We start from the raw sequence: 72,089 nt of genomic DNA, 5'->3' as shown, positions 1-72,089 counted from the left end.
CAGCCAGATTGAGATCATTCTGTGATACGTGATCTGGTGACACCTGAGAGCTTCTCGGGGTGGTCGCACAATGCTCTCTCAGGTGTCTCGGTGACTGGTCTTCATACCTCCACCTGTAGTCACCTTCTGGATTTAGATGTTCTTCCAGATTTGAGACTCTATCCACAAGACAAGACATAGACCGTCTGTGTCCCATCTTCATCTGGAACATGGATTTGTTGATGTTCACCAGAGAATGCACAAGGTGCAGATGGTGTCCGGATCCATGTTGATGTCTCTCAGAGTCTTCTCTCTTTTTGCGTATTAATAATATGATACAGAGGAGTATAAAAGCTCCAATGTACCCCAAACACAATAGTTGGCTCAGATATACATCGCGCTGGGCTTTGCACATCTTCGCTGTCGCCTGCTCTGTTGAGCAATGACCAGTTTACCAGTCTCACACTCTATTGATACCCTGTGCTACTTATGACATCACAACGAGGCTGCTCAGAACACTAGGAATGATTGGTGTATGGCATAGTGGGCGTGGCTTTAAGCAGACAGTTTTTGAGAAGGATCTTTTATGAGTGTGTTTTGGAAAGCCACGCCCACTTCCAAGCCACGCCCATAGAGTACGCTGAAAAAACTTTAAATCTCTGTATTCACCCGAGATTCTGAAACTGGGGTTAAACTACTTAGAATCTGCCTATTTCACCCCAACACATTCAAACTGGGGGTAAACACACTGATAATTTGCTAAATAACCAAAGATACTGAAAGTGGGGTAAAAACCCAAAGAATCTGCCCATTCACCCGAGATTGTGAGACTACAATCTCTCAGACTGGGGCAATATTGGGGCTTTTAACACTTTTGGTCCCTGGGATTTTAATAATGTGGTATTCTGTTATCGTAATGGAACAATTTAATATAGTTTAAAAAGAATGATTTATAACTATTTGGATGGTAAATAGTGCGGCTCAGATAGGTGTGTGTAAGGGGGTGTGGCATACTGTAATAACAACCCCCCAATGCTTTGTATGGTAATATTCCCCCCCCAATGCTTTGTATGGTAATACCCCCCCCCAATGCTTTGTATGGTAATACCCCCCCCCAATGCTTTGGTAATAAAAAAACCCTCCTCCCGCGAGGGCGGTGTACTCTAATAGACGTCACACACACTGATCTGATTCTGTGTGGAGGAACCGACTTCATTAGTGTCCCCATAGACTTTCATTAATCAGAGTCTGACTGGGTGAATAAGACTGAGCCAATCTATTGTTCCCCACGGGAGGCATTATTTCCTTGGTTTTCCAGGCTCTGTACTTGAAAGCTGGTGGTGTCACCGTGTCCTCCTTTGCGTGGCTGAATAACCTCAATCATGTAAAGTATGGCCGCTTGACCTTTTAGATACCAGCGCGACTCAGATCAGTATCTTTGAAGTACATATTTCCCTAGATCTGCCCCTCTCTGCCCCGGTCTTTTTATTTGACTCGATTCTAACGTTCCCTTTATCTTTCAGTGACCGTCCAAGAAAGTCTAGAAAGGAAGTTGGGTAAACATGGCGGCTCTATCCCCGCAGGCCAGAATATCTGTAAGTAAAGAGGCTTCCCGGTTCTTTCCTTCAGTGAGTTTTAATAAATATATCATTTTCTAATATATTTTTATAACAGTTTATATAGTAATAGGTGATATAGTAATAAAGTGATATACGATGCGTATTATATATATATATATATTATAAGAAGACCTGCGTCAATTATTGGGGCTATAAAAATAAAATATATTTATTATTATTATCATACATATACACACACTAGATAAAAATGTGCGATATATAAATGTTTTTCTATTATATTTTAAGACAGTTTATATAGTAATAGGTTATATGTTAGTAAAGTAATATACGGACTGGCAGCCCCCCACAAACTGCACGCCCAGGGCTTTCAAAACGTCAGGGTCCTGCAGAGCCGGCCTTAAGTGTTCTGGCGCCCTTTGCGGACTACTCCTCTGGCGCTCCCTTCTCACTACCCATCTGCCCCTTCTCACTATCCCCCCCTCTCTGCCCCTTCTCACTATCCCCCCCTCTGCCCCTTCTCACTATCCCCCTCTGCTCCTTCTCACTATACCCCCCTCTGCTCCTTCTCACTATACCCCCCCTGCCCCTTCTCACTATCCCCCCCTCTGCTCCTTCTCACTATACCCCCCTTCTCACTATCCCCCCTCTGTCCCTTCTCACTATCCCCCCGCCCCTTCTCACTATACCCTCCCTTCTCACTATCCCCCCTGCCCCTTCTCACTATCCCCCACTGCCCCTTCTCACTACCCCCCCCTGCCCCTTCTCACTTTCTCCCCCCCGCATTTCATTTTGAGTGCCGGAATATGATGTCACGGAGAGTGAGGGGCGCTGAACGGTTGCTGAAAACTTCACGAGCAACCACTCGGCGCCCCTGCCCGGGACTTAAATTAAAGCATCGGTTTTTTTTTAAACTTTATTTAACATGAAGGAATTTTAAATAAAGCTTAAAAAACAAACAAAAAAAACAACGATGCTGCCATGGCGCCCTGTGCTGCCGCACACCCCCAAGGCTGGCCCTGCCTGGAAGCCCCAGGAAGAACCAGTAGCCGGATCCGGAGATACGGTAATAACCGGGATTAACGGGTCGCCTGTCGGTGATCGGTAACCTCGATCAATAATCATGCAACCGGATGGGCTTCATAACCCCCACACAAGTGCTGTGGGTTTCAACTCCTATCAGGCTCAGCCAGAAACCTGACAAGGATTAATATGTATGTGTCCTCTATACTATCTACATATATACAAACACATGATGGTGACAACTCCTATCAGCCTCAGCCAGGAACCTGACATAATATGTATGTATAGAATTATATACGCTTTTTTATGAGCTGGACATGCGCGGCTCCCTTTCAGCGGCACGGTTGGGGGTAAATCCGTTTATATGTTTGGCGCACTCTGCGTTTTGCGTGTTTTCCCCCCATTGGCAACGCCCATTTACATTAATAATTATTTACATTACATTATACACTTATTTAATATTATTTAAAATACTCAATTATGTTTAATAATAATAATAATAATAATAATATGTTTAATATTAATTTTATACATTTCAATTATTATTTATTATAGTAACACATTTAGTAATAATTTGTTGTAAATTTTATTGCCAAATTGATCAATGGTTGGAAATTTCTGATCGATGGAAGAAATCACAGTACGGACGGAAACTTGTGATGTTCTTTGATTGGCAACTGGTGACCAAGGGAGCCTCCTCCTGAAGACGGTTGAGAACATTGAAGAGATCTCAGAGGTTGCTCCATTGCCGTGGCCAGGCAAGAATCTAAGGGCTGGGTGATGGTTCCCTAGAATGCAGGCTGCTTGGTGGTGAGGGCCACGTCCAGCATGAAGGGTCATCAGTTATTGGGATCTATGTGGACCTGAAGCCTTGTGTTTCGGAGAGCAGTTGCTCCATCTTCACACGAAGTTGAGTGCTAACTGGATTGCTCAGTTGTTCGTCTCTTAGAAGAGAGGCTTTCATTGCTCCAACAGCATCTTCAAACTTCTCAAGGTATTTGGCCACATTCTCCCTGTCCTGTTTCTCAGCAGATAGCTGTTGCTGTAACTCAATGTTGTCCTCGATGAGGTCCTCATTGGCGTATTCAGCTTTGAACAGTTCAATCGTGAGGTCTTCAGCAGCATCAAGATGTTCAGATGCGGACATCTCCATGGCATAAAGTCTCTTTTCCAGGTCTTCAGTCTGTAAGTCTTTGGAATTCTTTAGTTCTTGAAGAAAAGTGACTTTCTTGCTCATGTCTTCCAGGCGCTGTACCAGCTCTTCATTCTGCCTACGAAGGCTGTTGATAACTGCCTGGAGCTCTTTTTTCTCCTGAGACAGGCCATGGTCTTTTTCCTCAGCCAGGTTGAGATCATTCCATGATATGCGATCTGGTGACACCTGAGAGCTTCTCGAGGTGGTCGCACGATGCTCTCTCAGGTGTCTCGGTGACTGGTTTTCATACCTCCGGCTGTAGTCACCTTCTGGATTTAGATGTTCTTCCAGATTTGAGACTCTATCCACAAGACAAGACATAGACCGTCTGTGTTCCATCTTCATCTGGAACATGGATTTGTTGATGTTCACCAGAGAATGCACAAGGTGCAGATGGTGTCCGGATCCATGTTGATGTCTCTCAGAGTCTTCTCTCTTTTTGTGTATTAATAATATGATACAGAGGAGTATAAAAGCTCCAATGTACCCCAAACACAATAGTTGGCTCAGATATACATCGCGCTGGGCTTTGCACATCTTCGCTGTCGCCTGCTCTGTTGAGCAATGACCAGTTTACCAGTCTCACACTCTATTGACACCCTGTGCTACTTATGACATCACAATGAGGCTGCACGGAACACCAGGAATGATTGGCATAGTGGGCGTGGCTTGAAGCAGACAGTTTTTGAGAAGGATCTTTTATGAGTGTGTTTTGGAAAGCCACGCCCACTTCCAAGCCACACCCATAGAGTACGCTGAAAAAACAGATTGGGTTAAAAACATAAAGAATCTGTGTATTCACCCGAGATTCTGAAACTGGGGTTAAACTCCTTAGAATCTGCCTATTTCACCCCAAGACATTTAAACTGGGGGTAAACACACTGATAATTTGCTAAATAACCAAAGATACTGAAAGTTGGGTTAAAAAAAAGTGCTGTGGGTTTCAACTCCTATCAGGCTCAGCCAGGAACCTGACAATGATTAATATGTATGTGACCTCTACACTGTATATATATATATATATACAAACACATGATAGTGACAACTCCTATCAGCCTCAGCCAGGAACCTGACATAATATGTATGTATAGAATTATATACGCTTTTTTATGAGCTGGACATGCGCGGCTCCCTTTCAGCGGCAGGGTTGGGGGTAAATCCGTTTATATGTTTGGCGCACTCTGCGTTTTACGTGTTTTCCCCCCATTGGCGACGCCCATTTACATTAATAATTATTTACATTACATTATACACTTATTTAATATTATTTAAAATACTCAATTATGTTTAATAATAATAATAATAATAATAATATGTTTAATATTAATTTTACATATTTCAATTATTATTTATTATAGTAACACATTTAGTAATAATTTGTTGTAAATTTTATTGCCAAATTGATTAATGGTTGGAAATTTCTGATCGATGGAAGAAATCACAGTACAGATGGAAACTTGTGATGTTCTTTGGTAACTGGTGACCAAGGGAGCATCCTCCTGAAGACGGTTAAGAACATTGAAGAGATCTCAGAGGTTGCTCCATTGCCGTGGCCAGGCAAGAATCTAAGGGCTGGGTGATGGTTCCCTAGAGAGCAGCCTGCTTGGTGGTGAGGGCCACGTACAACATGAAGGGTCATCAGTTATTGGGATTTGTGTGGACCTGAAGCCTTGTGTTTTGGAGAGTAGTTGCTCCATCTTCACACGAAGTTGAGTGCTAACTGGATTGCTCAGCTGTTCATCTCTTAGAAGAGAGGCTTTCATTGCTCCAACAGCATCTTCAAACTTCTCAAGGTATTTGGCCACGTTCTCCCTGTCCTGTTTCTCAGCAGATAGCTGTTGCTGTAACTCAATGTTGTCCTCGATGAGGTCCTCATTGGCGTATTCAGCTTTGAACAGTTCAATCGTGAGGTCTTCAGCAGCATCAAGATGTTCAGATGCGGACATCTCCATGGCATAAAGTCTCTTTTCCAGGTCTTCAGCCTGTAAGTCTTTGGAATTCTTTAGTTCTTGAAGAAAAGTGACTTTTTTGCTCATGTCTTCCAGGCGCTCTACCAGCTCTTCATTCTGCCTACGAAGGCTGTTGATAACTGCCTGGAGCTCTTTTTTCTCCTGAGACAGGCCATGGTCTTTTTCCTCAGCCAGATTGAGATCATTCTGTGACATGTGATCTGGTGACACCTGAGAGCTTCTCGAGGTGGTCGCACGATGCTCTCTCAGGTGTCTCGGTGACTGGTCTTCATACCTCCACCTGTTGTCACCTTCTGGATTTAGATGTTCTTCCAGATTTGAGACTCTATCCACAAGACAAGACATGGACCGTCTGTGTCCCATCTTCATCTGGAACATGGAGTTGTTGATGTTCACCAGAGAATGCACAAGGTGCAGATGGTGTCCGGATCCATGTTGATGTCTTTCAGAGTCTTCTCTCTTTTTGCGTATTAATAATATGATACAGAGGAGTATAAAAGCTCCAATGTACCCCAAACACAATAGTTGGCTCAGATATACATCGCGCTGGGCTTTGCACATCTTCGCTGTCGCCTGCTCTGTTGAGCAATGACCAGTTTACCAGTCTCACACTCTATTGACACCCTGTGCTACTTATGACATCACAATGAGGCTGCTCGGAACACCAGGAATGATTGGTGTATGGCATAGTGGGCGTGGCTTTAAGCAGACAGTTTTTGAGAAGGATCTTTTATGAGTGTGTTTCGGAAAGCCACGCCCACTTCCAAGCCACGCCCATAGAGTACGCTGAAAAAACTTTGAATCTCTGTATTCACCCGAGATTCTGAAACTGGGGTAAAACTCCTTAGAATCTGCCTATTTCACCCCAAGACATTTAAACTGGGGGTAAACACACTGATAATTTGCTAAATAACCGAAGATACTGAAAGTGGGGTAAAAACCCGAAGAATCTGCCCATTCACCCGAGATTGTGAGACTACAATCTCTCAGACTGGGGCAATATTGGGGCTTTTAACACTTTTGGTCCCTGGGATTTTAATAATGTGCTATTCTGTTATCGTAAAGGAACAATTTAATATAGTTTAAAAAGAATGATTTATAGCTATTTGGATGGTAAATAGTGCGGGGGTGTGGCATATTGTAATAACAACCCCCCAGTGCTTTATATGGTAATAACCCCCTCCAATGCTTTGTATGGTAATAACCCCCCCCAATGCTTTGTATGGTAATAACCCCCCACCCAAATGCTTTGGTAATAAAAAAATCCTCCTCCCGCGAGGGCGGTGTACTCTTATAGACGTCACACACACTGATCTGATTCCGTGTGGAGGAACCGACTTCATTAGTGTTCCCATAGACTTTCATTAATCAGAGTCTGACTGGGTGAATAAGACTGAGCCAATCTATCGTTCCCCACGGGAGGCATTATTTCCTTGGTCTCTCACAACCGTTAATTTTCCAGGCTCTGTACTTGAAAGCTGGTGGTGTCACCGTCTCCTCCTTTGCGTGGCTGAATAACCTCAATCATGTAAAGTATGGCCGCTTGACCTTCAAATACGAGCGCGACTCAGATCAGTATCTTTGAAGTGCGTATCTCCCTAGATCTGCCCCTCTCTGCCCCGGTCTTTTTATTTGACTCGATTCTGACGTTCCCTTTATCTTTCAGTGACCGTCCAAGAAAGTCTAGAAAGGAAGTTGGGTAAACATGGCGGCTCTATCCCCGCAGGCCGAATATCTGTAAGTAAAGAGGCTACCCGGTTCTTTCCTTCAGTGAGTTTTAATAAATATATCATTTTCTAATATATTTTTATAACAGTTTATATAGTAATAGGTGATATAGTAATAAAGTAATATACGATGCGTATAATATATATATATATATATATATATATATTATAAGAAGACCTGCGTCAATTATTGGGGCTATAAAAATAAAATATATTTATTATTATTATTATCATACATATACACACACTAGAAAAAAATATGCGATATATAAATGTTTTTCTATTATATTTTAAGACAGTTTATATAGTAATAGGTTATATGTTAGTAAAGTAATATACGGACTGGCAGCCCCCCACAAACTGCACGCCCGGGGCTTTCAGAACGTCAGGGTCCCGCAGAGCCGGCCTTAAGTGTTCTGGCGCCCTTTGCGGACTACTCCTCTGGCGCCCCCTTCTCACTACCCATCTGCCCCTTCTCACTATCCCCCCTCTCTGCCCCTTCTCACTATCCCCCCCTCTGCCTCTTCTCACTATCCCCCCCTCTGCCCCTTCTCACTATCCCCCCTCTGCTCCTTCTCACTATCCCCCCTCTGCTCCTTCTCACTATACCCCCCTGCCCCTTCTCACTATCCCCCCTCTGTCCCTTCTCACTATCCCCCCGCCCCTTCTCACTATACCCTCCCTTCTCACTATCCCCCCCTGCCCCTTCTCACTATCCCCCACTGCCCCTTCTCACTACCCCCCCTGCCCCTTCTCACTTTCTCCCCCCCTGCATTTCATTTTGAGTGCCGGAATATGATGTCACGGAGAGTGAGGGGCGCTGAACGGTTGCTGAAAACTTCACGAGCAACCGCTCGGCGCCCCTGCCCGGGACTTAAATTAAAGCATCGGTTTTTTTTTTGTTTTTTTTTAACTTTATTTAACATGAAGGAATTTTAAATAAAGTTTAAAAAACAAACAAAAAAAACAACGATGCTGCCATGGTGCCCTGTGCGGCCGCACACCCCCAAGGTCGGCCCTGCCTGGAAGCCCCAGGAAGAACCAGTAGCCGGATCCGGAGATACGGTAATAACCGGGATTAACGGGTCGCCTGTCGGTGATCGGTAACCTCGATCAATAATCATGCAACCGGGTGGACTTCATAACCCCCACACAAGTGCTGTGGGTTTCAACTCCTATCAGGCTCAGCCAGGAACCTGACATAATATGTATGTATAGAATTATGTACGCTTTTTTATGAGCTGGACATGCGCGGCTCCCTTTCGGCGGCACGGTTGGGAGTAAATCCGTTTATATGTTTGGCGCACTCTGCGTTTTGCGTGTTTTCCCCCCATTGGCAACGTCCATTTACATTAATAATTATTTACATTACATTATACACTTATTTAATATTATTTAAAATACTCAATTATGTTTAATAATAATAATAATAATAATATGTTTAATATTAATTTTACACATTTCAATTATTATTTATTATAGTAACACATTTAGTAATAATTTGTTGTCAATTTTATTGCCAAATTGATTAATGTTGGAAATTTCTGATCGATGGAAGAAATCACAGTACGGACGGAAACTTGTGATGTTCTTTGATTGGGAACTGGTGACCAAGGGAGCATCCTCCTGAAGACGGTTGAGAACATTGAAGAGATCTCAGAGGTTGCTCCATTGCCGTGGCCAGGCAAGAATCTAAGGGCTGGGTGATGGTTCCCTAGAGAGCAGCCTGCTTGGTGGCGAGGGCCACGTACAACATGAAGGGTCATCAGTTATTGGGATTTGTGTGGACCTGAAGCCTTGTGTTTTGGAGAGCAGTTGCTCCATCTTCACACGAAGTTGAGTGCTAACTGGATTGCTCAGCTGTTCATCTCTTAGAAGAGAGGCTTTCATTGCTCCAACAGCATCTTCAAACTTCTCAAGGTATTTGGCCACATTCTCCCTGTCCTGTTTCTCAGCAGATAGCTGTTGCTGTAACTCAATGTTGTCCTCAATGAGGTCCTCATTGGCGTATTCAGCTTTGAACAGTTCAATCGTGAGGTCTTCGGCAGCATCAAGATGTTCAGATGCGGAAATCTCCATGGCATAAAGTCTCTTTTCCAGGTCTTCAGTCTGTAAGTCTTTGGAATTCTTTAGTTCTTGAAGAAAAGTGACTTTCTTGCTCATGTTTTCCAGGCGCTCTATCAATTCTTCATTCTGCCTACGAAGGCTGTTGATAACTGCCTGGAGCTCTTTTTTCTCCTGAGACAGGCCATGGTCTTTTTCCTCAGCCAGATTGAGATCATTCTGTGATATGTGATCTGGTGACACCTGAGAGCTTCTCGAGGTGGTCGCACGATGCTCTCTCAGGTGTCTCGGTGACTGGTCTTCATACCTCCACCTGTTGTCACCTTCTGGATTTAGATGTTCTTCCAGATTTGAGACTCTATCCACAAGACAAGACATGGAGCGTCTGTGTCCCATCTTCATCTGGAACATGGAGTTGTTGATGTTCACCAGAGAATGCACAAGGTGCAGATGGTGTCCGGATCCATGTTGATGTCTCTCAGAGTCTTCTCTCTTTTTGTGTATTAATAATATGATACAGAGGAGTATAAAAGCTCCAATGTACCCCAAACACAATAGTTGGCTCAGATATACATCGCGCTGGGCTTTGCACATCTTCGCTGTCGCCTGCTCTGTTGAGCAATGACCAGTTTACCAGTCTCACACTCTATTGACACCCTGTGCTACTTATGACATCACAATGAGGCTGCTCGGAACACCAGGAATGATTGGCATAGTGGGCGTGGCTTTAAGCAGACGGTTTTTGAGAAGGATCTTTTCTGAGTGTGTTTTGGAAAGCCACGCCCACTTCCAAGCCACACCCATAGAGTACGCTGAAAAAACTTTGAATCTCTGTATTCACCCGAGATTCTGAAACTGGGGTTAAACTCCTTAGAATCTGCCTATTTCACCCCAAGACATTTAAACTGGGGGTAAACACACTGATAATTTGCTAAATAACCAAAGATACTGAAAGTGGGGTAAAAACCCGAAGAATCTGCCCATTCACCCGAGATTGTGAGACGACAATCTCTCAGACTGGGGCAATAACCCTGAGAATCTGTCCATTTACCCCAAGACTCAGGCTGGGGTAAAGTTCCTGAAAATCTACCCCTTTACCCATTGCCCCATGAGTTTACAACGACCGCCCCTCCCCCACCCCGGTAATCAGAGCTTTGAAGCGGTGGCAGTAAATTGTGGCTTCAGGCGGCCCGTGTATGAAGACTTTTTTAGTGTAGTGATTACTCCCACTCCCATCACGGAGGGGGAGGGGCGCCGAGCGGTTGCTGAAAACTTCAGGAGTGCCCGCTCGGCGCCCCTGCCCGGGACTTAAATTAAAGCATCGTTTTTTTTTTTTTACTTTATTTAACATGAAGGAATTTTAAATAAAGTTTAAAAAACAAACAAAAAAAAACCAACGATGCTGCCATGGCGCCCTGTGTGGAAGCCCCAGGAAGAAACAGTAGCCGGATCCGGAGATACGGTAATAACCGGGATTAACGGGTCGCCTGTCGGTGATCGGTAACCACGATCAATAATCATGCAACCGGGTGGGCTTCATAACCCCCACACAAGTGCTGTGGGTTTCAACTCCTATCAGGCTCAGCCAGGAACCTGACAATGATTAATATGTATGTGACCTCTACACTGTATATATATATATATATATATATATATATATATACAAACACATGATAGTGACAACTCCTATCAGCCTCAGCCAGGAACCTGACATAATATCTATGTATAGAATTATATACGCATTTTTATGAGCTGGACATGCGCGGCTCCCTTTCAGCGGCACGGTTGGGGGTAAATCCGTTTATATGTTTGGCGCACTCTGCGTTTTGCGTGTTTTTTCCCCATTGGCAACGCCCATTTACATTAATAATTATTTACTTTACATTATACACTTATTTAATATTATGTAAAATACTCAATTATGTTTAATAATAATAATAATAATAATAATATGTTTAATATTAATTTTACACATTTCAATTATTATTTATTATAGTAACACATTTAGTAATAATTTGTTGTAAATTTTATTGCCAAATTGATCAATGGTTGGAAATTTCTGATCGATGGAAGAAATCACAGTACAGACGGAAACTTGTGATGTTCTTTGATTGGCAACTGGTGACCAAGGGAGCATCCTCCTGAAGACGGTTGAGAACATTGAAGAGATCTCAGAGGTTGCTCCATTGCCGTGGCCAGGCAAGAATCTAAGGGCTGGGTGATGGTTCCCTAGAGAGCAGCCTGCTTGGTGGTGAGGGCCACGTACAACATGAAGGGTCATCAGTTATTGGGATTTGTGTGGACCTGAAGCCTTGTGTTTCGGAGAGCAGTTGCTCCATCTTCACACGAAGTTGAGTGCTAACTGGATTGCTCAGCTGTTCATCTCTTAGAAGAGAGGCTTTCATTGCTCCAACAGCATCTTCAAACTTCTCAAGGTATTTGGCCACATTCTCCCTGTCCTGTTTCTCAGCAGATAGCTGTTGCTGTAACTCAATGTTGTCCTCGATGAGGTCCTCATTGGCGTATTCAGCTTTGAACAGTTCAATCGTGAGGTCTTCAGCAGCATCAAGATGTTCAGATGCGGACATCTCCATGGCATAAAGTCTCTTTTCCAGGTCTTCAGTCTGTAAGTCTTTGGAATTGTTTAGTTCTTGAAGAAAAGTGACTTTCTTGCTCATGTCTTCCAGACGCTCTACCAGCTCTTCATTCTGCCTACGAAGGCTGTTGATAACTGCCTGGAGCTCTTTTTTCTCCTGAGACAGGCCATGGTGTTTTTCCTCAGCCAGATTGAGATCATTCTGTGATATGTGATCTGGTGACACCTGAGAGCTTCTCGAGGTGGTCGCACGATGCTCTCTCAGGTGTCTCGGTGACTGGTCTTCATACCTCCACCTGTTGTCACCTTCTGGATTTAGATGTTCTTCCAGATTTGAGACTCTATCCACAAGACAAGACATGGAGCGTCTGTGTCCCATCTTCATCTGGAACATGGAGTTGTTGATGTTCACCAGAGAATGCACAAGGTGCAGATGGTGTCCGGATCCATGTTGATGTCTCTCAGAGTCTTCTCTCTTTTTGCGTATTAATAATATGATACAGAGGAGTATAAAAGCTCCAATGTACCCCAAACACAATAGTTGGCTCAGATATACATCGCGCTGGGCTTTGCACATCTTCGCTGTCGCCTGCTCTGTTGAGCAATGACCAGTTTACCAGTCTCACACTCTATTGACACCCTGTGCTACTTATGACATCACAATGAGGCTGCTCGGAACACCAGGAATGATTGGTGTATGGCATAGTGGGCGTGGCTTTAAGCAGACAGTTTTTGAGAAGGATCTTTTATGAGTGTGTTTTGGAAAGCCACACCCACTTCCAAGCCACACCCATAGAGTACGATGAAAAAACTTTGAATCTCTGTATTCACCCGAGATTCTGAAACTGGGGTAAAACTCCTTAGAATCTGCCTATTTCACCCCAAGACATTTAAACTGGGGGTAAACACACTGATAATTTGCTAAATAACCAAAGATACTGAAAGTGGGGTAAAAACCCAAAGAATCTGCCCATTCACCCAAGATTGTGAGACTACAATCTCTCAGACTGGGGCAATAACCCTGAGAATCTGTCCATTTACCCCAAGACTCAGGCTGGGGTAAAGTTCCTGAAAATCTACCCCTTTACCCAGTGCCCCATGAGTTTACAACTACCGCCCCTCCCCCACCCCGGTAATCAGCGCTTTGAAGCGGTGGCAGTAAATTGTGGCTTCAGGCGCCCCGTGTATGAAGACTTTTTTAGTGTAGTGATTACTCCCACTCCCATCACGGAGGGTGAGGGGCACCGAGCGGTTGCTGAAAACTTCAGGAGCGACCGCTTGGCGCCCCTGCCCGGGACTTAAATGAAAGCATCGGGGTTTTTTTTTTACTTTATTTAACATGAAGGAATTTTAAATAAAGGTTAAAAAACAAACAAAAAAAAAACAACGATGCTGCCATGGCTCCCTGTGTGGAAGCCCCAGGAAGAACCAGTAGCCGGATCCGGAGATACGGTAATAACCGGGATTAACGGGTCGCCTGTCGGTGATTGGTAACCACGATCAATAATCATGCAACCGGGTGGGCTTCATAACCCCCACACTAGTGCTGTGGGTTTCAACTCCTATCAGGCTCAGCCAGGAACCTGACAATGATTAATATGTATGTGACCTCTACACTGTATATATATATATATATATATATATATACAAACACATGATAGTGACAACGCCTATCAGCCTCAGCCAGGAACCTGACATAATATCTATGTATAGAATTATATACGCATTTTTATGAGCTGGACATGCGCGGCTCCCTTTCAGCGGCACGGTTGGGGGTAAATCCGTTTATATGTTTGGCGCACTCTGCGTTTTGCGTGTTTTTTCCCCATTGGCAACGCCCATTTACATTAATAATTATTTGCATTACATTATACACTTATTATTCTCAATAATATTATTTAAAATACATAATTATGTGTAATAATAATAATAATAATAATATGTTTAATATTCATTTTACACATTTCAATTATAATTTATTATAGAAACAAATTTAATACTAATAACTACAATTACCCCCCCCCCCATTTTCTGTATAATAAATGGTATGATCCATACTAGATGTAAAATTTTATTCCCAAATTGATAAATGGTTGGGAATTTGTGATTGGAGATCAATGGAAGAAATCACAGTACGGACGGAAACTTGTGATGTTCTTTGATTGGGAACTGGTGACCAAGGGAGCATCCTCCTGAAGACGGTTAAGAACATTGAAGAGATCTCAGAGGTTGCTCCATTGCCGTGGCCAGGCAAGAATCTAAGGGCTGGGTGATGGTTCCCTAGAGAGCAGCCTGCTTGGTGGTGAGGGCCACGTACAACATGAAGGGTCATCAGTTATTGGGATTTGTGTGGACCTGAAGCCTTGTGTTTCGGAGAGCAGTTGCTCCATCTTCACACGAAGTTGAGTGCTAACTGGATTGCTCAGCTGTTCATCTCTTAGAAGAGAGGCTTTCATTGCTCCAACAGCATCTTCAAACTTCTCAAGGTATTTGGCCACATTCTCCCTGTCCTGTTTCTCAGCAGATAGCTGTTGCTGTAACTCAATGTTGTCCTCGATGAGGTCCTCATTGGCGTATTCAGCTTTGAACAGTTCAATCGTGAGGTCTTCAGCAGCATCAAGATGTTCAGATGCGGACATCTCCATGGCATAAAGTCTCTTTTCCAGGTCTTCAGTCTGTAAGTCTTTGGAATTCTTTAGTTCTTGAAGAAAAGTGACTTTTTTGCTCATGTCTTCCAGGCGCTCTACCAGCTCTTCATTCTGCCTACGAAGGCTGTTGATAACTGCCTGGAGCTCTTTTTTCTCCTGAGACAGGCCATAGTCCTTTTCCTCAGCCAGATTGAGATCATTCTGTGATATGCGATCTGGTGACACCTGAGAGCTTCTCGAGGTGGTCGCACGATGCTCTCTCAGGTGTCTCGGTGACTGGTTTTCATACCTCCGCCTGTAGTCACCTTCTGGATTTAGATGTTCTTCCAGATTTGTGACTCTATCCACAAGACAAGACATGGACCGTCTGTGTCCCATCTTCATCTGGAACATGGAGTTGTTGATGTTCACCAGAGAATGCACAAGGTGCAGATGGTGTCCGGATCCATGTTGATGTCTCTCAGAGTCTTCTCTCTTTTTGCGTATTAATAATATGATACAGAGGAGTATAAAAGCTCCAATGTACCCCAAACACAATAGTTGGCTCAGATATACATCGCGCTGGGCTTTGCACATCTTCGCTGTCGCCTGCTCTGTTGAGCAATGACCAGTTTACCAGTCTCACACTCTATTGATACCCTGTGCTACTTATGACATCACAATGAGGCTGCTCGGAACACCAGGAATGATTGGCATAGTGGGCGTGGCTTGAAGCAGACAGTTTTTGAGAAGGATCTTTTATGAGTGTGTTTTGGAAAGCCACACCCACTTCCAAGCCACACCCGTAGAGCACGCTGAAAAAACAGATTGGGTTAAAAATCTGTGTATTCACCCTAGATTCTGAAACTGGGGTAAAACTCCTTAGAATCTCCCTATTTCACCCCAAGACATTCAAACTGGGGGTAAACACACTGATAATTTGCTAAATAACCGAAGATACTGGAAGTTGGGTTAAAAAAAAAGTGCTGTGGGTTTCAACTCCTATCAGGCTCAGCCAGGAACCTGACATAATATGTATGTATAGAATTATATACACTTTTTTATGAGCTGGACATGCGCGGCTCCCTTTCAGCGGCACGGTTGGGGGTAAATCCGTTTATATGTTTGGCGCACTCTGCGTTTTGCGTGTTTTCCCCCCATTGGCAACGCCCATTTACATTAATAATTATTTACATTACATTATACACTTATTTAATATTATTTAAAATACTCAATTATGTTTAATAATAATAATAATAATAATATATTTAATATTAATTTTACACATTTCAATTATTATTTATTATAGTAACACATTTAGTAATAATTTGTTGTAAATTTTATTGCCAAATTGATCAATGGTTGGAAATTTCTGATCGATGGAAGAAATCACAGTACAGATGGAAACTTGTGATGTTCTTTGATTGGGAACTGGTGACCAAGGGAGCATCCTCCTGAAGACGGTTAAGAACATTGAAGAGATCTCAGAGGTTGCTCCATTGCCGTGGCCAGGCAAGAATCTAAGGGCTGGGTGATGGTTCCCTAGAGTGTAGCCTGCTTGGTGGTGAGGGCCACGTACAACATGAAGGGTCATCAGTTATTGGGATTTGTGTGGACCTGAAGCCTTGTGTTTCGGAGAGCAGTTGCTCCATCTTCACACGAAGTTGAGTGCTAACTGGATTGCTCAGCTGTTCATCTCTTAGAAGAGAGGCTTTCATTGCTCCAACAGCATCTTCAAACTTCTCAAGGTATTTGGCCACGTTCTCCCTGTCCTGTTTCTCAGCAGATAGCTGTTGGTGTAACTCAATGTTGTCCTCAATGAGGTCCTCATTGGCGTATTCAGCTTTGAACAGTTCAATCGTGAGGTCTTCAGCAGCATCAAGATGTTCAGATGCGGACATCTCCATGGCATAAAGTCTCTTTTCCAGGTCTTCAGTCTGTAAGTCTTTGGAATTCTTTAGTTCTTGAAGAAAAGTGACTTTCTTGCTCATGTCTTCCAGACGCTCTACCAGCTCTTCATTCTGCCTACGAAGGCTGTTGATAACTGCCTGGAGCTCTTTTTTCTCCTGAGACAGGCCATGGTCTTTTTCCTCAGCCAGGTTGAAATAATTCCATGATATGTGATCTGGTGACACCTGATAGCTTCTCGGGGTGGTCGCACGATGCTCTCTCAGGTGTCTCGATGACTGGTTTTCATACCTCCGGCTGTAGTCACCTTCTGGATTTAGATGTTCTTCCAGATTTGAGACTCTATCCACAGGACAAGACATAGACCGTCTGTGTTCCATCTTCATCTGGAACATGGAGTTGTTGATGTTCACCAGAGAATACACAAGGTGCAGATGGTGTCCGGATCCATGTTGATGTCTCTCAGAGTCTTCTCTCTTTTTGCGTATTAATAATATGATACAGAGGAGTATAAAAGCTCCAATGTACCCCAAACACAATAGTTGGCTCAGATATACATCGCGCTGGGCTTTGCACATCTTCGCTGTCGCCTGCTCTGTTGAGCAATGACCAGTTTACCAGTCTCACACTCTATTGACACCCTGTGCTACTGATGACATCACAATGAGGCTGCTCGGAACACCAGGAATGATTGGCATAGTGGGTGTGGCTTGAAGCAGACAGTTTTTGAGAAGGATCTTTTATGAGTGTGTTTTGGAAAGCCACACCCACTTCCAAGCCACACCCATAGAGTACACTGAAAAAACTTTGAATCTCTGTATTCACCCGAGATTCTGAAACTGGGGTTAAACTCCTTAGAATCTGCCTATTTCACCCCAAGACATTTAAACTGGGGGTAAACACACTGATAATTTGCTAAATAACCAAAGATACTGAAAGTGGGGTAAAAACCCAAAGAATCTGCCCATTCACCCGAGATTGTGAGACTACAATCTCTCAGACTGGGGCAATAACCCTGAGAATCTGTCCATTTACCCCAAGACTCAGGCTGGGGTAAAGTTCCTGAAAATCTACCCCTTTACCCATTGCCCCATGAGTTTACAACGACCGCCCCTCCCCCACCCCGGTAATCAGCGCTTTGAAGTGATGGCAGTAAATTGTGGCTTCAGGCGCCCCGTGTATGAAGACTTTTTTAGTGTAGTGATTACTCCCACTCCCATCACGTAGAGTGAGGGGCGCCGAGCGGTTGCTGAAAACTTCAGGAGCGACCGCTCGGCGCCCCTGCCCGGGACTTAAATTAAAGCATCGGGTTTTTTTTAAAAACTTTATTTAACATGAAGGAATTTTAAATAAAGTTTAAAAAACAAACAAAAAAAAAACAACGATGCTGCCATGGCGCCCTGTGCGGCCGCACACCCCCAAGGCCGGCCCTGCCTGGAAGCCCCAGGAAGAACCAGTTGCCGGATCCGGAGATACGGTAATAACCGGGATTAACGGGTCGCCTGTCGGTGATCGGTAACCACGATCAATAATCATGCAACCGGGTGGGCTTCATAACCCCCACACAAGTGCTGTGGGTTTCAACTCCTATCAGGCCCAGCCAGGAATCTGACAATGATTAATATGTATGTGACCTCTACACTGTATATATATATATATATACAAACACATGATAGTGACAACTTCTATCAGCCTCAGCCAGGAACCTGACATAATATGTATGTATAGAATTATATACGCTTTTTTATGAGCTGGACATGCGCGGCTCCCTTTCAGCGGCACGGTTGGGGGTAAATCCGTTTATATGTTTGGCGCACTCTGCGTTTTGCGTGTTTTCCCCCCATTGGCAACGCCCATTTACATTAATAATTATTTACATTTCATTATATACTTATTTAATATTATTTAAAATACTCAATTATGTTTAATAATAATAATAATAATAATATGTTTAATATTAATTTTACACATTTCAATTATTATTTATTATAGTAACACATTTAGTAATAATTTGTTGTAAATTTTATTGCCAAATTGATTAATGGTTGGAAATTTCTGATCGATGGAAGAAATCACAGTACGGACGGAAACTTGTGATGTTCTTTGATTGGGAACTGGTGACCAAGGGAGCATCCTCCTGAAGACGGTTAAGAACATTGAAGAGATCTCAGAGGTTGCTCCATTGCCGTGGCCAGGCAAGAATCTAAGGGCTGGGCGATGGTTCCCTAGAGAGCAGCCTGCTTGGTGGTGAGGGCCACGTACAACATGAAGGGTCATCAGTTATTGGGATTTGTGTGGACCTGAAGCCTTGTGTTTCGGAGAGCAGTTGCTCCATCTTCACACGAAGTTGAGTGCTAACTGGATTGCTCAACTGTTCATCTCTTAGAAGAGAGGCTTTCATTGCTCCAACAGCATCTTCAAACTTCTCAAGGTATTTGGCCACATTCTCCCTGTCCTGTTTCTCAGCAGATAGCTGTTGGTGTAACTCAATGTTGTCCTCAATGAGGTCCTCATTGGCGTATTCAGCTTTGAACAGTTCAATCGTGAGGTCTTCAGCGGCATCAAGATGTTCAGATGCGGACATCTCCATGGCATAAAGTCTCTTTTCCAGGTCTTCAGTCTGTAAGTCTTTGGAATTCTTTAGTTCTTGAAGAAAAGTGACTTTTTTGCTCATGTCTTCCAGGCGCTCTACCAGCTCTTCATTCTGCCTACGCAGGCTGTTGATAACTGCCTGGAGCTCTTTTTTCTCCTGAGACAGGCCATAGTCCTTTTCCTCAGCCAGATTGAGATCATTCTGTGATATGCGATCTGGTGACACCTGAGAGCTTCTCGAGGTGGTCGCACGATGCTCTCTCAGGTGTCTCGGTGACTGGTCTTCATACCTCCACCTGTAGTCACCTTCTGGATTTAGATGTTCTTCCAAAGTTGAGACTCTATCCACAAGATAAGACATGGACCGTCTGTGCTCCATCTTCATCTGGAACATGGAGTTGTTGATGTTCACCAGAGAATGCACAAGGTGCAGATGGTGTCCGGATCCATGTTGATGTCTCTCAGAGTCTTCTCTCTTTTTGCGTATTAATAATATGATACAGAGGAGTATAAAAGCTCCAATGTACCCCAAACACAATAGTTGGCTCAGATATACATCGCGCTGGGCTTTGCACATCTTCGCTGTCGCCTGCTCTGTTGAGCAATGACCAGTTTACCAGTCTCACACTCTATTGGTACCCTGTGCTACTTATGACATCACAATGAGGCTGCTCGGAACACCAGGAATGATTGGTGTATGGCATAGTGGGCGTGGCTTTAAGCAGACAGTTTTTGAGAAGGATCTTTTATGAGTGTGTTTTGGAAAGCCACACCCACTTCCAAGCCACGCCCATACACTGAAAAAATAGATTGGGTTAAAAACATAAAGAATATCTGTATTCACCCGAGATTCTGAAACTGGGGTTAAACTACTTAGAATCTGCCTATTTCACCCCAACACATTCAAACTGGGGGTAAACACACTGATAATTTGCGAAATAACCGAAGATACTGAAAGTGGGGTAAAAACCCGAAGAATCTGCCCATTCACCCGAGATTGTGAGACTACAATCTCTCAGACTGGGGCAATATTGGGGCTTTTAACACTTTTGGTCCCTGAGATTTTAATAATGTGGTATTCTGTTATCGTAAAGGAACAATTTAATATAGTTTAAAAAGAATGATTTATAGCTATTTGGATGGTAAATAGTGCGGCTCAGATAGGCGTGTGTAAGGGGGTGTGGCATACTGTAATAACAACCCCCCAATGCTTTGTATGGTAATAACCCACCCCCCCAGTGCTTTGTATGGGATTAACCCCCACCCCCAGTGCTTTGTATGGTAATAACCCCCCCAATGCTTTGTATGGTAATACCCCCCCCAATGCTTTGTATGGTAATACCCCCCCTCCCAATGCTTTGGTAATAAAAAACCCCTCCTCCCGCGAGGGCGGTGTACTCTTATAGACGTCACACACACTGATCTGATTCTGTGTGGAGGAACCGACTTCATTAGTGTTCCCATAGACTTTCGTTAATCAGAGTCTGACTGGGTGAATAAGACTGAGCCAATCTATTGTTCCCCACGGGAGGCATTATTTCCTTGGTTTTCCAGGATCTGTACTTGAAAGCTGGTGGTGTCACTGTGTCCTCCTTTGCGTGGCTGAATAACCTCAATCATGTAAAGTATGGCCGTTTGACCTTTTAGATACCAGCGCGACTCAGATCAGTATCTTTGAAGTACATATTTCCCTAGATCTGCCCCTCTCTGCCCCGGTCTTTTTATTTGACTCGATTCTAACGTTCCCTTTATCTTTCAGTGACCGTCCATGAAAGTCTAGAAAGGAAGTTGGGTAAACATGGCGGCTCTATCCCCGCAGGCCAGAATATCTGTAAGTAAAGAGGCTTCCCGGTTCTTTCCTTCAGTGAGTTTTAATAAATATATCATTTTCTAATATATTTTTATAACAGTTTATATAGTAATAGGTGATATAGTAATAAAGTAATATACGATGCGTAAAATATATATATATTATAAGAAAACCTGCGTCAATTATTGGGACTATACAAATAAAATATATTTATTATTATTATCATACATATACACACACTAGATAAAAATATGCGATATATAAATGTGTTTTTCTATTATATTTTAAGACAGTTTATATAGTAATAGGTTATATGTTAGTAAAGTAATATACGGACTGGCAGACCCCCACAAACTGCACGCCCCGGGGCTTTCAGAACGTCAGGGTCCCGCAGAGCCGGCCTTAAGTGTTCTGGCGCCCTTTGCGGACTACTCCTCTGGCGTCCCCTTCTCACTACCCATCTGCCCCTTCTCACTATCCCCCCCTATCTGCCCCTTCTCACTATCCCCCCCTCTGCCTCTTCTTACTATCCCCCCCTCTGCCTCTTCTTACTATCCCCCCCTCTGCCCCTTCTCACTATCCCCCACTCTGCTCCTTCTCACTATACCCCCCTGCCCCTTCTCACTATCCCCCCTGTGCCCCTTCTCACTATACCCCCATTCTCACTATCCCCCTCTGTCCCTTCTCACTATCCCCCCCGCCCCTTCTCACTATACCCTCCCTTCTCACTATCCCCCCTGCCCCTTCTCACTATCCCCCACTGCCCCTTCTCACTACCCCCCCTGCCCCTTCTCACTTTCTCCCCCCTGCATTTCATTTTGAGTGCCGGAATATGATGTCACGGAGAGTGAGGGCCGCTGAACGGTTGCTGAAAACTTCACGAGCAACCGCTCGGCGCCCCTGCCCGGGACTTAAATTAAAGCATCGGTTTTTTTTTGTTTTTTTTTTTTAACTTTATTTAACATGAAGGAATTTTAAATAAAGTTTAAAAAACAAACAAAAAAAACAACGATGCTGCCATGGTGCCCTGTGTGGAAGCCGCAGGAAGAACCAGTAGCCGGATCCGGAGATACGGTAATAACCGGGATTAACGGGTCGCCTGTCGGTAATCGGTAACCACGATCAATGATCATGCAACCGGGTGGGCTTCATAACCCCCACACAAGTGCTGTGGGTTTCAACTCCTATCAGGCTCAGCCAGGAACCTGACAATGATTAATATGTATGTGACCTCTACACTGTATATATATATATATATATATACAAACACATGATAGTGACAACTCCTATCAGCCTCAGCCAAGAACCTGACATAATATCTATGTATAGAATTATATACGCTTTTTTATGAGCTGGACATGCGCGGCTCCCTTTCAGCGGCACGGTTGGGGGTAAATCCGTTTATATGTTTGGCGCACTCTGCGTTTTGCGTGTTTTTTCCCCATTGGCAACGCCCATTTACATTAATAATTATTTGCATTACATTATACACTTATTATTCTCAATAATATTATTTAAAATACACAATTATGTGTAATAATAATAATAATAATAATAATATGTTTAATATTCATTTTACACATTTCAATTATAATTTATTATACAAACAAATTTAATACTAATAACCACAATTACCCCCCCCATTTTCTGTATAATAAATGGTATGATCCATACTAGATGTAACATTTTATTCCCAAATTGATAAATGGTTGGGAATTTGTGATTGGAGATCAATGGAAGAAATCACAGTACGGACGGAAACTTGTGATGTTCTTTGATTGGCAACTGGTGACCAAGGGAGCATCCTCCTGAAGACGGTTAAGAACATTGAAGAGATCTCAGAGGTTGCTCCATTGCCGTGGCCAGGCAAGAATCTAAGGGCTGGGTGATGGTTCCCTAGAGAGCAGCCTGTTTGGTGGTGAGGGCCACGTACAACATGAAGGGTCATCAGTTATTGGGATTTGTGTGGACCTGAAGCCTTGTGTTTCGGAGAGCAGTTGCTCCATCTTCACACGAAGTTGAGTGATAACTGGATTGCTCAGCTGTTCATCTCTTAGAAGAGAGGCTTTCATTGCTCCAACAGCATCTTCAAACTTCTCAAGGTATTTGGCCACGTTCTCCCTGTCCTGTTTCTCAGCAGATAGCTGTTGCTGTAACTCAATGTTGTCCTCGATGAGGTCCTCATTGGCGTATTCAGCTTTGAACAGTTCAATCGTGAGGTCTTCAGCAGCATCAAGATGTTCAGATGCGGACATCTCCATGGCATAAAGTCTCTTTTCCAGGTCTTCAGTCTGTAAGTCTTTGGAATTCTTTAGTTCTTGAAGAAAAGTGACTTTTTTGCTCATGTCTTCTAGGCGCTCTACCAGCTCTTCATTCTGCCTACGAAGGCTGTTGATAACTGCCTGGAGCTCTTTTTTCTCCTGAGACAGGCCATGGTCTTTTTCCTCAGCCAGATTGAGATCATTCTGTGACATGTGATCTGGTGACACCTGAGAGCTTCTCGAGGTAGTCGCACGATGCTCTCTCAGGTGTCTCGGTGACTGGTTTTCATACCTCCGGCTGTAGTCACCTTCTGGATTTATATGTTCTTCCAGATTTGAGACTCTATCCACAAGACAAGACATAGACCGTCTGTGTCCCATCTTCATCTGGAACATGGAGTTGTTGATGTTCACCAGAGAATGCACAAGGTGCAGATGGTGTCCGGATCCATGTTGATGTCTCTCAGAGTCTTCTCTCTTTTTGCGTATTAATAATATGATACAGAGGAGTATAAAAGCTCCAATGTACCCCAAACACAATAGTTGGCTCAGATATACATTGTGCAGGGCTTTGCACATCTTCGCTGTCGCCTGCTCTGTTGAGCAATGACCAGTTTACCAGTCTCACCCTCTATTGATACCCTGTGCTACTTATGACATCACAATGAGGCTGCTCGGAACACCAGGAATGATTGGCATAGTGGGCGTGGCTTGAAGCAGACAGTTTTTGAGAAGGATCTTTTATGAGTGTGTTTTGGAAAGCCACGCCCACTTCCAAGCCACACCCATAGAGTATGCTGAAAAAACAGATTAGGTTAAAAACATAAAGAATCTGTGTATTCACCCGAGATTCTGAAACTGGGGTAAAACTGCTTAGAATCTGCCCATTTCACCCCAAGACATTTAAACTGGGGGTAAACACACTGATAATTTGCTAAATAACCGAAGATACTGAAAGTTGGGTTTAAAAAAAAGTGCTGTGGGTTTCAACTCCTATCAGCCTCAGCCAGGAACCTGACATAATATGTATGTATAGAATTATATACACTTTTTTATGAGCTGGACATGCGCGGCTCCCTTTCAGCGGCAGGGTTAGGGGTTATTCTGTTTATATGTTTGGCGCACTCTGCGTTTTGCGTGTTTTTCCCCCATTGGCAAGGCCCATTTACATTAATAATTATTTACATTACATTATACACTTATTTAATATTATTTAAAATACTCAATTATGTTTAACCCCTTAATGACAATTGCCGGTCCTGGCACGGCACGGAAAAGCATGTGCTTTACGACAATTGACGTGCCAGGACCGGCACGTCTTTAAACGGGTGCAGAAAGCGATCTACTATCGCTTTCTGCACCCAAAAAGCGTTGCTGAATGCCTCGACCTCGAGGCATTCAGCAACGCCGCGATCGGCACGAAGGGGCCATCTCTGGCCCCTCCACGGGGCGTCAACATCCGCCATACTTTGTATGGCGGCGGACGCCCGTTTTAAAAGCGTTTAGGAGGCGATCGACGATCGCCTCCTAAACTTAAATGGTGTCGCTGGAATGCCTCGATCAGGAGGCATCCAGCGACACCAAACACTAACCTTTTGATGGGCTGTGACCGCTCCGGAGAGCGGTCACAGCCGCAGCTGCCGATGATCTTCGCCATCAAGGAAGATGGCCGCCGTCCTGTAACAGGAACCACAAATTTTAAAAATTCGCTAGATGGTCCAGACCATCTAGAGAACTCTGGCTCCACTTGCAGGTTGAATACAGGTACTGCATTCACCATGCAAGTCAATGGAGCCCAGCTTTCTAATCACAGTGTGATTAGTAAAAATAAATTAAAAAATAAAATAAAATTAATAATAATTAGAAAAAAATAGTAAAAAAACAGTAAAATGTAAAAATCATTTCCCACTGATGTCACTATCAGGGGAACCTCCAAGTTGAAAAAAAATGTTAAATTTTTTTTAAAAAAAAATAATAAATTTTTGTGAGCAAGTCCTAAAATTAGCATATTAGCTTAAAACAATTCTCGCATGGAAAGAGTTAAAATACTGGCATATTAAATGCCCGTGGGGTGTCTACTTTTAAAAAATATGATTTGATGGGGTAAATTGAATTGGCCGGGTTCAACAACGTCCCAATTAACACGGGGGGAAGGATGGCCACACATCTAATTTCCAATTAGAAAAATGCACACGTACCAAATGTGGCCTTTTAGTTCCCCCCAAAAATGACACACCCATGCATGTGGGGTATCACTGCACTCAGGAGATGTTGCTGAACACATTATGGGGTGTAGTGTGACAGCGGCATATACCAGGAGTTGTAAATTCATACATAAAGTTGGTGTGTGTGGGAAAAATACACACACAAAAATATTACTGCAAACTTTGAAAAAATGCTGGTGGTAAAATGTGTGCATGCAAAGAGTTAAAATACCAGCATTTAAAATACCCTGTGGTGTCTAGTTTTGAAAAATATATGGTTTTGTTGGGCACACTGAAATGGCCTGGCTCAAAGATGTACCAAATAGGGCATGGGCAGTGGATCCCCAAATGCCAAAGTTCAACATTGAAAAATGTGCATGCCCCAAATGTGGCCCTTTTGCCCCCAAACAGCCAGGCAAAATCATTCATGTGAGGTATCGCTGTACTCAGGAGATGTTGCTGAACACATATTGGGGTGTTTTGTGATAGTGACATAAACGAGAACATTTTAATTCATACCTGAATTAAAATGTGTATGACAAAACAAATGCAAAAAAATGACTACCATAAAGTTTGACAAAGACTGGTGGTAGATATGGTGCATGGAAAGAGTTAAAATACTAGCATTTGGAATACCCTGGGCTGTCTAGTTTTCAAAAATATATGACTTGATGGGGTAAATTGCATTGGCCGGGTTCAAAGATACCCGAAATGGCACAAGGGGGGAAGAATTACCAGATTTGGAAAAAATGGCTTTGAAATAGCAAAACGCTACCTGTACTTATTGCCCCATAATGGGTAGAAAAAAGCAAAAAAACATAAAAACATTGGGTATTTCTAAACTCAGGACAAATAGTAGAATCTATTTAGCAGGTTTTTTCATTACCTTTTATAGATGAGTAAAAGATTTTTCAACTAAAAGTTAGAAAGTCATTTTTTTCTAAATTTTTCACCATATTTTATAATTTTTTTAATAGTAAATAATATGATACAATCAAAACAATGTCATCTAAAGAAAGCCCTTCTTGTCCTGAAAAAAACAATATCTAATGTGTGTGGGTTCAGTAAACGGGAAAGAAGAAAATTACAGCTAAACACAAGCAGCGCAGAAATGTTAAAAAGGCCATTGTCACAAAGGGTACAAAAAGTAAAATCAGCCTTTGTCTCGAAGGGGTTAATAATAATAATAATAATATGTTTAATATTAATTTTATACATTTCAATTATTATTTATTATAGTAACACATTTAGTAATAATTTGTTGTAAATTTTATTGCCAAATTGATTAATGGTTGGAAATTTCTGATCGATGGAAGAAATCACAGTACGGACGGAAACTTGTGATGTTCTTTGATTGGCAACTGGTGACCAAGGGAGCATCCTCCTGAAGACGGTTGAGAACATTGAAGAGATCTCAGAGGTTGCTCCATTGCCGTGGCCAGGCAAGAATCTAAGGGCTGGGTGATGGTTCCCTAGAGAGCAGCCTGCTTGGTGGTGAGGGCCACGTACAACATGAAGGGTCATCAGTTATTGGGATTTGTGTGGACCTGAAGCCTTGTGTTTTGGAGAGCAGTTGCTCCATCTTCACGCGAAGTTGAGTGCTAACTGGATTGCTCAGCTGTTCATCTCTTAGAAGAGAGGCTTTCATTGCTCCAACAGCATCTTCAAACTTCTCAAGGTATTTGGCCACGTTCTCCCTGTCCTGTTTCTCAGCAGATAGCTGTTGCTGTAACTCAATGTTGTCCTCAATGAGGTCCTCATTGGCATATTCAGCTTTGAACAGTTCAATCGTGAGGTCTTCAGCAGCATCAAGATGTTCAGATGCGGACATCTCCATGGCATAAAGTCTCTTTTCCAGGTCTTCAGTCTGTAAGTCTTTGGAATTCTTTAGTTCTTGAAGAAAAGCGACTTTTTTGCTCATGTCTTCCAGGCGCTCTACCAGCTCTTCATTCTGCCTACGAAGGCTGTTGATAAATGCCTGGAGCTCTTTTTTCTCCTGAGACAGGCCATAGTTCTTTTCCTCAGCCAGATTGAGATCATTCTGTGATATGTGATCTGGTGACACCTGAGAGCTTCTCGAGGTGGTCGGACGATGCTCTCTCAGGTGCCTCGGTGACTGGTTTTCATACCTCCACCTGTAGTCACCTTCTGGATTTAGATGTTCTTCCAGATTTGAGACTCTATCCACAAGACAAGACATAGACCGTCTGTGTTCCATCTTCATCTGGAACATGGAGTTGTTGATGTTCACCAGAGAATGCACAAGGTGCAGATGGTGTCCGGATCCATGTTGATGTCTCTCAGAGTCTTCTCTCTTTTTGCGTATTAATAATATGATACAGAGGAGTATAAAAGCTCCAATGTACCCCAAACACAATAGTTGGCTCAGATATACATCGCGCTGGGCTTTGCACATCTTCGCTGTCGCCTGCTCTGTTGAGCAATGACCAGTTTACCAGTCTCACACTCTATTGATACCCTGTGCTACTTATGACATCACAATGAGGCTGCTCGGAACACCAGGAATGATTGGTGTATGGCATAGTGGGCGTGGCTTTAAGCAGACAGTTTTTGAGAAGGATCTTTTATGAGTGTGTTTTGGAAAGCCACACCCACTTCCAAGCCACGCCCATAGAGTACGCTGAAAAAACTTTGAATCTCTGTATTCACCCGAGATTCTGAAACTGGGGTAAAACTCCTTAGAATCTGCCTATTTCACCCCAAGACATTTAAACTGGGGGGTAAACACACTGATAATTTGCTTAATAACCGAAGATACTGAAAGTGGGGTAAAAGCCCAAAGAATCTGCCCATTCACCCGAGATTGTGAGACTACAATCTCTCAGACTGGGGCAATAACCCTGAGAATCTGTCCATTTACCCCAAGACTCAGGCTGGGGTAAAGTTCCTGAAAATCTACCCCTTTACCCAGTGCCCCATGAGTTTACAACTACCACCCCTCCCCCACCCCAGTAATCAGCGCTTTGAAGCGGTGGCAGTAAATTGTGGCTTCAGGCGTCCCGTGTATGAAGACTTTTTTAGTGTAGTGATTACTCCCACTCCCATCACGGAGAGTGAGGGGCGCCGAGCGGTTTCTGAAAACTTCAGGAGCGACCGCTCGGCGCCCCTGCCCGGGACTTAAATGAAAGCATCGGGTTTTTTTTTTAACTTTATTTAACATGAAGGAATTTTAAATAAAGTTTAAAAAACAAACAAAAAAAAAACCAACGATGCGGCCATGGCGCCCTGTGCGGCCGCACACCCCCAAGGCCGGCCCTGCCTGGAAGCCCCAGGAAGAACCAGTAGCCGGATCCGGAGATACGGTAATAACCGGGATTAACGGGTCGCCTGTCGGTGATCGGTAACCACGATCAATAATCATGCAACCGGGTGGGCTTCATAACCCCCACACAAGTGCTGTGGGTTTCAACTCCTATCAGGCTCAGCCAGGAACCTGACAATGATTAATATGTATGTGACCTCTACACTGTATATATATATATATACAAACACATGATAGTGACAACTCCTATCAGCCTCAGCCAGGAACCTGACATAATATCTATGTATACAATTATATACGCTTTTTTATGAGCTGGACATGCGCGGCTCCCTTTCAGCGCCACGATTGGGGGTAAATCCGTTTATATGTTTGGCGCACTCTGCGTTTTGCGTGTTTTTCCCCCATTGGCAACGCCCATTTACATTAATAATTAATTAAAAATTAATAATAACAACAATTAAATCATTATTATAGATCAAATGGATGGAAGAACGTTGAACAAAAATGTTTTAGAATTTTGTTGTAAATTTAATAATTTACTAAATAATTATAATATTTAGTATATCATTCAATTCACAGCAGACTTTTATTGAGAAATATGTCATTTTTTTCTTGTTTATTTAAAATAAAATATACACATACACAAAAAAAATAATCAGCTTCCAATAAAATAACACAATTTAGCGCATTGGTGTGGGGGGAGGGGATTACTTTGGCAACACCCATTTACATTAAGAATTATTTACATTACATTATACACTTATTATTCTTAATAATATTATTTAAAATACTCAATTATGCTTAATAATAATAATAATAATAATATGTTTAATATTCATTTTACACATTTCAATTATTATTTATTATAGTAACAAATTTAATACTAATAAATAACCACAATTACCCCCCCCCATTTTCTGTATAATAAATGGTATGATCCATACTAGATGTAAAATTTTATTCCCAAATTGATTAATGGTTGGGAATTTGTGATTGGAGATCAATGGAAGAAATCACAGTACGGACGGAAACTTGTGATGTTCTTTGATTGGCAACTGGTGACCAAGGGAGCATCCTCCTGAAGACGGTTAAGAACATTGAAGAGATCTCAGAGGTTGCTCCATTGCCGTGGCCAGGCAAGATTCTAAGGGCTGGGTGATGGTTCCCTAGAGAGCAGCCTGCTTGGTGGCGAGGGCCACGTACAACATGAAGGGTCATCAGTTATTGGGACCTGTGTGGACCAGAAGCCTTGTGTTTCGGAGAGCAGTTGCTCCATCTTCACACGAAGTTGAGTGCTAACTGGATTGCTCAGCTGTTCTTCTCTTAGAAGAGAGGCTTTCATTGCTCCAACAGCATCTTCAAACTTCTCAAGGTATTTGGCCACGTTCTCCCTGTCCTGTTTCTCAGCAGATAGCTGTTGCTGTAACTCAATGTTGTCCTCGATGAGGTCCTCATTGGCGTATTCAGCTTTGAACAGTTCAATCGTGAGGTCTTCAGCAGCATCAAGATGTTCAGATGCGGACATCTCCATGGCATAAAGTCTCTTTTCCAGGTCTTCAGTCTGTAAATCTTTGGAATTCTTTAGTTCTTGAAGAAAAGTGACTTTCTTGCTCATGTCTTCCAGGCGCTCTACCAGCTCTTCATTCTGCCTACGAAGGCTGTTGATAACTGCCTGGAGCTCTTTTTTCTCCTGAGACAGGCCATGGTCTTTTTCCTCAGCCAGATTGAGATCATTCTGTGACATGTGATCTGGTGACACCTGAGAGCTTCTCGAGGTGGTCGCACGATGCTCTCTCAGGTGTCTCGGTGACTGGTCTTCATACCTCCACCTGTAGTCACCTTCTGGATTTAGATGTTCTTCCAGATTTGAGACTCTATCCACAAGACAAGACATAGACCGTCTGTGTCCCATCTTCATCTGGAACATGGAGTTGTTGATGTTCACCAGAGAATGCACAAGGTGCAGATGGTGTCCGGATCCATGTTGATGTCTCTCAGAGTCTTCTCTCTTTTTGCGTATTAATAATATGATACAGAGGAGTATAAAAGCTCCAATGTACCCCAAACAAAATAGTTGGCTCAGATATACATCGCGCTGGGCTTTGCACATCTTCGCTGTCGCCTGCTCTGTTGAGCAATGACCAGTTTGGCATATGGCATAGTGGGCGTGGCTTTAAGCAGACAGTTTTTGAGAAGGATCTTTTATGAGTGTGTTTTGGAAAGCCACACCCACTTCCAACCCACGCCCATAGAGTACGCTGAAAAAACTTTGAATCTCTGTATTCACCCGGGATTCTGAAACTGGGGTTAAACTCCTTAGAATCTGCCTATTTCACCCCAAGACATTCAAACTGGGGGTAAAGACACTGATAATTTGCTAAATAACCAAAGATACTGAAAGTGGGGTAAAAACCCAAAGAATCTGCCCATTCACCCGAGATTGTGAGACTACAATCTCTCAGACTGGGGCAATATTGGGGCTTTTAACACTTTTGGTCCCTGGGATTTTAATAATGTGGTATTCTGTTATCGTAAAGGAACAATTTAATATAGTTTAAAAAGAATGATTTATAGCTATTTGGATGGTAAATAGTGCGGCTCAGATAGGCGTGTGTAAGGGGGTGTGGCATACTGTAATAACAACCCCCCAATGCTTTGTATGGTAATACCCCCCCCCCCAATGCTTTGGTAATAAAAAAATCCTCCTCCCGCGAGGGCGGTGTACTCTAATAGACGTCACACACACTGATGTGATTCTGTGTGGAGGAACCGACTTCATTAGTGTCCCATAGACTTTCATTAATCAGAGTCTGACTGGGTGAATAAGACTGAGCCAATCTATTGTTACCCACGGGAGGCAATATTTCCTTGGTTTTCCAGGCTCTGTACTTGAAAGCTGGTGGTGTCACCGTCTCCTCCTTTGCGTGGCTGAATAACCTCAATCATGTAAAGTATGGCCGCTTGACCTTTTAGATACCAGCGCGACTCAGATCACTATCTTTGAAGTACGTATCTCCCTAGATCTGCCCCTCTCTGCCCCGGTCTTTTTATTTGACTCGATGCTAACGTTCCCTTTATCTTTCAGTGACCGTCCAAGAAAGTCTAGAAAGGAAGTTGGGTAAACATGGCGGCTCTATCCCCGCAGGCCAGAATATCTGTAAGTAAAGAGGCTACCCGGTTCTTTCCTTCAGTGAGTTTTAATAAATATATCATTTTCTAATATATTTTTATAAAAGTTTATATAGTAATAGGTGATATAGTAATAAAGTGATATACGATGCGTATAATATATATATATATATATATATATATATATATTATAAGAAAACCTGCGTCAATTATTGGGGCTATAAAAATAAAATATATTTATTATTATTATCATACATATACACACACTAGATAAAAATATGCGATATATAAATGTGTTTTTCTATTATATTTTAAGACAGTTTATATAGTAATAGGTTATATGTTAGTAAAGTAATATACGGACTGGCAGCTCCCCACAAACTGCACGCCCCGGGGCTTTCAAAACGTCAGGGTCCTGCAGAGCGGGCCTTAAGTGTTCTGGCGCCCTTTGCGGACTACTCCTCTGGCGCCCCCTTCTCACTACCCATCTGCCCCTTCTCACTATCCCCCCATCTCTGCCCCTTCTCACTACCCCCCCCTGCCTCTTCTCATTATCCCCTCCTCTGCCCCTTCTCACTACCCCCCCCCCTCTGCTCCTTCTCACTATCCCCCCCTCTGCTCCTTCTCACTATACCCCCCCTGCCCCTTCTCACTATCCCCCCTCTGCCCCTTCTCACTATACCCTCCCTTCTCACTATCCCCCCCTGCCCCTTCTCACTACCCCCACTGCCCCTTCTCACTACCCCCACCCCTGCCCCTTCTCACTTTCTCCCCCCCTGCATTTCATTTTGAGTGCCGGAATATGATGTCACGGAGGGTGAGGGGCGCTGAACGGTTGCTGAAAACTTCACGAGCAACCGCTCGGCGCCCCTGCCCGGGACTTAAATTAAAGCATCGGTTTTTTTTTGTTTTTTTTTTTAACTTTATTTAACATGAAGGAATTTTAAATAAAGTTTAAAAAACAAACAAAAAAAACAACGATGCTGCCATGGCGCCCTGTGCGGCCGCACACCCCTAAGGCCGGCCCTGCTTGGAACCCCATGAAGAAGCCGGATCTGGAGATACGGTAATAACCGGGATTAACGGGTCGCCTGTCGGTGATCGGTAACCACGATCAATAATCATGCTACCGGGTGGGCTTCATAACCCCCACACAAGTGCTGTGGGTTTCAACTCTTATCAGGCTCAGCCAGGAACCTGACAATGATTAATATGTATGTGACCTCTACACTGTATATATATATATATATATATATATATATATATATATATATATATATATATATATATACAAACACATGATAGTGACAACTCCTATCAGCCTCAGCCAGGAACCTGACATAATATGTATGTATAGAATTATATACGCATTTTTATGAGCTGGACATGCGCGGCTCCCTTTCAGCGGCACGGTTGGGGGTAAATCCGTTTATATGTTTGGCGCACTCTGCGTTTTGCGTGTTTTTTCCCCATTGGCAACGCCCATTTACATTAATAATTATTTGCATTACATTATACACTTATTATTCTCAATAATATTATTTAAAATACTCAATTATGTGTAATAATAATAATAATAATAATATGTTTAATATTCATTTTACACATTTCAATTATAATTTATTATAGAAACAAATTTAATACTAATAACCACAATTACCCCCCCCCATTTTCTGTATAATAAATGGTATGATCCATACTAGATGTAAAATTTTATTCCCAAATTGATTAATGGTTGGGAATTTGTGATTGGAGATCAATGGAAGAAATCACAGTACAGATGGAAACTTGTGATGTTCTTTGATTGGCAACTGGTGACCAAGAGAGCATCCTCCTGAAGACGGTTGAGAACATTGAAGAGATCTCAGAGGTTGCTCCATTGCCGTGGCCAGGCAAGAATCTAAGGGCTGGGTGATGGTTCCCTAGAGAGCAGCCTGCTTGGTGGTGAGGGCCACGTACAACATGAAGGGTCATCAGTTATTGGGATTTGTGTGGACCAGAAGACTTGTGTTTTGGAGAGCAGTTGCTCCATCTTCACACGAAGTTGAGTGCTAACTGGATTGCTCAGCTGTTCATCTCTTAGAAGAGAGGCTTTCATTGCTCCAACAGCATCTTCAAACTTCTCAAGGTATTTGGCCACGTTCTCCCTGTCCTGTTTCTCAGCAGATAGCTGTTGCTGTAACTCAATGTTGTCCTCAATGAGGTCCTCATTGGCGTATTCAGCTTTGAACAGTTCAATCGTGAGGTCTTCGGCAGCATCAAGATGTTCAGATGCGGACATCTCCATGGCATAAAGTCTCTTTTCCAGGTCTTCGGTCTGTAAGTCTTTGGAATTCTTTAGTTCTTGAAGAAAAGTGACTTTCTTGCTCATGTCTTCCAGGCGCTCTACCAGCTCTTCATTCTGCCTACGAAGGCTGTTGATAACTGCCTGGAGCTCTTTTTTCTCCTGAGACAGGCCATAGTCCTTTTCCTCAGCCAGATTGAGATCATTCTGTGATATGTGATCTTTTGACACCTGAGAGCTTCTCGAGGTGGTCGCACGATGCTCTCTCAGGTGTCTCGGTGACTGGTCTTCATACCTCCACCTGTAGTCACCTTCTGGATTTAGATGTTCTTCCAGATTTGAGACTCTATCCACAAGACAAGACATGGACCGTCTGTGTTCCATCTTCATCTGGAACATGGAGTTGTTGATGTTCACCAGAGAATGCACAAGGTGCAGATGGTGTCCGGATCCATGTTGATGTCTCTCAGAGTCTTCTCTCTTTTTGCGTATTAATAATATGATACAGAGGAGTATAAAAGCTCCAATGTACCCCAAACACAATAGTTGGCTCAGATATACATCGCGCTGGGCTTTGCACATCTTCGCTGTCGCCTGCTCTGTTGAGCAATGACCAGTTTACGAGTCTCACCCTCTATTGATACCCTGTGCTACTTATGACATCACAATGAGGCTGCTCGGAACACCAGGAATGATTGGCATAGTGGGCGTGGCTTTAAGCAGACAGTTTTTGAGAAGGATCTTTTTTGAGTGTGTTTTGGAAAGCCCCACCCAATTCCAAGCCACACCCACTTCCAAGCCCCACCCAATTCCAAGCCACACCCATAGAGTACGCTGAAAAAACAGATTGGGTTAAAAACATAAAGAATCTGTGTATTCACCCTAGATTCTGAAACTGGGGTAAAACTCCTTAAAATCTGCCTATTTCACCCCAAGACATTTAAACTGGGGGTAAACACACTGATAATTTGCTAAATAACCGATGATACAGACAGTTGGGTTAAAAAAAAAGTGCTGTGGGTTTCAACTCCTATCAGGCTCAGCCAGGAACCTGACAATGATTAATATGTATGTGTCCTCTATACTATATACATATATACAAACACATGATGGTGACAACTCCTATCAGCCTCAGCCAGGAACCTGACATAATATGTATGTATAGAATTATATGCGCTTTCTTATGAGCTGGACATGCGCGGCTCCCTTTCAGCGGCAGGGTTAGGGGTTATTCTGTTTATATGTTTGGTGCACTCTGCGTTTTGTGTGTTTTCTCCCCATTGGCAAGGCTCATTTACATTAATAATTATTTACATTACATTATACACTTATTTAATATTATTTAAAATACTCAATTATGTTTAATAATAATAATAATAATAATATGTTTAATATTCATTTTATACATTTCAATTATTATTTATTATAGTAACACATTTAGTAATAATTTGTTGTCAATTTTATTGCCAAATTGATTAATGGTTGGAAATTTCTGATCAATGGAAGAAATCACAGTACAGACGGAACCTTGTGATGTTCTTTGATTGGCAACTGGTGACCAAGGGAGCATCCTCCTGAAGACGGTTGAGAACATTGAAGAGATCTCAGAGGTTGCTCCATTGCCGTGGCCAGGCAAGAATCTAAGGGCTGGGTGATGGTTCCCTAGAAAGCAGCCTGCTTGGTGGTGAGGGCCACGTACAACATGAAGGGTCATCAGTTATTGGGATTTGTGTGGACCTGAAGCCTTGTGTTTTGGAGAGCAGTTGCTCCATCTTCACACGAAGTTGAGTGCTAACTGGATTGCTCAGCTGTTCATCTCTTAGAAGAGAGGCTTTCATTGCTCCAACAGCATCTTCAAACTTCTCAAGGTATTTGGCCACATTCTCCCTGTCCTGTTTCTCAGCAGATAGCTGTTGCTGTAACTCAATGTTGTCCTCAATGAGGTCCTCATTGGCGTATTCAGCTTTGAACAGTTCAATCGTGAGGTCTTCGGCAGCATCAAGATGTTCAGATGCGGACATCTCCATGGCATAAAGTCTCTTTTCCAGGTCTTCAGTCTGTAAGTCTTTGGAATTCTTTAGTTCTTGAAGAAAAGTGACTTTCTTGCTCATGTCTTCCAGGCGCTCTATCAATTCTTCATTCTGCCTACGAAGGCTGTTGATAACTGCCTGGAGCTCTTTTTTCTCCTGAGACAGGCCATGGTCTTTTTCCTCAGCCAGATTGAGATCATTCTGTGATATGTGATGTGGTGACACCTGAGAGCTTCTCGAGGTGGTCGCACGATGCTCTCTCAGGTGTCTCGGTGACTGGTCTTCATACCTCCACCTGTAGTCACCTTCTGGATTTAGATGTTCTTCCAGATTTGAGACTCTATCCACAAGACAAGACATGGACCGTCTGTGTCCCATCTTCATCTGGAACATGGAGTTGTTGATGTTCACCAGAGAATGCACAAGGTGCAGATGGTGTCCGGATCCATGTTGATGTCTCTCAGAGTCTTCTCTCTTTTTGCGTATTAATAATATGATACAGAGGAGTATAAAAGCTCCAATGTACCCCAAAGACAATAGTTGGCTCAGATATACATCGCGCTGGGCTTTGCACATCTTCGCTGTCGCCTGCTCTGTTGAGCAATGACCAGTTTACCAGTCTCACACTCTATTGACACCCTGTGCTACTGATGACATCACAATGAGGCTGCTCGGAACACCAGGAATGATTCGTGTATGGCATAGTGGGCGTGGCTTTAAGCAGACAGTTTTTGAGAAGGATCTTTTATGAGTGTGTTTTGGAAAGCCACACCCACTTCCAAGCCACACCCATAGAGTACGCTGAAAAAACAGATTGGGTTAAAACACAAAACCATAAAGAATCTGTGTATTCACCCGAGATTCTGAAACTGGGGTTAAACTCCTTAGAATCTGCCTATTTCACCCCAAGACATTTAAACTGGGGGTAAACACACTGATAATTTGCTAAATAACCAAAGATACTGAAAGTGGGGTAAAAACCCGAAGAATCTGCCCATTCACCCGAGATTGTGAGACTACAATCTCTCAGACTGGGGCAATATTGGGGCTTTTAACACTTTTGGTCCCTGGGATTTTAATAATGTGGTATTCTGTTATCGTAAAGGAACAATTTAATATAGTTTAAAAAGGATGATTTATAGCTATTTGGATGGTAAATAGTGCGGCTCAGATAGGCGTGTGTAAGGGGGTGTGGCATACTGTAATAACAACCCCCCAATGCTTTGTATGGTAATACCCCCCCAATGCTTTGTATGGTAATACCCCCCCAATGCTTTGTATGGTAATACCCCCCCCAATGCTTTGTATGGTAATACCCCCCCAATGCTTTGTATGTTAATACCCCCCCCAATGCTTTGTATGGTAATACCCCCCCAATGCTTTGTATGGTAATACCCCCCCAATGCTTTGGTAATAAAAAAACCCTCCTCCCGCGAGGGCGGTGTACTCTTATAGACGTCACACACACTGATCTGATTCTGTGTGGAGGAACCGACTTCATTAGTGTCCCATAGACTTTCGTTAATCAGAGTCTGACTGGGTGAATAAGACTGAGCCAATCTATTGTTCCCCACGGGAGGCATTATTTCCTTGGTTTTCCAGGATCTGTACTTGAAAGCTGGTGGTGTCACCGTGTCCTCCTTTGCGTGGCTGAATAACCTCAATCATGTAAAGTATGGCCGCTTGACCTTCAAATATGAGCGCGACTCAGATCAGTATCTTTGAAGTCCGTATCTCCCTAGATCTGCCCCTCTCTGCCCCGGTCTTTTTATTTGACTCGATTCTGACGTTCCCTTTATCTTTCAGTGACCGTCCAAGAAAGTCTAGAAAGGAAGTTGGGTAAACATGGCGGCTCTATCCCCGCAGGCCAGAATATCTGTAAGTAAAGAGGCTTCCCGGTTCTTTCCTTCAGTGAGTTTTAATAAATATATCATTTTCTAATATATTTTTATAACAGTTTATATAGTAATAGGTGATATGGTAATAAAGTGATATACGATGCGTATAATATATATATATATATATATATTATAAGAAAACCTGCGTCAATTATTGGGGCTATAAAAATAAAATATATTTATTATTATTATCATACATATACACACACTAGATAAAAATATGCGATATATAAATGTGTTTTTCTATTATATTTTAAGACAGTTTATATAGTAATAGGTTATATGTTAGTAAAGTAATATACGGACTGGCAGCCCCCCACAAACTGCACGCCCGGGGCTTTCAGAACGTCAGGGTCCCGCAGAGCCGGCCTTAAGTGTTCTGGCGCCCTTTGCGGACTACTCCTCTGGCGTCCCCTTCTCACTACCCATCTGCCCCTTCTCACTATCCCCCCCTCTCTGCCCCTTCTCACTATCCCCCCCTCTGCCTCTTCTTACTATCCCCCCCTCTGCCCCTTCTCACTATCCCCCACTCTGCTCCTTCTCACTATACCCCCCTGCCCCTTCTCACTATCCCCCCTCTGCCCCTTCTCACTATACCCCCCTTCTCACTATCCCCCCTCTGCCCCTTCTCACTATCCCCCCCGCCCCTTCTCACTATACCCTCCCTTCTCACTATCCCCCCTGCCCCTTCTCACTACCCCCCACTGCCCCTTCTCACTACCCCCCCCTGCCCCTTCTCACTTTCTCCCCCCCTGCATTTCATTTTGAGTGCCGGAATATGATGTCACGGAGGGTGAGGGGCGCTGAACGGTTGCTGAAAACTTCACGAGCAACCGCTCGGCGCCCCTGCCCGGGACTTAAATTAAAGCATCGTTTTTTTTTTGTTTTTTTTTAACTTTATTTAACATGAAGGAATTTTAAATAAAGTATAAAAAACAAACAAAAAAAACCAACGATGCTGCCATGGCGCCCTGTGCGGCTGCACACCCCTAAGGCCGGCCCTGCTTGGAACCCCATGAAGAAGCCGGATCTGGAGATACGGTAATAACCGGGATTAACGGGTCGCCTGTCGGTGATCGGTAACCACGATCAATAATCATGCAACCGGGTGGGCTTCATAACCCCCACACAGGTGCTGTGGGTTTCAACTCCCATCAGGCTCAGCCAGGAACCTGACAATGATTAATATGTATGTGACCTCTACACTGTATATATATATATATATATACAAACACAGGATAGTGACAACTCCTATCAGCCTCAGCCAGGAACCTGACATAATATCTATGTATAGAATTATATACGCTTTTTTATGAGCTGGACATGCGCGGCTCCCTTTAAGCGGCACGGTTGGGGGTAAATCCGTTTATATGTTTGGCGCACTCTGCGTTTTGCGTGTTTTCCCCCCATTGGCAATGCCCATTTACATTAATAATTAATTAAAAATTAATAATAACAACAATGAAATCATTATCCTGATAAAATGGCCAATATATCAAATGGATGGAAGAACGTTGAACAAAAATGTTTTAGAATTTTGTTGTAAATTTAATAATTTTCTAAATAATAATAATATTTAGTAAATCATTAAATTCACAACAGACTTTTATTGAGAAATATGTCATTTTTTCTTGTTTATTTAAAATAAAATATACACATACACAAAAAAAATAATCAGCTTCCAATAAAATAACACAATTTAGCGCATTGGTGTGGGGGGAGGGGATTACTTTGGCAACACCCATTTACATTAAGAATTATTTACATTACATTATACACTTATTATTCTTAATTATATTATTTAAAATACTCAATTATGCTTAATAATAATAATAATAATAATAATAATAATAATAATATGTTTAATATTCATTTTACACATTTCAATTATTATTTATTATAGTAACAAATTTAATACTAATAACCACAATTACCCCCCCCATTTTCTGTATAATAAATGGTATGATCCATACTAGATGTAAAATTTTATTCCCAAATTGATAAATGGTTGGGAATTTGTGATTGGAGATCAATGGAAGAAATCACAGTACAGATGGAACCTTGTGATGTTCTTTGATTGGCAACTGGTGACCAAGGGAGCATCCTCCTGAAGACGGTTGAGAACATTGAAGAGATCTCAGAGGTTGCTCCATTGCCGTGGCCAGGCAAGAATCTAAGGGCTGGGTGATGGTTCCCTAGAAAGCAGGCTGCTTGGTGGTGAGGGCCACGTACAACATGAAGGGTCATCAGTTATTGGGATTTGTGTGGACCTGAAGCCTTGTGTTTCGGAGAGCAGTTGCTCCATCTTCACACGAAGTTGAGTGCTAACTGGATTGCTCAGCTGTTCGTCTCTTAGAAGAGAGGCTTTCATTGCTCCAACAGCATCTTCAAACTTCTCAAGGTATTTGGCCACGTTCTCCCTGTCCTGTTTCTCAGCAGATAGCTGTTGCTGTAACTCAATGTTGTCCTCGATGAGGTCCTCATTGGCGTATTCAGCTTTGAACAGTTCAATCGTGAGGTCTTCAGCAGCATCAAGATGTTCAGATGCGGACATCTCCATGACATAAAGTCTCTTTTCCAGGTCTTCAGTCTGTAAGTCTTTGGAATTCTTTAGTTCTTGAAGAAAAGTGACTTTCTTGCTCATGTCTTCCAGGCGCTCTACCAGCTCTTCATTCTGCCTACGAAGGCTGTTGATAACTGCCTGGAGCTCTTTTTTCTCCTGAGATAGGCCATAGTCCTTTTCCTCAGCCAGGTTGAGATCATTCCATGATATGCGATCTGGTGACACCTGAGAGCTTCTCGAGGTGGTCGCACGATGCTCTCTCAGGTGTCTCGGTGACTGGTTTTCATACCTCCGGCTGTAGTCACCTTCTGGATTTAGATGTTCTTCCAGATTTGAGACTCTATCCACAAGACAAGACATGGACCGTCTGTGTTCCATCTTCATCTGGAACATGGATTTGTTGATGTTCACCAGAGAATGCACAAGGTGCAGATGGTGTCCGGATCCATGTTGATGTCTCTCAGAGTCTTCTCTCTTTTTGCGTATTAATAATATGATACAGAGGAGTATAAAAGCTCCAATGTACCCCAAACACAATAGTTGGCTCAGATATACATCGCGCTGGGCTTTGCACATCTTCGCGGTCGCCTGCTCTGTTGAGCAATGACCAGTTTACCAGTCTCACACTCTATTGACACCCTGTGCTACTTATGACATCACAATGAGGCTGCTCGGAACACCAGGAATGATTGGTGTATGGCATAGTGGGCGTGGCTTTAAGCAGACAGTTTTTGAGAAGGATCTTTTATGAGTGTGTTTTGGAAAGCCACACCCACTTCCAAGCCACGCCCATAGAGTACGCTGAAAAAACTTTGAATCTCTGTATTCACCCGAGATTCTGAAACTGGGGTTAAACTCCTTAGAATCTGCCTATTTCACCCCAAGACATTTAAACTGGGGGGTAAACACACTGATAATTTGCTTAATAACCGAAGATACTGAAAGTGGGGTAAAAACCCAAAGAATCTGCCCATTCACCCAAGATTGTGAGACTACAATCTCTCAGACTGGGGCAATAACCCTGAGAATCTGTCCATTTACCCCAAGACTAAGGCTGGGGTAAAGTTCCTGAAAATCTACCCCTTTACCCAGTGCCCCATGAGTTTACAACGACCGCCCCTCCCCCACCCCAGTAATCAGCGCTTTGAAGCGGTGGCAGTAAATTGTGGCTTCAGGCGCCCCGTGTATGAAGACTTTTTTAGTGTAGTGATTACTCCCACTCCCATCACGGAGAGTGAGGGGCGCCGAGCGGTTTCTGAAAACTTCACGAGCGACCGCTCGGCGCCCCTGCCCGGGACTTAAATGAAAGCATCGGGTTTTTTTTTTAACTTTATTTAACATGAAGGAATTTTAAATAAAGTTTAAAAAACAAACAAAAAAAAAAACCAACGATGCTGCCATGGCGCCCTGTGCGGCCGCACACCCCCAAGGCCGGCCCTGCCTGGAAGCCCCAGGAAGAACCAGTAGCCGGATCCGGAGATACGGTAATAACCGGGATTAACGGGTCGCCTGTCGGTGATCGGTAACCACGATCAATAATCATGCAACCGGGTGGGCTTCATAACCCCCAAACAAGTGCTGTGGGTTTCAACTCCTATCAGGCTCAGCCAGGAACCTGACAATGATTAATATGTATGTGACCTCTACACTGTATATATATATATATATATATACAAACACATGATAGTGACAACTCCTATCAGCCTCAGCCAGGAACCTGACATAATATCTATGTATACAATTATATACGCTTTTTTATGAGCTGGACATGCGCGGCTCCCTTTCAGCGCCACGATTGGGGGTAAATCCGTTTATATGTTTGGCGCACTCTGCGTTTTGCGTGTTTTTCCCCCATTGGCAACGCCCATTTACATTAATAATTAATTAAAAATTAATAATAACAACAATTAAATCATTATTATATATCAAATGGATGGAAGAACGTTGAACAAAAATGTTTTAGAATTTTGTTGTAAATTTAATAATTTACTAAATAATTATAATATTTAGTATATCATTCAATTCACAGCAGACTTTTATTGAGAAATATGTCATTTTTTTCTTGTTTATTTAAAATAAAATATACACATACACAAAAAAAATAATCAGCTTCCAATAAAATAACACAATTTAGCGCATTGGTGTGGGGGGAGGGGATTACTTTGGCAACGCCCATTTACATTAAGAATTATTTACATTACATTATACACTTATTATTCTTAATAATATTATTTAAAATACTCAATTATGCTTAATAATAATAATAATAATAATATGTTTAATATTCATTTTACACATTTCAATTATTATTTATTATAGTAACAAATTTAATACTAATAAATAACCACAATTACCCCCCCCCATTTTCTGTATAATAAATGGTATGATCCATACTAGATGTAAAATTTTATTCCCAAATTGATTAATGGTTGGGAATTTGTGATTGGAGATCGATGGAAGAAATCACAGTACAGATGAAAACTTGTGATGTTCTTTGATTGGTAACTGGTGACCAAGGGAGCATCCTCCTGAAGACGGTTGAGAACATTGAAGAGATCTCAGAGGTTGCTCCATTGCCGTGGCCAGGCAAGAATCTAAGGGCTGGGTGATGGTTCCCTAGAGAGCAGCCTGCTTGGTGGCGAGGGCCACGTACAACATGAAGGGTCATCAGTTATTGGGACCTGTGTGGACCAGAAGCCTTGTGTTTCGGAGAGCAGTTGCTCCATCTTCACACGAAGTTGAGTGCTAACTGGATTGCTCAGCTGTTCTTCTCTTAGAAGAGAGGCTTTCATTGCTCCAACAGCATCTTCAAACTTCTCAAGGTATTTGGCCACGTTCTCCCTGTCTTGTTTCTCAGCAGATAGCTGTTGCTGTAACTCAATGTTGTCCTCGATGAGGTCCTCATTGGCGTATTCAGCTTTGAACAGTTCAATCGTGAGGTCTTCAGCAGCATCAAGATGTTCAGATGCGGACATCTCCATGGCATAAAGTCTCTTTTCCAGGTCTTCAGCCTGTAAGTCTTTGGAATTCTTTAGTTCTTGAAGAAAAGTGACTTTTTTGCTCATGTCTTCCAGGCGCTCTACCAGCTCTTCATTCTGCCTACGAAGGCTGTTGATAACTGCCTGGAGCTCTTTTTTCTCCTGAGACAGGCCATAGTCCTTTTCCTCAGCCAGATTGAGATCATTCTGTGATATGCGATCTGGTGACACCTGAGAGCTTCTCGAGGTGGTCGCACGATGCTCTCTCAGGTGTCTCGGTGACTGGTCTTCATACCTCCACCTGTAGTCACCTTCTGGATTTAGATGTTCTTCCAGATTTGAGACTCTATCCACAAGACAAGACATGGAGCGTCTGTGTCCCATCTTCATCTGGAACATGGAGTTGTTGATGTTCACCAGAGAATGCACAAGGTGCAGACGGTGTCCGGATCCATGTTGATGTCTCTCAGAGTCTTCTCTCTTTTTGCGTATTAATAATATGATACAGAGGAGTATAAAAGCTCCAATGTACCCCAAACACAATAGTTGGCTCAGATATACATCGCGCTGGGCTTTGCACATCTTCGCGGTCGCCTGCTCTGTTGAGCAATGACCAGTTTACCAGTCTCACACTCTATTGATACCCTGTGCTACTTATGACATCACAATGAGGCTGCTCGGAACACCAGGAATGATTGGTGTATGGCATAGTGGGCGTGGCTTTAAGCAGACAGTTTTTGAGAAGGATCTTTTATGAGTGTGTTTTGGAAAGCCACACCCACTTCCAAGCCACACCCATAGAGTACGCTGAAAAAACTTTGAATCTCTGTATTCACCCGAGATTCTGAAACTGGGGTAAAACTCCTTAGAATCTGCCTATTTCACCCCAAGACATTTAAACCGGGGGTAAACACACTGATAATTTGCTAAATAACCAAAGATACTGAAAGTGGGGTAAAAACCCGAAGAATCTGCCCATTCACCCGAGATTGTGAGACGACAATCTCTCAGACTGGGGCAATAACCCTGAGAATCTGTCCATTTACCCCAAGACTCAGGCTGGGGTACAGTTCCTGAACATCTACCCCTTTACCCATTGGCCCATGAGTTTACAACGACCGCCCCTCCCCCACCCCGGTAATCAGCGATTTGAAGCGGTGGCAGTAAATTGTGGCTTCAGGCGCCCCGTGTATGAAGACTTTTTTAGTGTAGTGATTACTCCCACTCCCATCACGGAGGGTGAGGGGCGCCGAGCGGTTGCTGAAAACTTCAGGAGCGACCGCTCGGCGCCCCTGCCCGGGACTTAAATGAAAGCATCAGGGTTTTTTTTAACTTTATTTAACATGACGGAATTTTAAATAAAGTTTAAAAAACAAACAAAAAAAACCCAACGATGCTGCCATGGCGCCCTGTGCGGCCGCACACCCCCAAGGCCGGCCCTGCCTGGAAGCCCCAGGAAGAACCAGTAGCCGGATCCGGAGATACGGTAATAACCGGGATTAACGGGTCGCCTGTCGGTGATCGGTAACCTCGATCAATAATCATGCAACCGGGTGGGCTTCATAACCCCCACACAAGTGCTGTGGGTTTCAACTCCTATCAGGCTCAGCCAGGAACCTGACAATGATTAATATGTATGTGACCTCTACACTGTATATAAATATATATATATATATATATACACATGATAGTGACAACTCCTATCAGCCTCAGCCAGGAACCTGACATAATATGTATGTATAGAATTATATACGCTTTTTTATGAGCTGGACATGCGCGGCTCCCTTTCAGCGGCACGGTTGGGGGTAAATCCGTTTATATGTTTGGCGCACTCTGCGTTTTGCGTGTTTTCCCCCCATTGGCAATGCCCATTTACATTAATAATTAATTAAAAATTAATAATAACAACAATGAAATCATTTTCTCAATAAAATGGCCAATATATCAAATGGATGGAAGAACGTTGAACAAAAATGTTTTAGAATTTTGTTGTAAATGTAATAATTTACTAAATAATAATAATATTTAGTAAATCATTCAATTCACAGCAGACTTTTATTGAGAAATATGTCATTTTTTTTAAAAAGAAAATATACACATACACAAAAAAAAGCTTCCAATAAAATAACACAATTTAGCGCATTGGTGTGGGGGGGAGGGGATTACTTTATACGATTCAAAAGCAGGACTGTGGGACAGCTACACGGGGCTTGTGGGAGGTATGCAGCCTTTTTCATTGGCTAGGATTGTAATGTGCTCAGACATGTAATATGTGATCAACCAACTGCTTTCGTGGTAGATGACATGGGGTTCAAACTGGGCTGGGGGAGGGGGCTGTCTAGCGCTGGGGATGGGTGGAACTGAGCCCAGCAGGGGCATGACCAGACCTAGGAGGGATGGGGTTGGGGAGAGGAGCATCGCCCACCTTACCTAAACAGCCAACCAAAGGCTTCATATTCTCCCCCTGCTCCCCATATAGATGATTCTGTGGGTAACCCCCCCCCCGCTGTGTTTTTCCTTTTATTTTAGTCCTTGCAGCCAACTGAGTAAAGTTTGGGTCATTGCGTCTCTATCTTGGTCATCAGGTGGAACATTATCTCCAGCCAGTGGCCATTCTTGTTATTGCTGTAGGGGGATATTTTCTCTGCAGTAGCTCCTGACTGGGTTCAGTGTCTGCTTTGGGGGCATACATGGGAGCTGCAGTCCAATTACCGTCCCTTATACTGAATAACCATGAAAGCATATACATTTCACTCCCAGAACCGGACCTCGTTATATTAAGGCCATTAGCGGGCCTGCTCGCTCCCATCACCTAGTTGTCTCAATGCAAGCTTCCGCTTATCCTTCGGTTCCTCTTCACCAGCATTAAAAGAATATGGTCTCCCCTGCTTAGCGTGGAGGTAAGGAGAAAAATAATCCACGTCGAAAGGAGAAGTATCAGGTTCTAGGCTACTTTTCTTCCGTGGGCAGCTCTGAGTGCTTTTACGGGATGTGGCCACCACCCTATAACCCAAGGAACAAGTGTAACTTATGTGTCTTGTCTTCTAACCTGACGTGCTCTCTGATTACAGGGTTCCTGAAGGAGCGAACCGCAAGCTTCCTGTCCCCCAAACTTCCACCCAATAAAGTAAAGGCAATTTAGAACATGGGATTTGGAACCAACAATAAAGTCTTTCTAGAGTTTAAGAAACCATTTTGGGAGCCCGATTGTGAAATAATCCCGCTAGTGTGGGAAGGCGAGTCTCCTCTTAAAGAGTCGCCGAAAGACCTAAAGCAAGATTGGGTGAAAAAGTTTGTTGGATTTGTGGTTCTTCAGCCTCCAGAACTGTAGGTATAACATATGAACTTCAGTGTCTCATTGATGTATTTGGCTATTGATGTGGATTTGTACATACGAGACGGCTCATGTGGAGAGGTTGTGTCTCCAGCACTAGAACATACAAAGCTGTCCGGACCTCAGAAGTCCTTTATCTGATGGAAGAAGTTACCTCTGAGCTCTTGGAAATGGTTGGCCACTAAAACATATTGGTAACATCTAGGGGTGTGCTGCCGGTCCACTGGGAAATTTCTCGGTATCCCGGTGGGCCAGTCTGGCCCTGTCTTTGCCCCCCACCCCCACCTTTTTTCTTACCCCTTAAAATCATTTGGCAAGGCATGGACCCAATCCTTTGCCTCTACATCCTATCCATTCCTTCCTGTGTGATGGCGGATGTAAAGTTTTGAAAAATAATGTTTGTATTGCTGACGGTGGGTTTCAAAACTGAGTTTCAGAGCAGGACGCAAGCAAGTGGATGTTGAACTCACATGCCCTCGCCTGAAAGTCTTTAACACTCCACCCCCTTATCCAAGGCCATAACACCTAATCATTAACCTTAATGCTAAAGGCTGGGGTGTCTTCAACACTCCAACCCTAACCCCAACCATGTCAACCAAACCTTAACACCCAATCCATTACCCCAGTCCTATGGACTGAAAAGTCTAACTCCAACCTAACTCTTACCCCAACCACAACCCGAATACTACAATGTCGGCGTTAGATTTGTATTATAATTCAGATTCTTACAAACGTTGCAGAACGTCAGGGGAAACTGTACTGGATGTGATCACGGTGAAACCCGTCTCCTACTGCCGGAGATGAATAGTTATGGGAATGCATCCTGAGATGTTTCCAAAACCCTACAGTATCAGTTTAACCCCTTAATGACAAAGCCCATACATGTACGGGCTCAAAATGCATTGTTTTCAATGGGTTTAGGGACCGCCCATTGTCCTTAAGGGGTTAAACCGCTGTACACAATAGAGCTAATGATGTGGCTTGCATTTTATCCGGCACTTGAGATTATACCGGCCTTTATTTCTCAGATCAAATATTAGACGATGACTCATTTTTTTATCGCTTTATGAGTCTCATGGACCTCTCTTTCCGCAGATAAAACAAAATCCTTAGACCGAAACACAATTAAATATTTGTTTTCTTCTGGTTTATTTATATATGGAGTAAAAATAATGTTTGTTTTAATATTAATGTGTACGATGTCATACCTACGCCCACAAATTTAAACCACATGAGGACTGGCAGTGGTACTCAAGCCAATGTGAATAGAGGGATAAGTACTTTTAGAATGTATTATGGTAAGCCCAACTCAACCGGACTCATAACCCTTGTGCCCTTTCCATAGGATATCAGACGTGGTGGCGCTTGCGGTGACATCCTCACCCATCCTCAAATCGGGGGAGAGGACGTCACCTAAAGCACCGTTATTTTACCCATACCTGAACTTGGGGCAATATGGCAGCACTTGCTGTGACATCTTCTCCACGATCCTCCAATCATGGAGCGGACGTCACCTAAAGCGCCGCCATTTTTACCCTCGCCTGAACTTTCACCAAAATGGCGGCACTTGCTGTCATATCCTCTCTGCGATCCTCTGAACACAGACGTCGCTGCAAGCACCAGCATATTGAGTGAGGGCAAAATGATGGTGCTTTAGGTGAGGTCCTTTCCTCTGATTGGAGGATCAGGGAGGTGATGTCCCAGCAAGTGATGTGATATTACCCTGAGTTCAAGCGCATTAGGTGATGTCTTGGCCCCCAATTGGAGGATGATCCAACGTGCTTCAATGACTTCAGGAGGGAAGGGAGGTACGTTCATTTGCTTCCACGGACCTCTGTGGTACAACTTTCATGCAGTGGTAACCTGTATGGGCTGGTGGGAGGGAGAATGCCACCTAGTGGAACCTGGGTGCAATGCACCCAGTAATTTGCATTTACACGTGTCAGTGCACCATGCTGGTGGGGCTCTTAAAGATGTGGTCCACATTAAGGGTTATGACTTCATTACTCTTTGACAGCGTGTAATCTGGTTCCAACTAATCTACAATATGTCCGAGTTCTTTTGATATTTGGAAAAGTATATTTGTTTTCTTGTTACATTATCACCTTCTGCCCAGTTGGATGAAAACGATCACAGCTCAAATGTAGCCTGAAATTTGCTGGGATTAGTAGAACATATACAGTGCATCTACTTATTAAGAATATAATTGAATCTTGCATTGTGCAAAAAAAATATATTAAACGCCTCATTTCCTGCGGAACTGATGCACTTGAAGCAGATTATTATAAATTTAATAGCTGCATTAAAAACAGATGCACATAACTCACAGTCATGACCTTAAAAGCTGCCAGAACGCAGACATGAATTGATGTAATGTGATGGGATTGGGAGTAACACACCAAACACAAATGAGGACAGGCTCTGCCACACAGTCACACCAAACACCACAACAGGACAGGCTCTGCCACACTGACACCCAAACACACACCAGTACAGGCTGTGCCACACCGGCAGCCAAATACACACATACTAGGACAGGCTCTACCATACCCAAACACACACAACAGGATAGGCTCTGACACACCGATACCCAAACACACACACCAGGACAGGCTCTGACACACCGATACCCAAACACACACTCATACCAGACCAGGCTCTGACACACCGATACCCAAACACACACACCAGGATGGGCTCTGACACACCAGAACAGGCTCTGCCACAACGACACCCAGACACACACCAGGACAGGCTCTGCCACACTGACACCCAAACTAGGACAGGCTCTGCCACACCGGCACACCAAACACACACATCAGGACAGGCTCTGACATACTGATACTCAAACACACACACCAGGACAGGCTCTGTCACACCAAACACCAGTACAGTCTCGGCAACACTGACACACCAAACACACACCAGAACAGGCTCTGCCACACCGACACCCAAACACACACACCAGGACAGGCTCTGCCACACTGACACCCAAACACACACACCAGGACAGGCTCTGCCACACCAATGCCTAAACACACACACATACCAGGACAGGCTCTGCAACAATGACACACCAAACACAAACGAGGACAGGCTCTGCCACACAGTCACACCAAACACCACACCAGGACAGGCTCTGCCACAATGACACCCACACACACACCAGGACAGGCTGTGCCCCACCGACACCCAAACACACACACACAGGACAGGCTGTGCCACACTGGAACCAAACACACATACCAGGACAGGCTCTGCCACACCGGCACACCAAACACACAAACAGGACAGGCTCTGCCACACTGGCACCCAAACACACACACCAGGACAGGCTCTGCAACACCGACACACCAAACACACACACACCAGGACAGGCTCTGTCACACAAAACACACACACCAGGAAAGGCTCTGCCACACCGACACCCAATTTTTGTATTTAATTGTTGTCCCAAGGCACCCCCTATTTGAATATGGGTCCCTTTACACCTATCACCCCAACAATTTCTTTATTTTTTTTAAATATTTACTTTTTTGCTGGCTTCCTTCCCTGCAGACTTCTCTCTTCCGACGTGTTCTTCTCATCACAAGGCGCTGTTCCGTGTGAGCCCGTCCTCTTGAGCGGCACCACGCGTCTACAAAGAGGCACTGGGCGGCATGGTGCAGGCACGCTGGCCGCTTCATGGTTTTAAAGCGGCCGGCGTGTCTTACGGCCGCTTTAAAACTGGCAGCTGCATCTGCTGCAATCGCATCTCGGTGTGCCCGCCAGTCCGTGCCACGGGCTTTTACACCGCATTATAGACGGCTGCTCAATTGCCCCCCCCAGGCCCAGCCCACTCCAGGGTCAGCAGCCCCATACATGCAACAAACTGCGACGCTTTGTGTGTTCTGGCGCATTTCTGTCAGTACCAGCATTAACTCTTTCAGCAATTTTAGCTCGTCTGTTGGATTTGACCAACCCCCCCCCATGTGCATCAATAAGCCTTGCCCGCCCATGACCCTGTCGCTGGTTCAGTGCTTTTCCTTCCTTGGACTATTTTTTTTTATAAATACCGACCACCGCAGACCAGGAAGCCCCCACAAGAGCTGCAGTTTTGGAGATGCAATGTATTTGTTCACTTCTTGTAGTTCAGTAAGCACTGTTTGCTCGTTGCGCCTGCATCCATGTGAATGACCTCCCTGGTGCTATTCAGTTGTTCATAATTTATATGCGGCTTAATCAGAGAACAAAGAATAAATATTAGTACAGCATTCTTCGCCGTTACAACATTTGAAAGACTTCTTATCAAAGGAAATGTAATAAAAGTAACCAAACCACTTGCAGATTTAAATTAAAAGGACCGGTTAGCCTCCCATGCAGCCTCACCAACAAATAACACGTTTAACTTAATAAAATGAAATAAATAATTATATTACTTACTTTTACATTTAGTATAAGCTGCAGCTCCAGAGCTGCACCTTTTTTTTTGGCTTTTCACGCCATGGATTGGCTGCAGGAAAGTGCTCCCATTTAAATAGCTGGGATTGATTTTATTATTATTATTATTATTATATTAATTTATTTATTGATTTTGTGTACAATGGATAAATTAACTCTACCTCCAAAATGTCCCAGTTTTTATGGGGCAGTCCCAATTTTTGGAAACGTGTCCCACTGTTAACATTTAATAATATCGTTTCTTAAATCGCTTCCTCCAGTGGTCTGATTGTACGAATAAAAGCCCGTCTAACAAACACCGATTTCTGTAATGGGAAGAAAAAGCAAGGTACTAGAATTTAGAGCGCTACATTTCTCTCAGTGGGTCATAGCAGCCTGGGCTTATTTATCTGGGGGGCACTTTCTTATGTCGCCGTTGATATCTCTGCAGAAAGACGGTATATGACGACATATTCTAGGTCCCCCCCAGGACCGCCTAGGACACCAGTGGACACCAGGTCTCCTTCTTCATAGGTGGGCCCTTCCTTCCCTCCCCAGCCGTAAGGCCTGCAAGAGGGTCGGATCTTCTTGGTCCTTCCCCGTAAAGGTTGGGACCACTGAAATACTGCTGTATTGATGATTCGCCCCCCGGGACAGAAGTAGACCTCAGTGGGACAGAGTGGCAAAAGCAGGGGCAGTTTGGAGGCATAATGTTACCTGAACGTTGATGGTTTGCTAGCTGACATGTGATTGTGTGCAGTGGGACCTTAGTTCCCAATAACTTTAATAAGGTGCTACAGAAGTTCTCCTACATTTCCTGATTTCAGTAGAAGCTGTTGGGAATGAGTTAAATTATGGCAGACGGTGTAATGAGGGCCTTCAGCCTGGTCAGAGTTGTATTTCTTTGACTTCTCAAGATTTTGCACTTTGGCCAGAAAATAATTTGCCTGGGTTCCTTTCAGACTCTATTTGACCTCCTCTACCTCATCCTTCGCCTCCCACCCACACTGCTGAAGGTCCAACATAAACCGCAGCGTACGCAGGCTTCCTTCTACTGGCCTTCACCAAAAGGACCATGCCAAGCTTCAACCTGGTGCCCTACTTAGCTACAGTGGGGAAGCTGCCCTTCTTGGATATGTTACCCCCATAAATCCTCTGCAATTGTTCGTTTCCGGTAACCCGTGCCAGGAGGGAATCCTACGCCCAGGTCAATGGTCCAAAAAAAACAGCATCTACTGATATTACATCTCTTTGGGTGATTCCGGGGGGGGGGGTGAGAGGATCTCCTCTTCCAGCCACCGCTGTCTACAAAATTGGGACACTTCCAAGGTATGTGGCAGGGCCACCAAAAACCACGTCGAGCCATCATGGTTATTATGCCACTCTGAATGCAGAGTTAGCTAAAGGAGTGCATTTGATTAACCCATTCCATTCAAAGCCCTCCTAATTATCTTCAACTGACACTATTCATTTTATATTTCAAAAAGGGTTTTTAATTAGAAATTTGTAACTAAAAGACTATTTCTGGTGAATGATAATAATAATAATGTCATATTTCTGAAAGGTGTACAGCATAAGGTAAGGGATCCAAGGTTGCGTTTCTTATTATACGGCAATCTAATTATTCAAATAATCCACATTATATCCGGTTTGTTTTTCCTTTCCAGACAGAGAGTTTATCTGTTCGTTAACATTATTAACATAATAACATATTTACTGACGGAGGCGCCTTGGCCGTTGCACCTTCATTTGGGTATGATGATAATCCCTTCCTGAATCTGCTGTAAATTGTTACGTAGTCTAATTGCTCTTTGTTTAAACACTCGGAATTAAACAGAAAAACCAACAAGGAACGAACTTCATCCTTTGATGTCACTTCTGTAAAGCTACCACAGTATGGAACCTTTTAAAGGTCCTGTCCCACTTACCCTACTGATTTTACATTTTGGTCATGAAATGCAGAATCTGAAACAATATTCCTAATTCTGATGATTGAATCCCCAGATTTTAAAGAATTCTTTAATAATATAAAATTTAGACTTAATAGTCTTAATAGTCTCTGCACCTCTGCAGGGACCCCAGACTAGATGATGGCTCTTATAAACTATCTCTGCTTATTGCAGTTACTGCATTCTGCCACTAGGGGCCACTATCCTATATATAAAGCTATATAGGGATCAAAGTGTTTACTTACTGTGTTATTAAACAATGGACATTTGAATCAGAAGGGTCATTCTGGTGCAAATGATTTGGAAGTGGTCCTATCACCATAGCAACTCATGCAAAAGTCTAATCAGCAGCAGTCTCTATGGTGCTAAATTCACTTTTAAAACTTCTTCTGTTTTTTTTGTTTTTTTTTTTACAAACAGGCTTAGCACTTATAGATTTTTTTTAACTCACCCATTAGAGTTATTTTCCCTTATTTGTAAACAAAAAAGTGAGAATTTCAAATGATTTAATTGCTACAATCATAATAACATAAAACAATTCCATTAGGTGAAAAATGTTAACCCAAAATGTACATAAAAATGTTAACCTATTGTAAAATAGATACATATTAAAGGGACGCACCGGTGCTATATGCAGCACCAGCAATTAAGAATACGTGTAAAATTACTTGAATATGAATTTTTGGTGAAAAATACCTTTATTGGATGAAGCTGCAGCTCCAGGGCTGCAGTACACTGCCCTCTATCGTCTGGTTTAAAGACTAGTGCTCTCCAGCACTGGATCTGGTGGTGAGTATACCAACTTAACGCTGTATGCAAGTCAAAGAAGTAGGGGGGCCGGGGGGGGTGAAGAAACAGGGCAAATACATTTGGAATGGGCACAAAATGTGAATTTAAGGGGAACGCTGCTATCCTATTCATTAAAGTGCATATGATGACTTGGCTGTCCCTTTAATGAGACCATTTTTGTCCTCCTATGAGGGTTAAAAACAGCATTCATGCCGTCTTGATGCGAGCCGAAAGCAAAAATACCCTGCTGTTATACCCTTTACAGGCACAACAGGATCGGGGATGGAGGGGAACGTCACTTAAATGCTTATAATATTCAGTCAAACCACCACACCCCTGTCAGCCACCTCTCCTAATACAAGAAGAACAGAGATCGTTGTGTGTGTAAGCGTGTGCGTGTGTGCGTGTGTGTGCGTGTGTGTGTGCAGAGGAGGAGGACGACTTATCAGCACATTCTGTGCACATTGACTGCTCTGTAAGGACGTGACTATGACAGCTGTGGGTCCGAGGCGCTGGATTTAAAAAGATCCCTGGCTCCAAGGGGTTAATATACCCATGGCTTGAGATCAGGAAGCGGGAGCCGAGGGAAAAAGCTTACTCAAGGAATCGTTCACCTGCAGCCTGTAACGTTTACCGGTTCGCCGGCATACGGAGAAGAGCGGGCGGCATGTCTGGTGAGTCCAACCTGTTTATTGAATGCACACCTTTACCTGTGGCAATAATAAGGGGGCCTACAAGGGGGGCGCTGTCATAGTGGGGGCAATCGCTAGTACCACGGCTTCAGATCAAAAGGGGGGGGTTATTCTCTAAAGAACAAAGTTTGCAGGAGAGTTTCAACTAGGATTCTGTGTTCTCTGCAAGACGAACGGAACTCAGCCCTATATAATGTATAGATCAATCAGCGCCCCCCCCCCCGAGAAGGTAAACAAGTGAGGGAAGAGAGGGATGGAGAGAAAAGATCGAGTATAATGGAGTAAGAGCATGGAAGAAGTGAGAAAGTAAGAGGCGATAAGGGAGTGATTGAGTAGGTATGTTGGAGTGTATGTGTAAATATGTGTATGTGTTAGCATGAGTGTGTATGTATTATGTGTGTTAGCATTAATGTGTACGTGCGCTAGCAGGAGTGTGTATTGTTATATTTTGTATATTGCTTCGGTATTAACATTATAAAAAAAATAAAAACATGAACAAACGCATGACGCACGGGGGGCATCTATAAGTCAATGGGCAATTACGGTGGTTTGGATGCCCAATTTTGTGCGACGCAATGAAATCATTAGCGAACGGTGGGGCAATTTAGTTACGTGAAAGATTGAATTTAAGATTGTGCTGCAAAAAGTTTTGGAGTGTTAAAGCACAAAATGTAAAGACGGTATATAAAAGAATTGTTTATTATTTAACCCCTTAAGGACAATGGGCGATCCCTAAACCCACTGAAAACAATGCATTTTGACAATGCTTTGCCATTAAGGGGTTAAATAATATATAAGCGTGATGAGGAAGTATGCGTTAAATGGTGATTACTTTCCTCTACTAGTACGGTTTAATTAATGGATGAAGAATTTAAGAAGCCGATGGTGCAAAAAGGTCACCTAAAATAAGGATTAGATGCCCCCCCCAAATAACCTTTATTTCACCCCATGATTACAGCTGTGGCCACTGCCTGCCTCCCTCTCCTAATTTTTACGAGAAGAATCCATTGATTTACATTCCGGTCCTAGTTGCACAGCGATACTTATCATTCTGCCTGGCAAGACCGACGGGTCTTTTATTACAGAAAAACATTTCTGAGGGTCATAAATCAGCCCAGAGAAAATTCCATTAGCCGAGGGGAGTCGGACTACTTAGGGACAAAGGTGGACCAGGGATGACTAAGTGGCCATGGTGGTTTAAGGCCGGTGACCTTATGAATATCCTTGCTCCAAAATATGGGGTCTTTGGAAGCAGAGCTCATTGTCTTCTCTCCTTCCACCTCCACCCCGGTACCTGAACCCCCCATCTTTTCCTACTAACCTAGTCTGATGTCTTGGGGTCATCTTCGACTCGGCCCTCTCCTCCATCCCTCACTGGACGCTGCAGCTTGCTCTTAACAAAGCACTTTGTGTGCCAGGGTGGTGAAAGTCCCATATCTGAGAGATGTACCTACCCGTGGCATCTTGGTGTCCATCTAAACAAGTCGTGCCCTGTACGGCGGTCATGAGGGGGGGGGGGTGGGGGTGCTAGAGGCAAAATATTTGTACCGGTGTGCTTTGGAAAACATTATGGTAATGTCCCAGTGGGTACACGCGCTAATGATCATGGAGTCCCAGCAGGTGGTGGTTAGCCTTCTAATGTAAGAAGATGGCTAATTGTTCCATCATTAAACTGAAAAAAACCCCTTAATAAAAAATAAATGATGGTGATAATTATGATGAACTGACGAATATTAAGAAAACAGCAGCATGGAATAAGTCATTATCAGGGCCATTATTTGATTTAACCCTTCTATTGCCATAGTGAGGGAAAGGCCTAGTATTGTTAATTCCCCATCTCTATTAAGCTTCCTCTCCTGCTAACCTAGCCTGATGTCTTGGGGTCATCTTCGACTCAGCCCTCTACTTCATCCCTCACATTCGATCCCTCACTAGGCGCTGCAGCTTGCTCCTAAAAAAGCTCTTCTCGCACCCTCCCACTTACCAAATTGCTGAGTCAAGCTGTTTGGGGCAAAGATGGCACAGACAGGCTTTTTGCGGGCTTAGATGGCAAAGACAGGCTGTTTGGTGGCAAAGCTTGCACTGGGGGACATGTTGTGGTTTCTAGTTACATCCCATAACCCTATCCTGAATCTAAGACAAGACCATAGACTGACTTAGGTGCGGGTCGTTAGGTCAGAAGAAACAGGCAGACCAGGTGGGCCAAAGGGGCCTGATCTGCAAGAAAATTCTATGTTTCTGCAGCGAATAGGTTTATTTATTTTAAATAAAATAAGTTATTATTGTATTAAATGTCGGGACAGAAATATTAACATGTATTATATATCTTTTCCCGTTATCTCATGACGTAGGCCGTCGTAACTGTTTGCCCTCGCGGGCCTTTTCTGTAATTAGAACAGGTGGCAGCAGTGGCTGGAGGTGTGATTGGGTTTGTCCTATTTTTGCTTCTGGTTGGCGTCGGAATCTACGTTTTGTGGAAAAAATTCTGCCTTTCGCCATCGTATGAAGAACTTTTCAATGTATTGAGTCCGACACACACAGGTGCGATAGCTGTGGATCCAGTGGACCATACCAAGGAGCCGGGGTAAGAAATAAGGGATGGAAAAGTCAGAAGGCGGATAAATACATTTTGAAAAGGTTTTTTTTGTGAATATGTAGGAAGGAACAAAATGTCTTGTCTAGTTGGAACAGCATCTAAGAACATGTATGGGGGGGGTGAAGAGAAACCCCGGAGACCTGGAGAACAGGTCTTCACCAGGAGACTTGGAGGACAGGTCTTCACCAGGAGACTTGGAGGACAGGTCTTCACCAGGAGACTTGGAGGACAGGTCTTCACCAGGAGACTTGGAGGACAGGTCTTCACCAGGAGACTTGGAGGACAGGTCTTCACCAGGAGACTTGGAGGACAGGTCTTCACCAGGAGACCCGGAGAACAGGTCTTCACCAGGAGACTTGGAGGACAGGTCTTCACCAGGAGACCCGGGGAACAGGTCTTCACCAGGAGACTTGGAGGACAGGTCTTCACCAGGACTCTGGGTCAAACGCAGAGTTCTAGGTGTGACTAGAGAGCAAGAAGGAGTAAACATGTTTTTCGGGGTCAGTGACACAGAGTGTTTGCTCCATTTTGCGTTTATTCCTGTGCCCACACCACACCGAGTGACCGTTCCTTTAAGAGACCTCAACGTAGTTGAATCATTGCTATAATCGTGAAAAAAATCAGACAACCAGATTTTACCGCAATGAGATCCAAGCCACATGGCTTGCGTAATGAGCCAGTTAACCCCGGCTGCTGTAAACACGTCTGGGCTGCAGCACTACAAATGCCAGGGAACGAGGATATCTAACCCTCTGAGTGCCAAGAGGGTTGCCCAAAACCTTGTAAAAACGAGGCACTGGTGTTCACCTCTCGCACTCCAAGAGCAACATGCTTAGGATCCCGTAGTTTCCAACAGTCCAGGTTTTCATGTTACAGTCCTGATTTTTGGGGGATTATGGGCTGGTTGGTGAGATTCTCTGATCTCCCCTGACAGCTGTTGCATCACAGTCCTCCATTGTGGCTCTTGCGTGGCCTCCTTGGATGTCTCCCATCTGCCCACTTACCCGGTTTCTGGACAACCATCCAGAAGAGTTGATCCAACAGAAGTTGATGTTGGTATCAGCCTTTGAAAGATCCAACTATCTCATCATGTGCCTGTCTTAACCAATCAGTGACAAACAGGAACTTAACGTAGGGCAGAAAGAACAGGAGAAATAATCATGTAGATCCTTAGAAAAGGAGGTTATAATGGCTGCTCCCATGGTTTACACATGGGTGGAACTGAAAAATGTAGAATTTGGGAAAAGTGACAGATTCACCTTAAAATAAGGATTTCTATATTTTCAGGATAAAAAATGTCCCGTTCATTCTGCCCCCCAAGTTTCAAGGACGAGACTGGGTTGGTTTGGAAAATGGAGAACGGATTCAAGAAGACAGTGAACCCTACATCGCCCCAGATTTTCTTCCTCGGTCATCCTTCTGTTCAATGGGTAAAGGTCGACACTTTGTTTATTCGCTTTGTGAGTTGTATCTCATCAGTCTACAATTAAAAACCCAATCTACAGCACAGACTATACACCGGGGTAGACAGAGACAAGTGTCTTCTACCAGCTATGTCATGGACACCAGTGTCCCTTTTGCCTATCCCTTCCACACACACCCTTTGACCCTTTTATAAGATAAGAGACCATTGATTCCAATTGGTTTCAAATTATTCTTTTTCAGGGAGCGCGTATGTCCTGGGCTCCATCAACCCCGCTCTGTACAAGTATACCGATGACAACGAAGAAACCGATTTCCCAGAGGGTAATATCGGGCGGATTTGGTTCGCGGTGGAATACGAACACGAGTCCGAGAGGCTCGTGGTGTCCTTGATCAGAGTGAGGAATCTCCACTTCGCCTCGGATTCATGTAACCCTTTTGTGAAGATACATCTCCTGCCAGACGAGAGGCGCTATCTGCAGTCCAAAACCAAGCGAAAAACCCTGAACCCCCAGTTTGATGAAAACTTTGTGTTCCAGGTAGGCTCTTTAATGTTTAATGGTTTTTAATGGCGGATAAGACCCATTTGGCCCCCTTTCAAAATGTAATTGTCTCTCTCCCATCGCCTCTCTCTTCTCTCCTTCAAGCCGGACATATTAAAACCCCTTAGCCTTAGCCTTCCTCTGAACTCTCTCCAGGATGTCATTATCTTTCTGGAGATGGGGGTCTCCAGAACTGCCCCCAATACCCTCGGTGAGATCAACCTCCCTCTTCCTGCTACCAATGCCACCGGCCATACAACCCAGCACCCTGCTTGCTCTTTCCGACACTCTATAGCATCGCCTGCTTACCTTTAAGTCATCAGAAATAATCACTCCTAAGTCCATCTCTCCCGGTCTCACTAAAAAAAACTATTGTTCCTAATGTGCCCCCCCCCAAAACTATATTCTGCCTTTTTTATATTAAGACCCCAAGTGCGTTGTGTTACATTTATCAATGTTAAACTGCAGCTGGCATACTCTTGAACATTCTTCTGATTAAAAAGACAATATTAACATTGAACACCAATTGGCGGTTGGCTTGTTGACCAAACTAGCCCTTGACTTCCATCGCCAGTAACAAACCTGGGTGAAAAGTTAGACTTTGCTCACAATTTCTCCTTACTGTGCAGCAGCTCCCGAGGGAACACCGACATCTGCCTAAGCTGGCAGAAAGTAACTGCGTGCGTCACATTACACCGCATTTATTTGTATAGCTGCCAGATATATGACAAAGACTGTGTTAACCCCCCCTCCACCAAATTTGAAGACATATTTGTACAGAAAGGGAAGCATTCATACGAACAGGGCCGGACTTGGGAGGACTAGGTGGTCCCGGCATGCTGTCTCTTACTTTACTGAGAGGATGGTAGATAAGTGCAACAGCCTCCCAGCAGAAGTGGTAGAGTTTAATACAGCAAGGGAGTTAACACGCATGGGACAGGCATACGGCTCCTGAATCTACGACGAGACCAACGACTGATTAAGGGTTGCGTCTTTACAGCAGGGAGAACAGGTAGACTAGACGGGGGCCGAATGATTCGTATGCGAGGTCTAATTCTGTTTCTGTGCTCACTCTGTCACAGCCGTGAGTCAGGGAATGTCAGGGAATGTACAGTATGGTTCTTGTGGGGTGAGCTTTTTTGTTTGTTTGTAACTTTTACGTATATGCCCCAAGGGTTCTAGTTTAAGTCTGTCAGTGCTAAACCATCTGTCGCATAGTCACACCCATACACGCACACACGCTTTCACTGTGATTGACAGGACTACAATTATATACTTTCGGGAAGCTGGATGGGCATTGAATGAAGCTTTGTCTGTGTCTGTGAGCAGAGTTTCCACTAGGGTGACCACATTTACCCACAACAAGGCTCCAGCTACCCGGAGCGCTCCCTTTTTCGGCATGTGTGTGAGCGGTCCTGTTGACGTTGGTGTGCGGTCCTGTAAATGCTAGCAGGTGGTCCCGCTGATGTTAGTGGGAGATCTGGATGAACCCCTGGGAGAAAAGCCGTGGCTGGGGAGTAGTTGGGGAGTGGGGCCTGCTCCCAGAGTTTCTCCATGGTGACCTGGGGTCTCCAGAATTGTACTCAATAGTCTAGGCGAGGAAAAACTTGGAGCGTTCCCAGGAATGCATATTTCCTAGATTGCCCAGGACAGTCACTTAATCTAAGGAACCAGGGCCGGATTGGGGATAACGAGGTGGCCTTGGCACTGTGGAACTGATGGCTGGATACAAGAGGCCTAATTATTAAATTTTAATGCTCATGTTGCATGGGGCTAGCATATCCATGCCATCAGTAGCATCAGGACGTAGTACTATGTCTTCCGTCATTAACTGCCAGAATTTGGTGATATACATACCCGGGAACTCTCCAGGCTTCCTCCCAGAGACTCTGGATGAAGCAGCGCATCTCTGGTGTCTTCACCAACAAACTCTGGATTGCGGGAGCCGCGGTGCAACATGGCCCATCCCCCGCCCACTTCCCCTGCAGTGGGACCAGCAGCCAAAGTCAGCAGGGCCACCCACCAACGTCGGCCCGACCTCCTATCCCGAAAGAGAGGTGCGTGTAGCCCGAGCCTGAAAGTTTCCAGGTATGGTTATGCTAGGAAGGGGAGGGCTACAGACGTTCAGCAGTTTCTGGTACCGCATTTAGTTATAAAAGGGGTTAAATTCGGCAGAGTAGGTGGAACAGCATCTTTAAATTCTCTTCTGTCGAATATTTGGATCAAAAGATCACAACGGAGCAAATAGTTCTACTGAGTACAGACGCACTCTCTGTCGAGCGATCCAACGTGACAGAAAGTTACGTGTTGGGCAGGTTCGGTGACATATTTCTGCAGTCTAACCTGAATCGGGGATTTGATCTACCTGCTGGCGTGGAAAAACGTGTGCCTGTGATGTATCTGTCGCTGTGTGAGAATTCTTCCAGGTGTGTTTCATAGAGTGTGCGTGAAAGTTTCATTTTTGTCGGAGACGGAAATTCTTCGTAAATGTTATATTTGGATTTAACTTTAAGGAAGATGAGATCTGTTTCGAAATGTGACGTAATTTACCATTTCTCATCAATTTCCTGTCCTTAAAAGGTTCCCCCCCCCTTTTTTTTTTACAAAGGCTGCTTCAACCAATCGAAAGCAATCAGTAACTTATCGTGCCAGAGGGGTATCTGTGCATGGAATCGGCCTACCTTACACATTGCTCCCTGGCAGAGTGTGAGGCTATATGTAAACAGGGCCGGTCCCAAATTCTTAAAACAGGAGCGAGTGGCGGGGGCGGGAGTGCAGTGGGGGGTCACGTAACACAACATTACGTGACCCAGTAAATATTATAGCCGCTCTTAGAGTCTGTGAGCAGCTCCAAGGAATTGTTACATGAAAGGACGAGTTCGTAGGAAGAGCGGTGGAGATGTGGGTGGAGAAGTGTGATGGAGTGAGTATGTTTTAGTGTAAGTGTGCATTAGTGTGTGTGTGTGTGTGTGTGTGTGTGTGTGTGTGAGTGTTACTGGGGGGAGGACAGAGGGGCGGTCAGAAAGTTCCAGTTTTGTATGTAAGCACTGCTTTAATTGGCTCACTGTGCCCGCCGTCAGCTATGGTGGGAGGGGTGACTGAAGTGTGATGGAGTGAGTATGTTTTAGTGTAAGTGTGCATTAGTGTGTGTGTGAGTGTTACTGGGGGGAGGGCAGAGGGACGGACAGAAAGTTCCAGTTTATCAAAGCAGCAAACACAGACAGCACAGAAGGCTGGATATAACCACAATTTTGATTGGCTTACTGTGAGCTCCATCCACCACACAACCTCACTCGGAGGACAGACTAGGCCAAAGAGGGGATGCCATTTTTGTTAAGGGCACATAACCATTTTACATACTGCTGAAAGTGCTGCCCCCTGCAGTATGTTGGATGTATAAACAGGCACTGCATGGCACCCCACTGCTTGGGGAGGGGCAATAAGGCCTCATATTGGGGGTCCGTGGTTCCGCAGAGGAAAAAGATCATTTGTCCCCTCCTTGGTGATGGCCCCGTGATGGCGATGCTTCCCGTGTAGTTATTATTAATCGTGATATAAGGAGATCGATGCTCGTGAACGCTTTCACCTAAACGCGTGTTTCTGTTCATACAGAGAAGCGAGAAAGGGGTTAAATTTAACAAAACGAGTGATAGGGAAATGTTTTAAAATTAGACGGCCGGCCTGTTGCGAGCCAGAAATAGTAACGCGTACATAATGTTATCGGAGTTAACCTTTTTAACATTTACATTACATTACTCCGGGGGCAGGGGGTGCCAAACAAAGCTCTGGGTAGCTGGAGCGCTGCGCATGTTTTCCAGTTCTTCTAATGGAGTGCAGATAACCATGGGTCAGCTACCAGGAGCGCTTCCGTTTTGGAGGCGTGGCTAGGCATGTGTGTGGGTGTGGCTAGCCACCAAACAGCTATAGTGACCCATAGTGGAAATGGACTAGCTGGAACTCATTTTACCCAGGGAGGCCGGGGGTGCCACGCGGATTTTGCAGCAAGATGGACTGAAGCCCCCCCTGGACCTGCCGGATATGCCCCTGTCCACATTTTACTAATCTTGTAAACTCTCACGGTATATATACTATGTTAATAATATATTTTTTTTTCCCCGTCTAATATATTTTATACAGGTTTCAGGTAAAACATTACATCAAAGAACCCTGAGATTTTCGGTTTATCACGTCGATAAAATAAAGAAACACCACTTTTTGGGGCAGGTTCTGTTCTCGTTAAAGACTGAGAACGTGACGGAGGACTGCAGACTTTTATTTTGGAGGGACTTGGAAGTTGAGAATCAGGAGGTAAGAATTTAGATTATTATTTTATTATTTATTATTTGATTCAGATTTTCTCTCAATGTCTTCTCTCTTTTGCCACAGCTGTGCTTCTGCTTATTGGCTCTTCTGTCTTCTTTCTTCGTCCGCTCTCCCCGTGTCTTCTTTCTTCGTCCGCTCTCCCCGTGTCTTCTTTCTTCGTCCGCTCTCTCCCCGTGTCTTCTTTCTTCGCCTGTTTCTCCGTAAACCAGGCGCCCAGGAGCACTTCCGCAAAATGAAGTGAGCCTCTAGGTAAACCCTTTGCCCCGATCAGAGGAATGGGAAGAGGCTGCCCCCGCGCGGCTCAGATTCCCAGAGAAAGAGAGGTACAGAAATGTTCCTCTTTCTCCATGAATCTGTCTGCATTATTGTGGCTTCTTGGAGTACGCCGCACTTTTTACAGAAGTACCAGGATAGCAGAGCTGATACCAGGTAGAAGAAAGAAGACAGAGTATAGCGCCCATTCCCGATAGACCCCCTCACACTAGGCTAGAATAATTAAAAATACAGTAGGTGTTGGCCTAATCAATGAAGGGAGCCTAGGTGTATTCAGAGGCTACCACTACTCTTGCGGCTATCTATGAAGCCTCTTGGGCTGAAATAACCAGTCTTCAGAATGAAAATCTACCCATACACTCCTTAAAAATAGAATTAGCGTAAAAGGACAATAATATAATATCGAAAAGAGGTGTACCGTTGGCCATTTGATGGGACGTCATGCATGCTACCTCATTTCGGCTCGAGACAGTGGTGGAGATATAACATTATCTACATGGAGCATGGAGTCTCCTCGGATTCCATGTGATTCTATTTGAGGAAGGGACATCCGACGATCCATAAACTTTGTCTTCAACGTCAATGTAGCTATATCTATTTTCCTTACTAATGTCAAAATAACAAACGTTGATCTGAAAAAGGATGAGCATGACCAGGACCAGACTGGCGGTGGCCGGCGGCCCCGGAGCTTTAAGCCTGACGGCTGCCTGATGACATTAAGGATACACAAGGTCGCATGCTGCATAGTATTCAGTGGGGCATATCCACATTGGAACACCCAACCTGGTGTATACAAGGTGATATCTGCCCACGTCCCAGCAGACATTTGCCCGGTGTGCCAACTGACCAGTTTGGGCCTGAGCTTGGCAAATTGAGGTATTTCATAAACATTATAATAGAGGAATTTCTAAAAATGTTTTTTTTTGCTCTGCCTCAAGCCGCCTTCGGAGTACGGAGATATCCAGTTCTCTCTCAGCTACAACGACTACCTCGGGCGTCTGACGGTAGTGGTCCTGCGGGCCAAGGGTCTACAGTTTCAGGAGGAACGTGGGGCTATCTGTGAGTATACTCCCAAACTTATACAGATGTTTGTTTTTAACTAAGGCATCTTGATCACCACATGTGGCTTCATCAGAAGCAAATTAAGGAATGGTCTCTGATCTCCTTAAAAAGTATAATAAAAATAATATTAATAATAATAATGTGGACCTTGTGGGAACCTGGAATAGCCATGGCTAAGATAAAGTCAGGAGACCTACCTGATTCCATGTTCTTCTCTTTCACTTTTGCCTCTTCAGAAGATGAAATGGCCCAGCAAGTGGTCCTCTTGCCTCAAATTTTAGGGGAACGTCTTATAAATACAGTAATAAAGGAGCGGTACAACAAGTGCTGTCATAGAATAAGCACAGTGTTCTACAGACGTTGTTGGGTACAGCATATTTCTCCATGAAAGCTCATACCTACGGGCAGTGGTGTATTCTGGCCTAGGGCGGCAGACACTGCTCAATGGGCTGGTTAGAAAGGGAGATCACTGAGGGGCAGCCGATGAGTAGGAGCGGGGAAGTTAGGGGAGAAGGTAGGGCAAGTGAATGAGAGCGAAGAAAGAACGATTTCGCCTTCATTTTTGTTTGTTTCGTTGGGGGTCCCTCCTGGTTTTTGGACATTTGTAAGATTTAAATAGTTTAACAAAAGACACTAAAATTTAAATCTGCATCAATCCAAATGCACAAAATATCCAAGAAATTAAACATTAGTCCAATAAAAAGCTATCCCCTGGAAAAAGGTGACTAGAATAGAATATTGTTCTACCCATGAGGTCACCCATGAAGAATGGCTCCCTATTATTTCTACGGGAGCCCCTTTTCTGCCACCGACCGTGTATCGAGGTGCTTACTAAGTACTTCTTTATGCGTTATTAGTCGGTAAGACTGCATTGGGCTACCAATGAAGAAATAGGGCCATTGGTCTTGGGGTCAGCTGTAAGAACATATCGCATGCCTATATCTCTAAGAGTTGGGTTTCCGTCGGACCGAGGCTATGAGTCGTTGGTTGGAAGCCAAAGTGATTCATCGGCGTTGACTCATTACCGCGAGCCCTGCTTGACGGACACCTTGGAAATGTCATCATATTTCACCGTGTTTGAAGTTCACAGAAAACCAATTAACACCGAGTTTCCAGCCAACGGTCTCATCCTGTGACACTGAACTCATTACCGTTTTCTTTATTAATCAGATTATGGCGTCCTAATGGATGATTGACCGGATAATAGCCATGTAGAGGTTAATGCTGCGGACCCGCTGTTCAGTCTTTCAGAGTTTTCGATGGAAAGGTCATCGTGGCCAACGATTTACACGAAACAGATCATTAAAGTGAACAAGTCTATCGCCGCAGAACCTAAAGGGAGACGCCAGCCATCGTGTGCCCTTTAATGCGTATCATATGGTGTCTCCTTTGTAAATACATAGGGGGAGAATTGTGCAATTAATGATTACCATGTTTAATGTATGTAGGAGGATTTAGGAAGGGTTAGGAATTTCTCAACACAAGGAATGTTGCTTTGACTACCACAGGTATGGCTAATCCAGGCCTACATGTTTTACAGTCCCCACCAGTACAAGGATAGCCAGCCCCGACCAGTTTGATGATTCAAACTAATCGTCTACTAATCTCCCTTCCCCATCTATCTTACCGTTATCTACGCGGCATCGCAGGGGTTAACGGAAGTGGAAATCCGTAGGTTCGCCGTCAGAGGGGGCCGTGCGAACGACTCTATTGGTCACCTGCAGGGTCCTCCTCTGGCATCAGCCAATTGGTGGATGCCAGAGGAGGACCCTGCAGGCGACCAATAGGCTCACTCGCACGGCCTTTTTAACTCCTGACGGCGAACCTACGGATTTCCGCTCCCGTTAACTCCTCGATGCTGAGTAGATAACGGTAGCGGAATTCTGTAGGTTCGCCGTCAGGGGTTAACTTGGTGCAACTTGGCCGGCAGAGACCACTGGTCTCCCTGCTCCAACAGTCAAAAGTCCGTACGAACGGCCAATAAAGCCGCATGTACAGACCTTTAACTGTTGGAGCGGGGAGACCAGTGGTCTCTGCCGGCCAAGTTGCTGGGCCAGGATTTTAAAAGTCTGTACGAGCGACTCTATTGGTCGCCAACGGGGGGCTCGTCTGCCATCAACCAATGAAGTACATGCCCCTGCGACCAACAGAGTTACAGGAGACCAATAGAGTTGCTCGTACGGACATTTAAAATCCTGACGCCAAAGCTGCTGCGTAGTCCGTATTAACCCCTTCTACAAAAAACGAAGAAAAAAACAAACACGAAGAATGTACACGAGTATTCGCTCGAACTGAACACGAACACAAAGAGTTGGCCGGCGCCCAAGTCTAATATGCAGGTACCTCTTGGTTGAGTAGAGAAAGGAGCATCTGTTGGCTTCCATCTATTTCTGTTCATTCAGGTGGAAGAACCAGCCTGCGATGCATCAAAATCCTATTTCTGGCCAAAGTCAGGCCTCAACTTATGTAAGGAAATAAAACGATAAATTGTCCAGCTCGGCCATCACTTGGGTTGAGTAGGCCAACGGCCTCGAGACCAGCACGACCCAAAGACAGCTTTACCTGCCCCAAATATACCATAGGTAATGACCAAAGTAATTGTGCAGGACCGGACTGGAGAGAACTAAGTGGGCCTGGCACTTTAGGGCCTGTGGCCTTCAAACCATGTAGGTGTGGCCACCAGTTGGATACACGCGGCCTCGTGTTGAGGTGACTACTCAAGCATCTCCAGCCAGCAGCACCTGATCTGCCACCCCGATAGCGGACTGGGTGGGGAAGAGGCGCTAGGGCCAGATGGCCAGGCCTGGCTGAGAGTGCCCTAGTGCCCAGCTGAGAGTGCCCTAGTGCCCAGCCTGAATGGGTATAATCCCACAGGGAATGACAAACCTGAATGTTTCTTGTTATTAAGCAGCGTATACACGACACCACATTCTAATTTACAATTAGAAATGAACATGGAATAATCTCCGACACAAGCGACAGACGACACGTCTCTGCTATTTAATCACAACACCAGCTGCTGTTTAAATGATACAAAATATTAGGTTTCTAGGCGCTAGATAATTAGTGTAGGAAGGCAGCTAGGACAACCTAAACCAGAGCCTCTCCTTTCTGGTTGTGAATAGCAGTAGAACTAGGAAGAGGGAGCAGCTCCGTCCAAAAAAAATACAAAGGAACACAAAAAATCAGCTCCAATGTGATGTGCTCGGGTGGTACAACCCCCACTTACGGATATTCAATGGGGCGTCTTGGTCCGGGACGGAACGGACCGGCAATATTTGACGAGGCATTGACGTCGTCAGGTGGCCGCTGGCCTTAAAGTGCCAGGGCGGCATCTTCATCACCGGTGCGGCCCCGACCTTGGCCGTTCTTTGGGCAAAAAGACAATCTATGATCGGTACAAATGCTTAGACCTTTTTGGCTGAAGATGTGTGGCCGGTCCATCCCCTTCTAGATTGGAAGTTATCTTGCGCAGGGCCGAGGCGAAGTCTGCAGTGGTATCAGAAGAAAGTCATCCCTGGATGACATCACTGCCCGCCATATGTCATCATTCGAGGACCATGACCACAAAACCACATATGTAGCACTTCACTTCATCCGTTTAACGGATACGATGTTATAATCCCCTTATTAACTGTGTCATACAGAGCGATACGCATTACTTCCTCGTTCCTCTCTAATATAATCTCTGGTTTTAGCGAGATTTAATTAAATACAGGGAAAAAAATAATAATATTAAAATAACGCAGAGTCGATTGGCCAGAGGATGGAATCATTCTTCTTTCATATTACGTTGGCATCAATGTTTTAATAATAATAATAATACTTTACGTTTAATTCCCCTACTTAAGTTATGAGTTGTAAGAACAATAGACGGATATATCGCTGTTAAAGAATTCATTCAGGAAGGGGTTTGGATATTCAATATTTAAAATGATCCATTCCGCTACCAAATTGTTAAATTCAGCAGAGTCGATGGAACTGTACCTTTAATGCATAATAAGCATTGGGAGATAAAAAGGTAAAATTACATTATAATTGTATTTTTTTTTTTTATCACTGTAGGTTCCGCGTTCATCAAGGTGTCGCTAATGAACCACAACAAATTTATTAAATGTAAAAAGACAGCCGTGGTCCGAGGGACCCCGAATCCCGTTTACAATGAAACCTTCAGCTTCAAGCTGGAGCCGAAGGAGCTGGATACCGCAAGCTTAAGTTTGGCCGTCCTTCAGAGCAGAGGAGACGGTAAGTACTCGTACTTATGCGATAACTTGTATCCAGTCTGGCCTGGCTGGCCCTTTTTGGCCAGGAGGGTCTAGAAAAAAAAAACAAAAAAAACTTGAGAGCTCTTTTTTGTGTGTGTAATTTTTCTGTGGGGAGAAAAATGAAATTAAAATAATTATTTTAATATTTAAATTTTTTTTTAAAAATAATTTAATTATTTTAATATTAAAAAATAAATAAAAAATAATGTATTTATTTTAATATTTTTTTAAAAAATTAAATGTATTTATTTTAATATTTTTTTAAAAAATATTTATTTTAATATTTTAAAAATAAATAAATAAATAAATTAATAATAATAATAATAATAAAAATATATATAATAAATGATTTAAATGGAGACCCAGCTATTGCAGTATATTATTTAATGATATTAAAGTTCAGGCAGGGTAAAACACTTACGTTACTCACAAGCCTTAACCTAATTTCTCCTGCTGCTTTTAACGTGAGCGGAAAATAAAACAGACTTAATTATGGGAACTCCCAGCCCCCCTACCAGCCGATTCTTCAACCTAGCGTGACGTTAAAGCAAATATAGATATCTGATCGCTTTCACAATATTTTTCCTCCATTTCTGGTTGTCTACCTGAAAATTTGGTCTTAATAAACAAAGAAGAAAAAAAAAATGTGCGTTCTTAATGAACTTAACTGATTCTATTCATAGCGAAGAACAGAAAACGGCTTGAATCGCTCAAGACGATTAAACAGAACATAGCGGAGAATTAAACCCGCCAGAACTCAATTAGATGCCAGCCAAGTTTGTTTGTTGGCTGGCGTTCCGGCTGCCAGAGCACGGCACAATTTAAATTACCACGACAACGGGTTTATTTGTTTCGAAAGCTGTGGGCTGCTGGATGGATGAGCCGTACGGGGATGCCTTATATTTCTTGGGGGTGAAAATGTTCTATTTTCCCCCGTTATTATATTCAGGGGTGAGCGTAGAGTCAGTCGCGCCTGGGTGCAAGGGACAGACCGGCTCTACCATTGGCTCACACTAACAACATACGCTAGCACCCCGCACACTCACTCTAACACCTACACTTACATACGCACGCCGCCCCGCGCTCTCTCTTTCTCTCCCCCTTCTAGGCATCTCTAACAATAGGCTCATCTCCGACATTCTAACAGCTTAGGCTCAGTGCGTCTCCTGCAATAATATTTAGTGGGGGCACATGGGGGGGCAGGAACCAAAGTAGGGGGGCAATTATAAAATGCTGTATATTTATATATATATGGAAAACATTTATAAAAATAACAACCTCTGAAGAATGCAACTGAGGCTATCTGCTTTAGACATCCAATTTTAACTATATCGTGTACATAAGGACTTGCCCCAGGACCCCGATTACACACAGACACACGATTTACCCCAGCACTAGGACTGCACCCTCTTTGATCTCAGGTCTCCTCTGAGTCCGGTTTTCGTACACCCTTTATATATTCTATACTGATTTAGGCCCAAAACAGTAACAGTTATGGGTAGACTTGCAAAAATACACACTATCCTTACAAATGCCTGCCCATACACACACCCAGACGCACATTGACTCATTAACACCCTGGCTTACACTTTCCCTTGCATCAACACACGTGCTTGCCTGGGGCACCTTGGATTTTTCTGTTTTTTTGGGCCGAGTCTTCTAAAGGTGCTATTCTGGCATCAAACAAGCCTGGGTCTGCTGAAATATATGACGTCCTATATTTTTCCCCCTAAGGAGGGACAGCCAGAGATGTACTCGCTGTACCTTTTGGCGCTGCGGGTGCCCACGGTTGAGCGCCAGGACATCATATCCCAGCACCCCATGTCTTAAAGGCATGTCTTTATTTTCAAGCTGATTTTTATTATTATGAAAACAATATATATATAATTATTATTATTTTTTAACTCCTTTAGGAAATCTCTCGCTGGGTCGGGTGGTGGTCGGACCGTTCATGTACACCCGGGGCCGAGAGCTGGAACACTGGAATGAGATGCTCAACAAGCCCAAAGAAATGATAAAACGATGGCACTCCCTGTGCGTCAGCAGCTGAAACGGAGGATCTGTCTGGTTGTTGAGAAGTGGGAAGATATTCCGTATCTCTCTATACAGTCCGTAGGGGACGATGGACCCTTGGCCTCTCGACGGATCTTGTTCGCGTACGATGAGGACCCTCTCGTGGACACATAGTTGCGATAAACACCTGCGCTATCGGGTGCTTCAGCATTGTCTCAGTATTATTATATTCATGAGAAGTAGTCGTGATCAATATGTCGTACGCTTAGCAACGTTGTATACATATTTAAAAAGGCGATATAAGAATAATTTTCTCGTATCCTTTAGGTCATCAACGAAACGGCTCAGCCATCTAAAAAATGAAAGTAAATTATTATTTACAGACCGCCAGCGGATTCCATATATATATATATATATATATATAAAAAATATATATATATATTCCATAAAGGAAGAATATTAAATGGACAATATATAATAATTAAAATATAACAATAACACACTTTAAGACATACAAGTACAGAATGAGAACGCTCTGCTCTTCAACAATCTATTAGGAGGGATAAGATAGTGTATCATCTAATAATACTTCTTCACAATATATATATATTTCTCCTCCGTCAATGAGTTTTGCCTCCTTAATGGAACGTTCTGCTGCCTTTTAATCTCTTAAATAATTCAATTCTTCCTGGATGCCATCCAAATTTTCTGG

At 43.7% G+C, this 72,089-nt stretch overlaps 1 protein-coding gene and 1 long non-coding RNA gene across 2 annotated transcripts; both read left to right on the top strand.

The window, feature by feature from the left end:
* The first annotated feature begins 38,063 nt into the window (after positions 1-38,063).
* LOC128469425 (uncharacterized) lies at positions 38,064-46,830 on the top strand. Its single transcript, XR_008345939.1, has 2 exons — positions 38,064-38,170; positions 46,770-46,830. It is a non-coding gene; the product is annotated as an uncharacterized LOC128469425 (long non-coding RNA).
* A 7,757-nt stretch (positions 46,831-54,587) lies between these two features.
* On the top strand, positions 54,588-71,443 carry SYT15 (synaptotagmin 15). The gene is made up of 8 exons (XM_053451243.1): positions 54,588-54,863; positions 57,276-57,465; positions 58,765-58,907; positions 59,143-59,438; positions 63,579-63,749; positions 64,976-65,096; positions 69,165-69,344; positions 71,278-71,443. Exons 1-8 carry the CDS (start codon positions 54,857-54,859, stop codon positions 71,412-71,414), a joined length of 1,245 nt encoding a protein of 414 aa, XP_053307218.1. The 5' UTR covers positions 54,588-54,856; the 3' UTR covers positions 71,415-71,443.
* Positions 71,444-72,089: the final 646 nt, after the last annotated feature.

This window comes from Spea bombifrons, chromosome 11 (genome assembly GCF_027358695.1).
Source record: "Spea bombifrons isolate aSpeBom1 chromosome 11, aSpeBom1.2.pri, whole genome shotgun sequence".
NCBI classification, from domain to species: Eukaryota; Metazoa; Chordata; class Amphibia; order Anura; family Pelobatidae; genus Spea; species Spea bombifrons.
Note: the sequence above shows the minus strand (reverse complement) of the source record. Positions and strands in the feature narration are given on the sequence as shown.

Excerpts from the sequence above, each read along its gene's own strand:
- SYT15 (XM_053451243.1), top strand. Across the intron at positions 58,908-59,142 it reads GTCATCCTTCTGTTCAATGG|GGAGCGCGTATGTCCTGGGC; the intron begins GTAAAGGTCGAC and ends ATTCTTTTTCAG. Across the intron at positions 59,439-63,578 it reads ATGAAAACTTTGTGTTCCAG|GTTTCAGGTAAAACATTACA; the intron begins GTAGGCTCTTTA and ends TATTTTATACAG.